We start from the raw sequence: 72,089 nt of genomic DNA on the forward strand, positions 1-72,089 counted from the left end.
CCCCTTGGCGCTACGCACTACCCGGTATTCTGGTTGATTTTAAAAACGATTTTACCTAATTTCTTGTGTTTTCATTAATGTGCTGCTCCTTGGCGCTACGCGCTAGCTGGTAATCTGGTTGAGTTTAAAAACGATTTTACCTGCAATAACGCCGCTCTCCGGCACAACGCTCTTTCTTGGGAAACCTCCGCTCTAGGCACCGATCCGCCACGGCTTGTGCCGTTTGCAGCGGCGGGGCCATTCGAGCGAGACTCTTCCGGCCTCACACACTCACTTCCGCCCTGCAAGCTCATTGGCAGGTCAGCGGGCTAGTGTGCTGAAGTACGTACCCTCCAATAAGGTACTTAATGACGCAATGGACGAAGTGCAGCGGACGAGCGCAGCGGGAGCGCCGACTTCGCGCCGAAGTCGTGCCAAAGTCCTGCCCGTCTGCGCCCGTCCGCGCCAGTACGGGACCAGGGGCTACTCCATCTGCCCCTGACCACATAACATACTCCCGCTCTGACTTACTGGCTTTTCAGACCTCCTCCTGTACCTCTGCTCCAATCTTTAATTGCCAAGACGCTCCATTAAAATGTCTTGATTGTGCCCTTACCCTTGATTCCATCCCTGCGGTCACAGACTCCCTGTCCTCTTCCTTCTGGACCACTACCCATGCCACGCATTTGGCTCCCTCTGTTATGCCTACATCTATTCCTACTATGAACTTTATCAGCATAAATTGCCGATCTCTTGCCAAACACAAACAAGATATCTTTGATCTTCTCGAGTCGGCAAGTCCTGGTGCCATGTTTGTAACGGAAACGTGGCTTAACAATAGTTCTGGTCCTGACATTGCCATGGCTCTCCCTAATAACTATACCTATCTGGGGAAAAATTGTACTCTCAAGGAGGGAGGAGGTATAGCGATAATTTTTAAAAGCGAGTTTTCTTGTAAATGGGAGGACTTAGATTTTCCAAATTGCGAGGCTGGCCTTTTTAAACTGTATCTCATTCCTCATTACACTTTGACTGGAACCCTGATCTATCGCCCCCCGGGTTCGGCCAATACATGGGCTTCTTCCTTTCCTGAGCTCATTGCCCCTTTCATCCTACAATCCACTAACTTTCTAATAGTGGGTGTCTTAAACATTCATTTTAATCTCACATCTTGTCCCATTAGCATGCGCTTACTTCAGGACTTAGCTGCCCTGGACCTCCACCTTCACAATTCCGGACCCACCCATAAAGCCGGCAATTTACTGGATCCCATTATCTCAAACCTCAACTGCATTACTTACCACTCTTCCTCTCCTGTTATTTGGTCTGATCACTTTATTGTTAATTTTTCAATTAAGATACCAGCTCACAACAATTCCTCTAGCTCTTACCCTCATAAAGCTAGTAGGAGTTGGAAACGTTTAGATATAGACAAACTAAATCTATGCCTCGACAACTCCAAACCAACGTTTCCTACTGTTATCTCTACCAAGGAGGTATCTGTGGTTAATTCCTGGCTGACAACAGCCCTAGATTCGTGTCTGCCCACCCAGAGGAATAAGTCACAGATCCATCATCCACCAGCTCCCTGGTTTAACGATTCTTTGCGCCAGGAAAAATCCCGTTGCAAGAAACTGGAGCGCATATGGCGATCTGACTATTGCACACTTAAGAAATCAAACTACAAGGCTGCCCTCCAGGCATACCACTCTGCCTGTGACACCGCCAGAGCTAATCATGCAAACAGCACCTTACTCAAAGCCCAAAATAGACCAAAGGCTCTGTTCAAATTAGTAAAAGATCTTTCTGGCATGTCCTCTGCACCAAAAGACCCTTCTTTGGATACTTCACAATGCAATGCTCTGGCAAAATTCTTTTTGGATAAAATTGATAAAATCTATGCTATCCTTGGCGCCACTCCCAATGTTCCTACTATCCCTGAGCCGTACCTCCTACCCCCTGTCTCGCTGTTGCTGCTGATGGTATTCATACTATTTCCCCACTTCACTTTTGGGAGCCGATATCTCTTCCGCTCCTCCATAAATACTTACATGAAATAAAATCGGGCTCCCCCCTTGATCCTCTGCCCCCTCAAATAATGTGCACTTTGGATCCAGACCTACTTCAGATCATTTTAGACATGTTGAATGCCTCATTGGGGGAGGCTACAGTCCCTAATGAATGGAAACACGCGATGGTGGTTCCATTGCTAAAAAAGGCCAATGTGGATCCTAATAACCCTTCTAACTTTCGTCCTATCTCTCTCCTCTCCTGTTATTCTAAAATTCTTGAAAAACATGTAAATTCTCTCCTTACCTCTTATGTTGAATCTTCTCACCTTCTCCACTGCTCTCAATCTGGGTTCAGGGCTGGCTTCTCCACGGAGACCACGCTTCTTGGTGTGTCTGAGACCATCAGGAAACAGGTGGACAACGGAGAGACTGTGGCACTCATCCTGCTTGATTTGAGTGCCGCATTTGACACTGTCTCTCATTCCATCCTGCTGTCCACCTTGCAATCCGTGGGGATTGATGGTACAGCCCTGGCCTGGATTGCTAGTTTTCTTTCTAACCACACCTTTCAAGTCTTTTCCTCTACCTCTGTTTCTTCTATCCATTCTTCCCCTCACGGGTTTCCCCAAGGGTCGATTCTTCGTCCCCTCTTTTTCAATCTTGATGTGAGACCTCTTGCTTTCTTGGCAGAGCAAGCGGGTCTCACAATATACTCTTATGCTGACGACACTCAAATCGTCTACTCACTTTCTACCAAGAATCACTCTCCTACGTCTTCCTTGCAGTCTGGTCTGGAACAGATCTCCAACTGGATGCATAGACATAAACTAAAACTTAATGGGGACAAAACGGAGCTACTCCTATTCGGTCCCAATACATCTTTGTGGGGCCCGCAACATTGGCCTCCGCAGATGGGCCCGTTACCTACCCCCTCAGATTCAGCCCGTAATCTCTGGGTTCTGCTTGACAACCAGTTGTCACTGAAGCAACATGTTGTAAAGGTCTCTGCCACCTGTACCACCATCATCAGGTGGCTTAGAAAAATCACATGGATGCTTCCAGTGGATACCCTGAGAACCGTGGTCCAAGCCCTTGTCATCTCACGGATGGACTACGGGAACGTTCTACTTCTGGACGCATGTAAGGAGGTAATAAAGAAACTGCAGGTGGTTCAGAATATGGCTGTTCGCCTGATCTGTAACTTACCTGTCAGGTCTTCGGCTACTATCCATCTGCGCAAACTGCATTGGCTGCAAATTGAGAGCCAAATCAAATTTAAAGCCCTCTGCATTATGCACCGGATTAAAATGGATAAAGCCCCGAAATATCTGTCCTCTTTGGTTCAGCAATATGTTCCCTCCCGCACTTTAAGATCTTCTACCCAAAACAAGTTCCAAACTCCGCGGGTCAACCGAGCCAAAATGGGCGGACGTTCGTTCGCCTTACAGGCTCCTTCCTTATGGAACTCTATGCCCCAATCTCTGCGCTCGGGAGTCTGCTATATGACATTCCGCAAAGGTATTAAGACCTGGCTTTTTAACATGTAACTTCCATGCCCATAGTCTTCTCTACTGGTTCATCCTCTGTTTGCTCTAGCGCCGGGAAACCTCTGGGTAGCTGTGCGCTCAATAAATGCAATTATAATAATAATAATAATAATAATCTGCAAAAATACACCAGCTGTATCTGCATACTGGAAAATCATAAGCTTACGTACCAGAAATCACAAAATCTTATGTGGACATTACCCTCCTTTACACAGGAAGAATCTGATCTATTTAGTTGTAGTATTACAATCTGGTGACGAGAGCAGTAAAAAGGTGCACCATTTTATATGACAGCAAACAAGTGCTAGATGCTACAGGAATACCAGGAAAGGCCAACAAAGTTCTATATGAATAAACACCTTCATTTTACCTCATAATCACAATCAATATTAGTCTATAGTTCTGTTTTGTTTCAAGTTTAAAAGAGGAATCCTTGCTTGTCTTTTTCCTCCCAGTGGAAGTTTTAACTCCTTCCTCACCCTCACACCCCCTCACCTTCACACACCCTCACCCTCACACACACCCACACCCTCACCATCACACACTTCCTCACACACCATCTCATCCTCACACACCCTCTCACCCTCTCACACTCTCTCACCCTTGCACACCCTCTCACCCTCACACACCCTCACCCTCACACCCTCACACACCCTCACACCCTCACCCTCACACACACCCTCACACTCCCTCACACCCCCTCACCCTCATCCCCTCACATGCCCTCACCCTCACACCCCCTCAGTGTCACACCCCCTCACCCTCACACACCCCCTCACCCTCACACACCCCCTCACCCACCCTCTCACCCTCACGCACCCTCTCACATCATCTCACCCTCGGACACCCTCTCACCCTCACCCTCACACACCCTCACAAACTCACCCTCACACAACCCCTCATCCTCACACCCCCTAATCCTCACCCCCTCACCCCCCAATCCCCCAGGCCCTCATACCCCCTCACCCTCACACACCCCTTCACCTTCACACCCCCTCACTCTCACACCCCCTCACCCTTACACACCCTCACCCTCACACACCCTCACCCTCACATACCCTCACATACCCTCACTCACCCTCTCACCCTCACACACCCTCTCACCCACACTCACCCTCACACCCCTCACCCTCACACCCCCTCACCCTCACACACCCTCTCACCCTCCCTCACCCTCACACCCCCTCACCCTCACACCCCCTCACCCTCACACAAAATCACCCCCTTAGACCCCCACACCCCCTCACCCTTATACCCTCACCTTCACACACCACCTCACTCTCACAACCCCTCACTCTCACACCCCCTCACTCTCACACCCTCACCCTCAAATCCCCTCACCCTCACACACCCTCACTCACCCTCACACACACCCTCACCCTCACACCCCCTCACCCTCACAACCCCCTCACCCTCACACCCTCACACCCCCTCACCCTCACACCCCCTCACACACCCTCTCACCCTCACACACCATCAGCCTCACACACCCTCACCCTCACATCCCCCACCCTCACACACACCCACACCCTCACACCCCCTCACCCTCACATACCCTCACCTTCCCCCCTGTCACCTCACCCCCATCACCTTCACCCGTCACCCTCATCCTCACACTCTTACCCTCACACCCTCACCTTCACACCCCTTCACCCTCACAACCCCTCACCCTCACACCCCTCACCCTCACCACCCCACACCATCACCCTCACACCCCCTTACACTCACACCCCCTCGCCCTCACCCCCCTCACCCTCACCCCACACCCCTCAGCCTCACACACCCCCTCACCCTCACACCCCCTCACCCTCACACCCTCACTCACCCTCACACCCTCACCCTCACACCCACACCCTCACCCTCACACCCCTTCACCCTCACACCCCCTCACCCTCACACACCCTCACACACCCTTACCCTCACACCCCTCACCCTCACACACCCTCAAACCCTAATCCTCACACCCCTTCACCCTCACAACCCTCTCACCCTCACACCCTCACCACCCTCATTCACACACACCCTCACACCCCCTCACCCACCAACACCCTCACACACCCTTATACCCCCTCACCCTCACACACCCTCACACCCTCACACACACTCACCACCCTCATTCACACACACCCTCACCCACCAACACCCTCACACCCCCTCACATCCCCTCACCCTCAAACCCCCTCACCCTCACACACCCTCACCCTCACTCACCCTCACACACCCCCTCACCCTCACACCCCCTCACACACCCTCTCACCCTCACACACCCTCACCCTCACACCCCCCACCCTCACACATACCATCACCCTCACACCCCTTCACCCTCACATACCCTCACCGTGACCCCTGTCACCTTCACCCCATCACCTTCACTCCCATCACCCTCACACCTGCACACCCTCACCCTCACACCCCCTCACCCTCACAACCCCTAACCCTCACACCCCTCACCCTCACAACCCTACACCCTCACCCTCACGCTCACACCACCTCACCCTCACACACCCTCACCCCCCACACCCCCTCAGCCTCACACACCCCCTCACCCTCACACACCCTCACCCTCACACCCCCTCATAACACCCTCACCCTCACACCACCTCACCCTCACTCACCCTCACACCCTCACCCCTACACCCTCACTCTCACCCTCACACCCCTTCACCCTCACACCCCCTCACCCTCACACACCCTTACCCTCACACCCCCTCACCCACACACACCCTCACACACCCTCCCACACCCTCACTCTCCCTCAACCCTCACCCTCACACCCCCTCACCCTGACAATCCTCTCACCCTCACACACCCTCGCCCCCTCATTCACACACACCCTCACACCCCCTCACCCACCAACACACTCACATACCCTTACACCCCCTCACCCTCACACACCCTCACACCCTCTCACCCTCACACACCCTCACTAACACTCACACCCTCACCCTCACACACCCTCACCTTCACACCTTCACACACCCTCACCCTCACATCACCCTCACACACCCTCACCCTCACACCCCTCACTCACCCTCACACACCCTCACTCACCCTCACCCTCACACCCCTCATCCTCACAACCATCTCACCCTCACACCCCCTCACTCTCACAACCCTCTCATCCTCACACCCCCTCACCCTCACCACCCTCACCCTCACACACCCTCACACACCCTCACACAACCTCACACACCCTCACACACCCTAACACACCTACACTCACCCTCACTCACCCTCACGCACCCTCACACACCCACACTCACCCTCACTCACCCTCACTCACCCTCACACACCCTCACCAGCTTAGCACAACAAAACATAGCATAGCATAACAAAACACAGCATAGCATAACTAAAGAAAGCATAGGATAGCAAAACATAGCATAGCATAACAAAACAAAGCATAGGATAGCAAACTAAAACATAGCATAACAAAAAAACATAGCAAAGCAAAACACAACAAAGCATAGCTTAGCATAACAAAACACAACAAAACATAGCATAGCATAAGAAAACATAGCATAACAAAACAAAGCATAGCATAATATAACAAAGCATAGCAAAACAAAACATAGCATAGTATAACAAAACATAGCATAACATAACAAAACACAACAAAATAGCAGAACAAAACATAGTGTAAGATAACAAAACAGCATAACAGGACAAAACAAAGCATAGCAAAACAAAACATATCAAAACACAACAAAACATAGCATAGCATAACAAAACACAACAAAACATAGCATACATAACAAAACATAGCATAGCAAAGCATAACAAAACATAGCATAGCATAACAAAACACAGCAAAACAGCATAGCATAACAAAACACATTAAAACACAACATAGCATAGCATAACAAAACAAAGCTTAGCATAGCATAGCATAACAAAACATAGCATAACAAAGCATAGCATAGCATAGCAAAACAAAGCATAGCATAATAAAATACAACAAAACATAACATAGCATAACAAAACATAGCATAGTGTAACAAAGCATAGCATAGCAAAACACAACAAAACATAGCATAGTATAACAAAACAAAGCATAGGATAGCAAAACTAAACATAGCATAGCAAAACAAAGCATAGGATAGCAAAACAAAACATAGCATAACAAAACATATCATAGCATAACAAAACATAGCATAACCTAACAAAACAGCATAACAAAACACATCAACACATAGCATAACAAAACATAGCAAAATACAACAAAACATAGCATAGCTTAACAAAACACAACAAAACATAGCATAGCAAAACAAAACATAGCATAATAAAACACAACAAAACATAGCATATCATAACAAAACATAGCATATCATAACAAAACATAGCATAGCATAACAAAGCATAGCATAGCATAGCAAAACATAGCATAGCATAACAAAACATAGCATTGCATAACAAAACTACAAGGACTACCTTCTACACCTCTGAGGCGGAAGCCGGAGGCTACATTCACTCGTGATTTTAAAAATTGTATTTCGTGTTTTTACTGTTCTGACAAGTTACCTAACCCTCCCCTGAGGCTGACTGCACCTTAGCCTGCCAGGACACCCCACGAGCAGCGGAGCTAGCGCTGCATCGCGGGATAAACTATTAAAGGGCCGCCATCGCTGCTTCGCGAGGCCACGCCCACCTCTCTGGCCACGCCCACTCCCCCGCCTATAATTAAGCGCCGACTGAAAGCGCTGGTGACTACCTTCTACACCTCTGAGGCGGAAGCCGGAGGCTACATTCACTCGTGATTTTAAAAATTGTATTTCATGTTTTTACTGTTCTGACAAGTTACCTAACCCTCCCCTGAGGCTGACTGCACCTTAGCCTGCCAGGACACCCCACGAGCAGCGGAGCTAGCGCTGCATCGCGGGATAAAGTATTAAAGGGCCGCCATCGCTGCTTCGCGAGGCCACGCCCACCTCTCTGGCCACGCCCACTCCCCCGCCTATAATTAAGCGCCGACTGAAAGCGCTGGTGACTACCTTCTACACCTCTGAGGCGGAAGCCGGAGGCTACATTCACTCATGATTTTAAAAATTGTATTTCGTGTTTTTACTGTTCTGACAAGTTACCTAACCCTCCCCTGAGGCTGACTGCACCTTAGCCTGCCAGGACACCCCACGAGCAGCGGAGCTAGCGCTGCATCGCGGGATAAACTATTAAAGGGCCGCCATCGCTGCTTCGCGAGGCCACGCCCACCTCTCTGGCCACGCCCACCCTTTCCCTAAAATGTGCCAGCCACGCAAGCGCAGCGGACGAGCGCAGCGGGAGCGCCGTTTGCGCGCCGAAGGCGCGCCTAAGGCAAGCCCGTATGCGCCCGTCCGCGACCATCAGCGGCCCAGGCCCCGTCCCCCTGGCCAAACCATCTCAGACCAACATGGGATTGTAACATATACGAGGCAGGCACTACTTCAGCTGCGCAGGACGCTGCCGCCGGAATGCTATCACAAGCTGCAGGTGGAACAATGGCCCCTGAAATGTGGGGGTTGCGGCCATACTATCCGCAGAGACCAAGCGACGAGTAAGGAAGGTGAGGAATTATCTGCCTTATTACTGAATTGCAGATCTATGAAACGACATAGCCTGAACATCTATGACTTACTGATTGACGACAAACCCGACCTAGTCTTCTTGACTGAGACATGGCTGGATGAACAATCCATCCCCGATATCATAGAGGCCCTCCCGCCCGGCTTCGACATTCTTCACATCAATAGAGAGGACCAAAGAGGGGGGGGGATAGCCATTATTCACAAAAGCGACCTACCAGTCTCTCTTGAACCAACTCCCATTAATAAATGTGAAGCAGGACTCTTTTCTATCACGGTCAGCCCCAACTGTACCATTAAGGGCTACCTTATATATCGTCCTCCGGGTGTGGCAACTGCGTTCATTGAAAGCCTCCTGGATGTTCTAACGCAATCTGCTTTACGCCATAATAAGTTCATGATTGTAGGAGACCTCAACGTGCATTTGGAGGATATCCACTGCAGAGAGGCCATTTCCTTAATCAATGAACTTAGAGCTCTTATGTTTGACTTAGCTGACAATAGAGCCACCCATCAAGCAGGACATCTACTGGACCCAATTTTTACTAACTGGGACGACATAAGTGTCTCTGCTCCGATTAAGATCCTATGGTCTGATCACTATCTGATACCATTTCAACTCAGAAAACTGCCCAACAGGGGGCCATTACAGATACCTCCCGCTATTAGACGCAGAGACTGGAGGAAATTCAGTCACGATGCCTTCAGCCGAGCCCTTGAACAGGACCCCCCTAAGCTTAGCGACAATTTGGTGGAGGCGTACACTATGTATGAAGAATGGGTTCAAGGTGCGCTGGACAATGTAGCCCCGTGGACTCACAAACCCATGGCACGGAGCACGAAATCTGCTCCGTGGTTTACCGCTGAGCTACGCGCCGCAAAAACCAAATGTAAAACCTTGGAGCGTAGATGGAGAGTGGATTACGCCCCCTCACTACGTGAAGTCTATAAGAGCGAACTTAGAGTCTACCACAATCAGATCAGGAAATCTAAAAGAGAGTACTATAACAACAGGATAGGATGTGCAGAGAATACATCGAAAGAGCTCTTTATGATCCTGAAGGAACTCTCTGCCCAGCCCGCGAGTTCAGGGGAAGTCCCACCCACGACCGAGTCATGCAACGAGATCGCAGACTTCTTTATAGGGAAGGTAGAAAAGATCTATGCTTCGTTTCAGACTAATTCAGATGCGACTAATCTGCCCGACCCTAACTACGGTAATAAGGTCAGTAAAGAACTTAGGAAATTTGTGGTTCCCCAAACCGAGGAGTTTATCAATATCCTATCGGACATTCACTCGGGCTCTCCCCTAGATGCGGTACCAGCGAGAATTCTTCGATATCATCTTCCCCAGGTGGCGAAGCATATAGGCAATATGGCCTCGCTCTCATTCCATGAATGTCTTGTTCCGGAGAGCTGGAAACTAGCCCAAGTCGTCCCAATAAAAAAGAAAGCCCACATAAGCATAGCGCAACTAGACAATCTAAGACCAATCTCCCTTCTCCCCTACTGCGCGAAGGTAGTTGAAAAACTGGCTAACCGACAGTTGGTAAACTTTATGGAGGAAAACTTGCTCCTGCACACGTCTCAATCGGGTTTTAGAGCTAAACACTCGACTGAGACCGCCCTCCTCTTATCAACAGAATTGCTGCGGAGCAAGGCGGATGAAGGTCACACGGCCGCACTGGTCCTACTGGACTTAAGTGCGGCGTTTGATACCGTATCACATCACGCACTACTGGACCGACTGAGGGAAAAGGGAATAACCGGATCTGCTCATGAGTGGCTGGTATCCTTTCTTAAGAACAGGAGATTTCAAGTGCATTGCCCACCATGCAAATCCAGTGTAAGATCTCTCAGGCAAGGGGTTCCACAGGGCTCGATTCTGAGCCCTACATTATTCAATCTGTACATGGAACCCCTTGCCAAACTGGTGGAGTCATATGGTGTGGCAATAGTCTCCTATGCAGACGACACACAACTGGTGATCAATCTGTCCCGTGATCCAGTTGTGGATGCTGAGAACTTCTCGGCTTGCCTTGTTGCACTTAACGGCTGGATGAAACAGAACTGTCTCCGCCTTAATGGCAACAAGACGGAAGTTCTTATTGTAGGTCCATGTCCTTCCATCTGGACCTCTGCCTGGTGGCCCACGGAACTGGGCTCTGTCCCCGTCCCAGTAGACACAGTTAAGAACCTTGGCTTTCTTCTGGACTCTAATCTAGCCTACACCAATCACGTGGGTAAGGTCGCGGGAAAATGCTATGGACTCTTGAAGGTCCTAAGGAAAATCCTGGACCTATTGCCCCCCAGCTCCAGAAAAACTATGGTACACGCCCTGGTCACCTCCCAGTTAGATTACGGGAACTCTCTCCTATGTGGACTTAGTAAAAAGGGCCTGTCACAGCTACAACGCGTACAAAACGCAGCTGCGAGGCTGGTCCTTAACCTCCCTAGGAGAGCTTCTGGGAAACATGCATTACGCTCCCTTCATTGGCTTCCAATAAGGGAGAGAATTAAATTTAAAACTATGTGCATCACCCACCGTATAGCTCACAAAAAAGCACCTCCATATCTGCAGGACTTGCTTCCTGTCTATCGCCCTTCACGTCCTTTGAGGTCGATGGGTAGCATGCTATTAGTGGTGCCCCGGATCCATAGAGCAAGGATGGGAGGACGTTCATTCAGACACCATGCAAGCAACGAATGGAATAATCTGCCTATTAAACTGAGGATGGAGCCGTCTGAAACCAGCTTCAGACAGAGGCTGAAAACCCATCTTTTTCCCATGATAAACTCAGTATAGTCCTCCCTTGTTCCTATGCTTCCCCTCTGTGAGCTAAGCTGAAGAGTTGTAGGTAGGTTCGTCAGCGCGGGGACGCACTGTTCTCTGTGCAACCAAGCGCTCAACAAATGTCATAAACTAAACTAAACTAAACTAAAACACAGCATAGCATAGCATAGCATAACAAATCAAAGCATAGGATAGCAAAACATAGCATAGCATAACAAAACAAACATAGAATAGCAAAACAAAACATAGCATAGCATACAGCATCACTCAGCACCACCACAGCATCACTCAGGGGCACCACAATAACACTATGCACTACCACAGCATCACTGAATGCCACAGCATCACTTGTTCGCCATCACAACATCACTCAGCGCCATCACAGCATCAATCTGTGCAACCATTCAACAAAAACTGGTTCAAATATGTTCTCTCAATATTTCAAGCTTTATTACAAATGTAACAAAAAGATGTTAATATTTCACTTCTGTTCTTGGATTTTCGTCACAATAAAATAGACTGAACATAATCTTCACAAAAATTATTTACAAAAGTTTAAGCTATTGCAATTATAAAGTACAATAACTTTTATTTAAGTATTAATTATAAAAAAAATTAAAATCCATTGTTATTTGTAATATCAATACATGCAAGTCATGTAAATACAACACATATTGCATTACAAATACTATAGGTGTCACATTTTCCAAACTTATAACTATTGGCATTGTAAATGACAAAGCTATTAATTTCACTATTTTCAAAAACATAACATAGATAAAAAAAATTGTCATTTACAATACCAATAGCTCAAACTTTCCTAATGTGAGACCTATTGCATTGCAAATGCTTGTTTGGTTAGTGAATCTGATTGGGATTTGAAATTCTTGACTTCACTGCAATTGCGTCTCAATCTGAGATATTGGCCATAGGGCAGGTTTTCCCTTCATGGTCTGGAATGAAAGCTTTTAAAGCAGTGAGATTGTTGCCGTTGGTTTGAAGTGTGTCTTGGTGGTAAGAATACCGATATGTGCCTCTATGCCTAAGGTCTAGGAAGGTGATACTCTCCTGACTTGTTGAGTGGGTGAACTTCAGGGTAGGGTCCAAGGTGTTGACTCAGTTAAGAAATTCCAATAGTCTGATCTCTGTACTTTCCCATATAAGGATGATGTCATCTATATATCTCTTGTAGAATGTTATTTCCTTAAAGAATGGTGAAATGGGATTTAAAATGTGTGATTTTTCAAAATTATACAAATAGAGTCCGACTACACTCGGCGCAAACGTACTGCCCATTGATGTGCCATAGTGCCCTCGTATTACTTCACATTGTAGGACAAAAGGTTTAGGTGTCATGTAATTCCAGTCAGTACTGTCCAATGTGGAGCAAAGGACCTCGTCTTGGAGTAGGTTTGTATACAAGCTTTCGATATCCATACTCACCAGGATTGAGGTGGCAGGATTGAATTTAAGGTTATTTAGGTGACATAGTAGATCTTTTGTGTCCTTTAGATAAGTCGGGGTTGCCTGTAGAAAAGGTTGCAGAAAGAAATTGCAAAAGCTGGAGAGAGGTTCTAGTAGTGAACCTATTCCAGACACGATGGGACGGTCTGGAGTGGGTGTTGTGTTTTTATGAATCTTTGGGATTGTATAAATGTACGGGATCTTTGTATCGCCTGAAGTGAGGAATGACGCTTCTTGTTTGCTAATGTCTCCACTTGATTCAGCCTCATGTACCAGTATGTGTATTTTAGTTTTGAGGGAGCTGCTAGGGTCTTGGTCAAGTTTGTGATAGTTTTTGGTGTCATCAAGGAGGCGGAGGCATTCTGTGTGGTATGCATCTTTGTTTTGAAGGACTATGCCTCCTCCTTTGTCTGCTGGTTTTATAATGATCGTGTCATTGCTTTTTAGACTTTTGATAACAGCAGATTGATTTGCACTGGTGTTTTTGAATATGGGATCCTCTGTGGTGTTCTCAATTTCTTTGTAAATGGCTTGTTCAAATGCTTGTAGTTCCACAGGTATTGTGTGTGGTGGGGGTTAAAGGTAGATTTAAGTTTCAGATTTGTGTCTCCTTTATCGTCATTTGGGGTGTTTGAAGGAGGCTGATTTTCCAAAAAGGCCTTTAATTTGAGCTTTTGAAAGAACTCTGAGAGTTTACAGTGAAGTTTGAATTTGTCAAGTTTGGCAGAGGGTGAGAGACCTATGCCTTTGTTAAGTACTGATTCCTCTGTATCGGTGAGCGTGTGGTCAGACAGATTCGTGACTAGAGGCCTGGTTCAGCTCGGTCCTGCATGTTGGTCTTTTGCTTTGCTGCGGGTATTGGCACTCGGGTTCAAGTCTTCCTCCCATTGTGCTTGGTTTCTTCGTGGTCTTCTTCTTCGTCCAAGGCGGCCTGCCCCTAAAAAAAGGAAAACTTTGGTTTGGGTTTCCAAATTGCATTGGTGGTTGTGCGAATGGGGGGTTCCAGTCGTACATCATTTGTGATCATTTGTTGTAACATTGGGGGGTATCGGCCGTGATAGTTCATTTGGCCAGCTTGATGTGTGTTTTGCCATGGTTGTTGCCAGTTGGTGTTTTGGCCTCTGCCTCTTTGTCTGTTTCTGTAGCTTCCATTGCTAGATCCGCTGCTGACAGAGGAACCATCGTCAGAAGAAGCCGACTGTGGGGTCCTATTGGGGGCTTTGTAATCTGCATCTGAGTAGGGACAAGCACCTGTTCCATTTCCTTACTCTCTAGTTGTTTATTTGGCTAACAAAATGGCCACCGGCCACATGGTGAAACAACAACAACCAGCAAGGAGGCATGACCACAACAAAAATACATGCAGGCTTTTGGCTAAAGCACATTAACAGGCTACACAAAATGTCCGCCAGCCACATGGTTAAACAACAACAACCAGCAAGGAGGGATGGCCACAATGAAGAACACATGTAGAACTATGGTAAAATCACACTGGCTGGCCACACAAAATGGCTGTCAGCCACAGGTCAAACAAGAACAACCAGAAAGGAGGCATAGTCACAACAAAGAACACATGCAGGCCTATGGCAAAAGAACACTGGCTGACAGTGGCTGCACAAAAGGGCTGCTAGCTACATGGTCAACAAGGAAGAAAGCATGAAAACAAAGAACACATGTAGGCCAATTGACACTAACTATACAAAATGGCCACAGGCCACATGGCATGTTGAACAAAAGCAAATGATGGCCTATGGCAAACACACTCATACATTGACCAGACAAAGGAGGCATTGTAACACAGGAGAAAATAGCATTAATTCAGCAACTCCAAAACCAGAAATTAACTGTGCTATAAAAATATATTACCCCACCTATATACTATTTGCAGAAAAACATGAAATACCACCCCAAAAACCCACATTTTGTACGTTAATACAATGCCATCCTTAGCCTAAAGGATGTTTTAATTCAATAGACACCACAGAAACAGTTGTTTCATGCACCCATGACTAGTGGGCCTACAGGCTGGAATGCCCATTGGCAGGCTAGGCCATGTAGTGAATTAAAGGAATATTGCAACATTTTTATAAACATGGGGAACATGTACTGAACTGTGCAACATTTTTCCTTTCCAAAAGAAGACATTACATGGAAAAGGGAACTAGGCCCCTACTGAAACTGGAGGCCACCCATCGCAATAATTTTTAAAAATCTTATAAAAGTAAAATAAATCCTGGTGCCTGCCCTCTATCAAACAAACAACACCCTTAAACAACAGTTTGAACTTACTTGTGATATTACAAAAACCAAGGGGCATATTATCAAGACCGGCGATAAAATTATCGCCGCTTTAGCTGCAGAAAACTGCTGCTAAAATGGCGATAATGGGCTTGATAATATGCTCTATGGAATTCCAATTGAAGCCCATGTTAGATGTCCTTCACATCTAACATGGACTTCAATTGGAATTCCATAGAGCATATTATCAAACCCATTATCGCCGTTTTAGAATCAGTTTTCTGCCGCTAAAGCGACCATCATTTTATAGCCTGTCTTGATAATATGCCCCCAAGTCCTCAAATCCAATGGTATATATGCAGCAGACAAAGAGAGGGATCCTTCCAGATCCAAATCCAAATGAAAGTGACCAGGAGGTGAACAAAGCACTGGGAGGACCCTGCTGGACAGGAACAGGTAGTTGGCGTTTCTGGGACACCTCCTCTTTGTTGAAGCAAAAGTACAAAAAAGCAACGCAATGGCCCACTTGAAAAGTTTATTAACTCCAAATTGTTTTTTGGGGAGATTTAGCTGTTTCCACAGGAGAGACCCTTCTCCAGGTTGCAGCCGCAGTCACTTGTGCTCCCCTACGTCACAAAAGAAGTGCCGGAAGTCGCCGGCGTGGCCTAAGCCATGATAATGGGCGCAAAATCTCACAAGCGCCTAGCAAATCTCATGAGCGCTTGCGAGTGCTCTGCAAGTCTCATTATGTTCCTTGTTTGCGCTAAATGATGTGAGCGTGTCAACTGCAAAAAAAATCCGCTCTGTTGCGGAGCAGAGTTTATTGGTGATTCCGTGTTCTCCACAGAACACAGAGTTGCCGGATTTCGCAAACTCCGTGAATGGAGCTGAATTTTATGTCTAGGCCTAGTGAAAATCAATCAAATGATGCCAAAGTTATTAGCATAACAAAAACACTTTTCCTATGGAAACTAGGTCCTGACTATAACTACCTACAGGTGACAGCCAGTGGGCAACATATATGTGCCAACCCCCAGTCAACCCCCATGCAGGCAGCCAACCTCTCACCATGCCGGGCCTGGGGCTTGGCCTTTGTGCCCCAGGGACCCACCCCAAGGCTCATATCATTTTTTAAAAGGGGGGGCTGCGTGAGGTCCCCATTCCACAGGGCTGGATCTATTTTAAAGGAGAGGGGGCCGCCAGCATTGTTCCTGCCCAAAGGGAGCAGCTATTTATGTGCAGAAATCGGGGTCAAAAACAGCATGCGGAGGTAGGCCACTCACCTTTGTCCCCCCCCCCAAAAATATGTGTCATCCTCCTAGGCCCTGGCCCACCTCAGGGGTTTAAAAAAAACACAGAAGCTCATGCTTTTATTTTAGAAAAAAAAATGCCACTGATTTTCGAACCCTCCACAAATTCGTGGCAACATTTATTTATTTGTTTATTTTTGGATGTTTCTCTTTACTGACATTTTAAACATTAGTTACAGCCATAATACTCCTGCGACCATCACAGTATCAAGCCGGCAATATTTACTAACATAGTGCATTATCTTCTGAAAGGATGAAACAATAAAAACTGTCTCGAGATTCCCGGACATCCTTTAAACCATCATTATCCTTATATATCATCAGGCAGCTGATGATCACAACACTTAATCACATTTATGTAGAACTTTCTTACATCATATCCTTATGTGGAATGTCTCAGTTTATATAGGCCTTTACCGATTACTCACGGCCTTTTATCCCATCAATTTCTTTTTTTTTTTTTATAGTTTATTAAAAAAAAGCAGAGGAAGCGATCAGTTGACAGTCATGAAGTACAAAAATGAGACCGAAAGCATACATTACAGCGGTACATTACAAGTATGAGTGCGGAGAGGTCCATTCCGGGTCAGTGCCATTTCAGTTGTAGGGGAAGTACAAAGTTCTCCTCTATAAATATTCCAATGCCCCCATTTCTTATCCCATACACCAGGACATTCCCTGACCTTGTACACCATTTTTTCAGATAACATACATATATCCATTGCGGCAACTCGTTTGATTAAGAGCGGTTTAGTTGGCGAGCCCCATTGTATTGCAATTTCACGTTTTAGCAAGAGAAAGCCCAGAGCCGCCCATTGCTGTTCTAGTGTAGTGAGATCCGTGAGGTCCCATACATTAAGGAGTCCGCTCTTGGAGGATACAGGGACAGGTTTTCCCACTGCATCAGACATCTTGCGGACAGCTCGCACCCACAGGTCTTGTATCACTGGGCATTCCCATATAGTGTGGTAGAAGGTGCCAATCTGCCGGCAATTACGGTGACAGAGATCTGTCGCCCGCCTACTTATTTTGGCTAGGAGGGGAGCGGACATATATGTTCTGTGTAGTATCTTTAGCTGTATAAGCCTAAATCTGTGATTGATAGCTGACTCGCGCGGGGACATCAGTGCCACTTGCCACTCAGTATCTTCCATGGTACCAATGTCACCCTGCCATTTGTCTCTCAGTAGCTGGAAGGTGTTGGGCATGTTATTGCAGAGCTTGCAGTAGGTTAGGGAGATCACTTTGGCTGGAAGGGGTTCTGATAAGAGTCTATCCTCGAGAGGCGAGGATTGTGGGATAGAAGCGAGGTCAGGGACATTAGCGAGTATGGCATGTTTGATTTGGAGGTAGCGGAAGGCTTCAGAATGGGCTAATGTATATTGTTTCTGGAGCTCAGTGAATGTCAATAGTTTGCCCTTGTGAAGCATGTCTCCCAGGGTAGAGATGCCGATCATGTCCCACTTGTCAAATCCCTGATAGTTGCAAAGGGAGCCTAGCAGATGTGAGGTCCAGAGCGGAGTGGATAGCGTAAGAGTGTTGGACCAGCCGAGCCGTCTATTCGCTCGATGCCAAATTGTAAGTGTCTGTGACAGCAGGCCTATATAGTGGGTATGGGAAGGCTTACCATAAAAGGCCCCTAGGTAGCCCTCTCGGCCCGTCTGATATCGTTCAAGGTGGAAAGCAGGATTCGTCGATGGACCAAATAGCCAAGCATTAGTGGCAGTCAGTTGAGAAGCCCAATAGTAGAGTCGAATATTGGGCAAGGCAATACCGCCATCGTACCACCCCTGCGTGAGCGAGGGAAGAGCGATGCGGGGTGAACCACCGTCCCAGAGAAGGAGGCGGAGGTCTCCTTCAAGTGTGTTAAAATAAGAGTCAGCAATGGGAATTGAGCAATTCGGCCAGGCATATAAAAAAAGCGAGGGAGTGCAAGCATTTTAAAAAGAGCCGCCCTGCCCGGGAGAGACAGAGGAAGTGACCTCCAGTGTGATATGTGGCTATGGAGTCTTTGTAGTGGGCCCTTTAAGTTACGGTCATAGAAGATTTTGGGGTCTGGGGTGACAAAGATGCCATGATACTTGAATCCGTCCCGGGCCACATCGATCGAGTATCCCCTCGGAAGTGGAAGAAGTGGGCCGTATAGCCCGTATAGGTCTGATTTGGACCAATTGATGGAAAGCCAGAATATTTGCCAAAATTAGTGATAACGTGCAGTAGGCTATTGATAGAGAACTTAGGGGAAGAGACGTAGATTGTGGCAACATTTTTGGAAAAAAATATTTTTGCCCACACCCTAGGTCCCTCTAGAACCCCGCCACCAGGCATAGGGGGTCAGGGTATTCCTACCCTGCCCCTTTATGTCTTTTCCAACTTTTTTTTTAGGACTGAGTCCCAAGTCTTAAGATGACTGCCACCACTTCCTGGTAGAGGTGGTTGCAGCCAATCAGATTTCATTTTGAGATCTGACGGCTCTGAGGATCCTCCATGATGAGATATATAAATATTTCCTTAACCTTAATTTCTCCAAAACTACTGAACGGATTTACATCAAAGCACAAAAAGCATGCTTTCAAGACCAAGATCTAGCTTTCTGCCAAATTTGATGTAAATCGGCTCAGTGGCTTGGGCTAAAGCTGTGTCTAAGTTCCTATGGACACATGAATGGGGAAAATGCATTTTGCCCTTCAGCTGGTACGGCAGTGCTCCCTAGGAGCTTGTTGTATGGTTGCATTTCATGTGGCCTGAAGATGTATCACATAAAATTGAAGAGCTTTTAGTGATTATTTTTATGGTGGTATTTTTGGGGTTTTAGACATGTTTGTTTATTTTTTCTCAAAGAACAAATTTATCTCTGATTCCATATTTTCATATTTTTCAGCATCAAAATCTAATAATAAAAAAGAGTCGCAGACATGAAGTTGAATAAAACTTTATGAAATATTTTTATTTCAAGTCTGTTTTATTTTGAAGCAAATCCCCTGACAGGGGCACATAGACACAGCGATAAGCGTACAACCTCTTATCGAGGCCGGCCCCGTATAAAATAGCAGTTAGATCATAAATCCTGCATATAAAAACAAGTTAACACAGTGCCTTGCCTACAACCCCAGTGGGGCCGTCCGCGTGGCTTAGGATCAGCTGTTAGACCTACTCGGTGCGCATGGAGCCCAAGCACCGGGTCAATGGGAATAGGTGAACGGGCAACAAGTCCAACACCTATGGACGTCCCAACAGGGGCCAACAAACACGTATGAGATCTAGAGATAAAGAGAAGAAGGAGAGAAGTATAGAAAAAGGAATAGGAAGCAAGAGGCAGGGAGGGCGTCGTGCAAGCAGGACGTGTGTGCTGTTCAATGGGGGAGGGGGGGCATCAGCCAGTTAGGGTTAGCCTCCGGAGCTCTTGCGTCCTGCAGGGTGTCTAAGGGAACAGTCTGTTGGGGTCTGTGGGAATGACAGCGTCGTCAAAAAGGTGTAGAGTCCGGAGTCTAGTGGGCATGTGTCGTGCATGTTCTGTTGAGCAGAGGTAACGCACCAAGGGCTTCCAGATTGTCCCAAAACGAGTGTTGAGCATTTGTATTCGCGCTGTGAGGAGCTCCATAGCTAAAACATGCCAGAGCCGCACAGACCAGGAGGCTATGGGGGGTGCTTCGGTCTTTTTCCAGTACAAGGCTATAAGCTGCTTGGCTGCTCCCAGCATTTGGAGCGTCAAGATCCAGTCACTGCGGGTGAGTGCCTTGAGGTCGAGGGGCCGAATGCCAAGTAGGATTGTGCTTATGGCTTCAGGCAAGGGGAACCCCAACACCCCCCTAATGTGGCTGAGGACCTCCTTCTAAAAAATAGTTAAGAGCGGGCACGCCCACCATATGTGTACAAAATCCCCTGTTGCAGTCCGACATCTCCAGCACAATGAGGAAACATTGGGGAACATCTTATGCAGCCGCAGAGGAGTGTAGTACCACTGAGTTAAAAGCTTGTAGGCATTTTCCCTCTGCGGGATACTCCGATAAACCTTGGGGATATCTCTCCACACTCTGTCCCATTGCAAAGGCTCAATGTCCGCGGCTACCGCTAGTTGCCATTGGCGCTGGTATGGGTGGGTGAGTACAAGTGACGAATGTTGCAAGATGTGATAAATCTGGGTGACCAATCTTTTTAAAACCCCCAAGGAAGCGCGCCAGCTTTTCGAAAGGGGTGAAGGCTCGCGTGGCTGCTTGATGCATTTCCCCATTGGAGACCCAGTGTTGCAGTTGAGCATATAGCAGCCGTGCCGTTGGCTGTAGGTGAAACTCCTCCCGGCATTGGTCAAACGATTTGAGCGCGCCACCCTCAAAGATATCGCAGACCACCCTGCAGTCTCCTTGCGTCCATTTCTCAAACGCCCGAGATTGATGAACCGGCGGGAAATGCGGGTTCGCTGCTATGGGAGTATGTGGGGAAGGAAACGTAGTGAGCCCTTTGGACACGGCAATGGCGTCCCAAATGTCCCGCACCGTTTTCGTGGGCAACGCCATATATGCACTCTTAGAGCGGGCTGTCCGATGGAGCCAATGCAGATCCCAGATGGAGCGTCCTGTTACCGCCCTGTCCATATGCAGCCATCCTTTTTCACTCTCTCGCACCCCCCACTCTATCACAAAACGGAGATGTGCAGCCCAATAATAGTGCACTAGATTGGGACAGGCTAGACCTCCCCTGTCCCATGGAGCCATAAGGATCTTTTGTGAGAAGCGTGATCGCTTACCGCCCCACACAAAAGACGTGAGCTCGCATTGCAGACTCTGTATGCAGTGGAGCGGGATTGGGGTGGGGAGGCATTGAAACGCGTATAGAATTTTGGGGAGGATCGACATTTTAACAGCTTTTCGGCAGTCCTGCCAGTTCACGGACGACCAGGCATCCAGGCAGGAGGTCAAGGCGAGGCCCAAGTATCGAATATGGCGCTCAGTCCACTGATAGGGCACGGCCCCCTTCAAAGAGGGAATCTCCTCTGCCGGGATGGTAATATTGAGAGCCCATGACTTATCATGGTTGATCTTGAGGCCGGAGGCACTCTCATAGAGGCAAAGCACCCTATGGACGGCCGGTAGAGATTCCTGCTGGTGCGTAAGGGTAAGAATCAGATCATCCGTGAACAATGCCACCTTGTTGTCCCGACCACCATGGGCTATTCCGTGGATGTCCGGCTCGCGCCGTATCATCTCCGCAAGGGGTTCCACTGCAAGGGCAAACAATAGGGGTGAGAGGGGGCACCCCTGCCTAGTGCCCCTGTGCACCGCCAGCGGAGGTGGTAAGCCGCCATTGACCTGGATTCTAGCCTGGGGCCCTATGTATGGCGCCATAACCCTTGTGATCATCTTTGGGCCCAACCCAAATTTGTGGAGCACCGCCCTAAGGAAGGTCCAGTCCACCCGGTCAAACGCCTTCTCCGTGTCCAGGGATAGAAGGCACGCCGGGGTTTTCCAGTGGTGCACCTTCCCCACGAGGTGTGCGAGCTTACGTACGTTGTCTGATCCCTGTCGGTCTCGAATAAATCCGGCCTGGTCAGGGTCGACAAGCCCCGGCATATACAGATCTAAATGTTTGGCAAGGAGTTTAGTATATATTTTAAGATCCGTATTCAATAAGGCAATAGGGCGGTAAGAAGCACACATCGTTGGGTCTTTCCCGGGTTTCGGTATCAATGCTATCTCCGCCATGCCCATGTCAGGGGACGGCCCCTTGTTGTCAGTAAAAGAGTTGAACAGCCTTAGGAGATAGCTGGGTCTGAAATGTGCGATAGAAAGATAGGGGTAGGCCATCCGGGCCTGGCGTTTTCCCTAAAGGGAGATCTTTAATTTCCACCGCTACCTCTTCTTCAGTAATGGGGCCTTCCAGTTCTGCCGCGCTCCCCGAGGGCAGTGTCACCCCCTCGTAGTCGTCCAGGACAGCGGCGATCGCATCCGCTGAGGCAGGTTCCCTCCCGTACAAGGTGGCGTAGTAGTCCACAAATGCGGCCTGCTTAGCCTTCTCTGAAACAGCTCTCGACCCATCCGGCAGCTGGACACTAGCTATGTGGGCCTTAGCTGCATGTGCCCCCAACCTCCCCGCCAGCAATCGTCCTACCTTATCGCCTCCCTCAAAGTACTTTTGTTTCAATGCCAACAAAGAGCATTCCGCCTTATTAGTGCGTAAAAGCCAAAGCTGTCCCCTAAGATTGGCTAATCTCCTCCTAGTTTCCAGTGACGAGCGTACCCGATCTTGCACCTCTGCCTTCTTGATGTCCCCTGCCAGATCAGCTTCCAATTTGCAGGCTGCACGCCTCCGAGCAATTGCCAGAGAGGTGGTGTGTCCCCGGATCGTGGCTTTGAAGGCATCCCATATCACTGGGAAGGACATCTCCGGAGTATCATTAGAAGCAAAATAAGAGTCTATGGCCTCCCGGATGCTGTCCACGTCATCAGCATTCCGAAGGATGCTCGGCAGCAAAAACCAACGAGCCTCATGGGTGGGGCTTGCAGCTGGGTCCTGGAGGAGCAGCTCAACATGAGCATGATCCGACAGTGATATGTCCGAGATGGAGGCTCCCAACGTATCTCGTAGCAGCTCCAGCGATATAAAGAGGAAATCTATGCGGGAGTAGGACCTGTGGGCATGCGAATAGAATGAGTAATCTCTCAGGTCCGGGCAGTGGTAACGCCACACATCTATTAGCCCTAAGTCCACAATCTGCGCAGCGTAGAGGACATAGCCCCAGTATCATTGAAAACGGTATCGCTACGATCCATGTCCGGGTCCCAGACTACATTGAAGTCCCCTCCCAATATCATGTTCGAGTCACCACATGAGATCTGATCCCGCAGAAGTGTCTGGAGATATCGGTCATGCAACTGATTGGGTGCGTACACGTTACATAGGGTAAGTCGTCGCCACCCCTTGTGTACTGTAACTTTGAGAAAGTGCCCATTCCCATTCTTATAGGGGCTTGTGTCTCCCCGCCTGAAGCCAGCTCTGCACAGTATGGCTACCCCCGCAGTCTTAGTGTCGGCAGCTGCCCAGAACTGGATAGGGTATTTGGGTGCGCCATGCGGTGTGTGTCTCCCTGCAGTAAGTGAGTTTCTTGGAGGAATATAACGTCAGGCTGTTGTTGGAGGAGATAACGCCAAACCTGCTTGCGCTTATTAGGGGAATTCAAGCCCTTGACGCTGAGTGTCAAGACCTTCAGGGTCCTAGGGATAGTCGCAGCCATAGCGTGTAGCAATCAGGATCCGCCCATGCTCCCCACTCCCACCAATGCAAGGAGAAATGCACAGGGGTAACGCCTACTCGCCCATCCCACCCAGGGGACAGTAGCCGCCCCATCCCCACCCCGCCACACACTGAATCAGGAGGAAGGGATAGAGGAAAGGTCTGAAGGAAGATAAGCAGGAAAGAAAGATAGAAAGAGAGAAAAGGGGAAAGAGAGTCAATAAGAGGCCAAACAGGCTTCATGGCTACCAAGAACAACAAAGGCCAACAGGACCGCATTGGACTGCACCAGTCACCGGGCATCCTCTACCCAAGGGTTTGGATGCACTCAGGAATGTCACTCCCTATGGAGCAGTATGGGGGGGAACCCTCAGGAAAGACAGGAGACGGCAGCCCCAGTGCCCCCGCTGCCCGAATAGGAGTAGGGGTATTATGCAGTTACACAAGCAGGATAACGTGGCATCGTTCAGTATATGGCCCCCCGGAGTGGTTCATGCAGGGTGACCAATTTAGTCCACTTTGCTTCTATGGACTCCCCGCACGAGTGATAAGAATGGGGAGCCTTCGTCTGCCACGCACAACATTATGACTACATGCGCGGGGAGGGACGGTGAGCCGTAGAGGGCACAGAGCAGACGCCCAGCAAATGTGTCAGAGGCGCGTCCTGCAGCAGTGGTGCATTTCGTATGTCGAGATGGTTCAAGTACGAACAGCCCATCCAGCGGTCGGGGAAAGTGTCTCACTTGAGCGGGACGTAAGCACCACTGATCGCCGTCAGAAGCGGGAGGCAAAGGTGACGGCAGCAGCGACGAGTCATGAAGTCAGCACCCCTCAGTGGACGCTAAGTCACTGGGTTGACGGATGCGACCCCGTCCCTTCGCAGTCACCCTCAAGAGAACGGATATGCGCTATGATGTCTTGCTTAGCCTGCGAGGAGGATCTCTCGTCCACCGGAGGGGAGCGGCTTCGGTGCGGAACGGTGGTCCAGTCTGGGCGGGCCGGAATCCTTTCTTGGTGTCTCGGTCAGGAAGGGCTTCCCGCCGGCGACTCCGACATCTTAAGCAGCTGTGCCGCCTCCCGGTAGGACCGGGTGACCCTGCGCTTGCCCACCCATTGGAAGATGAGGGCGAAGGGGTGACCACATTAGTAGGAAATATTGAGGGCTCGCAGCCTCTCCGTCACCAACCGAAAAGCCCTCCGTCTGCGCAGGGTGTTGGGGGCCAGGTCCTGGAAGATTTGAATCTTGTGGCCGTCATAGGTGAGGTCTGGTCTGTCTTTCGCCGCTTTTAGAATGGCCTCCTTCTCAGTGAAGTAGTGCACTCTTGTCAGGATGTCCGGGAGCAGGCCCATTCTTCCCGCGGGGCCAGAGACCCGGTGAGCACGGTCCAAAGTTGGGGGAGAGGCCTCTTCATCCCCCCAGACCTCGTGGAGGTGCTGCGCCACATAGGTCATGATGTCCTTCCCCTCTGCTTCAAGTGGAATGCCCCGAATGCGCAAGTTATTCCGGCGACTTCTGTTTTCAAGGTCTTCCTGCTTGACCTGTAGCTCGATATTCTGCTCCTCCAGCGCCGCTACCCTCTGCCAAAGCTGCTCCTGGTCCCCCGTGCGCTCGTCAACAATTTTCTCGAGCCCATCAACCCTATCACCCAGTTCAGTGACCTCCTTGCGCAGCTCTTTAACACCGGAGTGCACCTCCGAACGTAGGTAACCTATCTCTGACTTGAGCTCAGTCATGAAGGAGGACATAAAGGCCTGGGTCACCGGCGGTGAATCCTCAATGATCTGGGAGGAACTCTCAGTCGGTACCGTCTCTCCCGCTTTGCCCCACATGGCCACCACAGAGGTGGTCTTGAAAGTCACCGTCGAGTCTGCTCTACCCCCCTTGGAGCGCGTCATTGCCAGGGCCGCAGTTCAAGGTCCAGCAGCGTGTCCAGCGCAATAGAGTCCTACTGTTGCACAGCAGGTCCAAAGAGGCACCAATCAGAGCCCCGTGCCCCTTAACACTGCAAATTCTGCCAGTCTGTGCCTGTTATAAGGAAGCCCCCCACCTCCGCCGTCCAGAGCCCTGAACTGCCCCACTCCTCTTCCCCAGGTGGGCCACAACAGCCTGGCCCGCCCCACCTCTCACCTCCAGCCCTGTCCTAGGTCCCACTCCCAGGGCCGCAACAGGGGCACAACAAGTCCTCACTCACCCTCCAGCCGTCTCGGGCCCGACCTCCAACCCAGCTGCAAATGGGCCCAGAGCGCAGAGACCCAGCCCTCAGTCCCCAGGGCTCGGCGCTATATCATTCATTCATTCTAAACTTTATTTCGGTTTGTTTATGAACCATAAAAGTACCAAAAAAAAAACACATTTTAAACAATGAAATAATACACATGTTACATCCCAGTTCATATACATAGTCCACAAGTTTCCATTTGGTGGCGGAGTCCCGTTAAGATATTTAAGACAATAAGTTATATATTAACAGATTAAAAAGTTAAAATACAGTAGAAACCCAAAGTTTTCCTGGGAGAGTTATCTAACAACAAACCAGGAAGCTTTGTTACTTCCGAAACATTCTCTGTCTTGTTAACCACATAGAAAACAGGAACTTAGCAATGGCTGTAAGTATTAGTGCATTAGTATCGGATTTTAAAATTCTAAAAAACTCTAGATAATTCCTAACTCCCAGGTTCACACATAGCTGTATAATCCATTTCTTTCTACTGTTGCAGTAGGCAGGACAGAACAAAATTACATGCATTAAGGTCTCGTTAGGGCGAGCTGGACCCTCTTTCCATTTGTCTGTGTATGAGTGCAGAGGCAGTGTGCTGTATCTAAACTGTAGATACAGCTTCTTTGCTAGAACCGGTTCAATCATATCTAATTCCTTCTCAAAGCTGTAAACGTTCTTAAGATCTAAGAAACTATCGGTGAGACTGGAGTGCCTGGCTGATTGGAGAGCTTCCTGTAGATCATGGTGTTTTATGGTCTCAGCCAGGGTTTGTCTCGAGGTAGCTTGGCATGCGGCCTCCCGATTGGACCACAGGTTCTCCATGCCAATCCTGGTCGCCTGCCCCCTTATGAATGATAGCCACTGTATCCTGCCTACACCCTGACAGGCCATCACGGTCTTCAGTTCTTCTCTATAGCTATCAAGCTGTTAACTTGACGATACAGTGGGGACCAGGATTCGAGGATCCCGTCAATTCTAGTCTCTTTGGGGAAAGGGGTAGCGGGACAGTCTGAGTACCGGTCCGGTACGAGGGCAGCAGAGGTGGAGCTCACAATCCTCGAGCTGGAGGGCTCGCAAGGAGGGGCCGCGGCAGCGCCAGCAGGCCTTCGAGATGGTTCACGAAGTGGATGAGCCGCGGCAGCGCCAGCAGGCCTTCAAGGTGGTTCACGAAGAGGATGAGCCGCGGCAGCGCCAGCAGGCCTTCAAGATGGTTCACGAAGAGGATGAGCCGCGGCAGCGCCAGCAGGCCTTCACGATAGTTTACGAAGAGGATGAGCCGCAGCAGCGCCAGCAGGCCTTCAAGATGGTTTACGACGAGGATGAGCCGCGGCAGCGCCAGCAGGCCTTCAAAGGTGGTTCACGAAGAGGAGCCGCGGCGCCAGCAGGCCTCCAAGGATGAGTTCGTCTCGGTGTCTCTCGACTCCAGGATACAACTGCCTTCCTGCTCTGGAGCTGCCCCAGTTATAGGTCTGGTTATAGGTCTGGCGCCCTTTGATGTCCGGACCCTCGCACTTGGAGGTCGGGAGGTCCGGGATGAGGGAGTCCAGACACCCAGCATGGGGGTGGAGCCAGTGCCCGGGGAGGCCGAGGGTGATTGAAACCGGGCGGAGGGGAGCCATCGACACTCCTTCGCCCATTGACTTGCCAAGTGGTCTCTCTACCCCCTGGGTGGATGGTGGTGCCTCGATGTCGGGGCCTGGCTGGGCCTGAGGCCGAGGTCGACCCGAGGCCACGAGGCCTGGTCGTGGAGTGTCCAAAATGGCGGCTGGGCCGAAGACAGTGGTTCGGGAAGGAACCCGGGCCAGCCGAGACTGTTGTGTTCAGGAGCCAAGGTTCCGTCGGGACAGGGTCGTGGGTTGACCCGACGGGTTGCAGGAGTGGTTCTTGTCCGGGAAACAGGGGTCCGCGACCCGCCATGTGGGGAGGGGTCGGGCCTGCCATGAGGCCTGTCCAACATGCGTCCCCCCCAGCTGAAGGCAGGGAGAGTCACCCATCCTCTTGGGTAATCTCCTCGCCGAGGCGGAAGAAGCGGGACAGGCCGTCTGCGTTGGCGTGGTCTTGGCCTGGGCAATGCTCCACAGTGAAGTCCATCCCTTGCAGGGAGATGGACCAACGTAACAGCTTCGGATTCTCTCCCCGCATCTGCATCAGCCATTGCAGGGGTCGGTGGTCTGTTTGTACCCGGAAGTGGGTACCGAAGAGGTAGGGCCGGAGCTTCTTGAGGGCCCACACCACGGCGAAGGCCTCTCGCTCTATGGTGCTCCAGCTCTGTTCTCGGGCCAGCAGGCGTCGGCTGATGAAGGCCACTGGCTGATCGACTCCCTCGGTGTTGAGTTGGGAGAGGACGGCCCCAACGCCATGATCAGAGGCATCCGTCTGTACTATGAATTCCTGGCTGTAGTCGGGGGCTTGGAGCACGGGGCGGTACACATGGCGGACTTGAGTTTCTCAAAGGCCGCCTGACATTCGGGAGTCCAGTGGACTTTCTGGGGGTTCTTTTTGGACGTGAGTTCTGTGAGGGGCCCCACAATGCTGCCATAGTCTTTTACAAAGCGCCGGTAGTACCCGGTGAGCCCCAGGAAGGCTCGGAGCTCTGTTTGGGTGACCGGGGGCTCCCACGCTTGAATGGCGGCGATCTTGAGTTGGAGGGGGGCCACCAGGCCACTTCCCACCTGCTGCCCCAGGTAGGTCACGGCCCCTTGGCCAATATGGCATTTGCTTGCCTTGATGGTTAGCCCGGCCTGCCGGAGGGCTTGAGGGCCTCCCGGAGGTGGTGGAGGTGTTCTGCCCAGTGGCAGCTGTACACGGCAATATCGTCCAGATAGGCGGCGCTGAATTCCTCCAGACCCGCCAAGACCTTGATCACGAGTCTCTGGAAGGTGGCGGGTGCGTTCTTCATTCCGAAGGGCATCACCTTGAAGTGGTAGTGGCCATCCGGGGTGGAGAAGGCGGATCGCTCCTGGGCACCGGGAGTGAGGCCGATCTGCCAATAGCCCGCTGTCAAATCAAAGATGCTCAGGTAGCGGGCGGCCCCCATGCGGTCGATTAGCTAATCTGCCCGGGGAATGGGGTGAGCGTCGGTCCTGATGACGGCGTTCAGACCCTGATAGTCTACACAAAATCTGAGCTCGGGGGCGACGCCCGGGGCGGCGGCCTTGGGGACCAGTACAACCGGGCTGGCCCAGGGGCTGTCAGAAGACTCGATCACTCCTAGAGCCAGCATCTTGGAGACTTCCGACTGGATGCAGGCGCGTACTCGATCAGGTACCCTGTACGCCCTGTGTCGGATGGGGGGGCTATCCCCGGTGTCAACATCGTGGAGCCACCAGGGGGTGACCCCCGGGATGAGGGAGAATAGGTCTGCAAATTGTATTAGCAGGTCTTGGCAGTCTTTGCGTTGCGCTGGGGACAGGGCATCGGAGAGGTGGACTCCTTCCACGGAGCCGTCTTTCTCGAGTGTCTTCAGGAGATCGGGGAGGGGCTCGGAGTCCTCTTCAGCCCCACTATCGGTATCCATCAGGAGGCTGAGTTCGGAGCGTACAAAGTGGGGCTTAAGTCTGTTGGCGTGGAGGACACGTAGAGGGTTCCGGGGTGACTCCAGGTCCACCAGGTAGGTGACGGGGCCCTTGCGCTCCACCACTTTGAAGGGTCCCGTCCATTTGTCCTGGAGGGCGCAAGGTTCAACCGGGGACATCACCCAGACCTGTTGTCCCGGCTCGAACTCGATGGACGAGGCATTCTGATCATACCAGCGCTTCATGTCCTCTTGGCTGGCTTCGAGGTTGGCCTCGGCAAGTTCCCTGAACCGCCGGGTCTGGTTCCGGAGGGCCAAGAGGTACTTGTACACATCCGGGGGAGACTTCTGTGGAGCTACCTCCCACCCTTCTTTGATCAGGCTGAGGGGGCCCCGGACGGGGTGCCCATACAAGAGTTCGAACGGACTGAAGCCCAGGGATTTCTGGGGGACCTCCCTGTAAGCGAACAGGAGGCACGGGAGCAGCACGTCCCATTGGCGACGTAGGGGCTCTTCCAGGCCCATGATCATTCCCTTGAGGGTGCGGTTGAATCGTTCTACTAGTCCGTTCCCTTGCGGGTGATAAGGGGTCGTGAATTTGTAGGTGACCCCGCACTGTTGCCACAGGGACTTCATGTACTTGGAGAGGAAGTTCGTGCCCCTGTCACTGACGACTTCTCGGGGGAAGCCCTCCCGCGAGAAGATCCCCATCAAGGCTCGGCCCACCACGGGCGCTGTCACGGTCCGGAGTGGTATGGCTTCGGGGTAGCGGGTGGCATGGTCCACCAGGACAAGTATAAACCGGTGACCCTGCGCTGTTCGTGGCTCCAGGGGCCCACAATGTCTATTCCCACCCGCTCAAAGGGAGTGGTGACGATGGGAAAGGGTTGCAGGGGGACTTTAAGTTTTCGGCCGCTCTTCCCGCTGGCCTGGCAGGTGGGGCAGGCCCGGCAGTGGTTCGTTACATCGTTCCGCATCTTCGGCCAGTAGAAGTGGGTCACCAGGCGGCTATACGTCTTGTCCTGCCCCAGGTGCCCAGCGAGAGGCACATCGTGTGCCAGGTTCAAGAGGAAGTCTCTGAATCAGAGGGGGACCACCAGCACCCGGCTGGCTCCCAGCTCGGCGATCTTTTGCTCACTGTAGAGCAGTCCGTTGTCCCAGTAAATCCAGTGGGCCCCCGAGGCATCCCCTGCGCTCTGGGCTATGGCTTGTTGTCGGAGGGACACGCTCTTTGTTCCTGGCGGAACTGCTCCTGAGTGGGGCCACCCTCTTGGCGCCACTGGGCCAGCTCCGGGATGTCTTGGAGCTGGTCCTGTTCTTCGTTGCTGAGCCCCAGAGGACCAGGCTCAGGGGTGGTTTGGGCCACTCCTGTTCCTCTGGGCTGGAGATGGCGCGGGCGGCCATGGATCGGGTCGTTACACAGGCCCATTCCGGGAGTCCAAGCATCCCCAGGTGCTCTCTTCGCTCAACGGCTAACCAGGGCGAGCTCTCGAGGTCGTTCCCCAGAAGGCAGTCCACCGGGGCATCGTCGCGGACAGTCACTTTTAGCATGCCGGACACTCCCCCCCCCACTCGAAGGGGACGCGGGCCATCTGGCACAGGCTTTCGGAGTTGTCTGCCGACCGTACTGGACAAAGTACATTGGGTAGGATTTGGTCGGGGGTCACCAGATGGCAGCGGACTGCGGTCACACTGTTTTGCCGTCGAATTTCGATTCCTTTTAAATTCCGCTCATGCTCGTATGCTAGTTTCTTTTCTTCCAGCTCCCTCTGGCTCTTTTTCTCTTCTCGTTCTTCCCTGAGCCGTAAGTGTTCGAGGGTTATCTTCTGTTCTGCCAGCTTGAGTTCTCCGTCTAAGCGGAGTCGAGCCAGCTCCAACTCGTGGAGCCGGCTTTTCTCCCGTTCTTGGGCCTCTTCGGACGAGAGGCCCGCTCTTCTTCCATTTCACGGGGTGGTACTTGTTTCTGCGGTCTCGAGGCTTTGATTTTGGGGTGGGGATGTTTCCGTCTCCACCCAAGATTCCAAGGCGTGCTTGAGGTCATCCTTCGTGCTCAGTCCCGTGGTAGCAATGCCCAAATCTATGCAGAATTGCTTTAGTTCTTTGTGGCTGTATTCTTCCAGCCGTTCCATCTAAAATTTTTCGGTTGTTCCACTCTCTTTTGTCGTCATGGCTGCTGTGTGTCGTGGGGTGAGTTACTCTCTGTACGATTATGCGTAGGATCGGATCGCGCCGCTGGCCACCAATGTTAGACGGAGACCCGGAGGGTTGGCCGAGCAAGGGGGAGAGGCCTCCTGGCGAGGGCCCTCTCCGATAGTCGTACGGACGAGTAACTTCCCCCCCACAGATGGACACCACACCAAGATAGGTTACGTATACTTTTATAGGTATTCTTATGCAGGTTAACTTGACGATACAGTGGGGACCAGGATTCGAGGATCCCGTCAATTCTAGTCTCTTTGGGGAAAGGGGTAACGGGACAGTCTGAGTACGGGTCCGGTACGAGGGCAGCAGAGGTGGAGCTCACAATCCTCGAGCTGGAGGATTCGCAAGGAGGGGCCACGGCAGCGCCAGCAGGCCTTCGAGATGGTACATGAAGTGGATGAGCCGCGGCAGCGCCAGCAGGCCTTCAAGATGGTTCACGAAGAGGATGAGCCACGGCAGCGCCAGCAGGTCTTCAAGATGGTTTACGACGAGGATGAGCCGCGGCAGCGCCAGCAGGCCTTCAAGATGGTTTACGACGAGGATGAGCCACGGCAGCGCCAGCAGGCCTTCAAGATGGTTTACGACGAGGATGAGCCACGGCAGCGCCAGCAGGCCTTCAAGATGGTTTACGACGAGGATGAGCCGCGGCAGCGCCAGCAGGCCTTCAAGATGGTTTACGACGAGGATGAGCCGCGGCAGCGCCAGCAGGCCTTCAAGATGGTTTACGACGAGGATGAGCTGCGGCAGCTGCCAGCTGGCCTTCAAAGGTGGTTCACGAAGAGGAGCCGCGGCAGCGCCAGCAGGCCTCCAAGGATGAGTTTGTCTCGGTGTCTCTCGACTCCAGGATACAACTGCCTTCCTGCTCTGGAGCTGCCCCAGTTATAGGTCTGGCGCCCTTTGATGTCCGGACCCTCGCACTTGGAGGTCCGGGATGAGGGAGTCCAGACACCCAGCAGGGGGGTGGAGCCAGCGCCCGGGGAGGCCGAGGGTGATCGAAACCGGGCGGAGGGAAGCCATCAACACTCCTTCGCCCATTGACTTGCCAAGTGGTCTCTCTACCCCCTGGGTGGATGGTGGTGCTTCGATGTCGGGGCCTGGCTGGGCCCGAGGCCGAGGTCGACCCGAGGCCACGAGGCCTGGTCGTGGAGTGTCCAAAATGGCGGCTGGGCCCAAGACAGTGGTTCGGGAAGGAACCCGGGCCAGCCGAGACTGTTGTGTTCAGGAGCCAAGGTTCCGTCGGGACAGGGTCGTGGGTTGACCCGACGGGTTGCAGGAGTGGTTCTTGTCCGGGAAACAGGGGTCCGCGACCCGCCATGCGGGGAGGGGTCGGGCCTGCCACGAGGCCTGTCCAACACTCACACACCGCCAAAGGTCAGGAGCGCCTCTTCCCAGGGGGGGCGCGCAGGAGTTCGCCTCCCCTCACCGCTCACCTCCGCACCAATCTCCAGAGCCTCGAGCCGTCTCAGCTGATCTCCAGCTCCACGCAGTGTCCCTCAGGGGCCCCCCACTGAAGCCGGGGCCCAAGGCTACTCCCCACAAGAGGGCAGACTCCTCACCGCCAGCGCCGCCGTTCCAATTCAGGGCGCAAAATGACGGCAGCGCTCCACGCGTTTTCTCCCTAGACCACAACCAGGTCCGTTGCCGCCTTCAGCAATCTCTCGCCATCTCTCTCGGGGATCTCCTTTGAGGCCCAATGGAGCGCTGCATGGCCGGGCAGGGCAGTCTCCCCGTCCTAGGCGCCTCTGCTCACCGTCAACTTAGCGCTGCCGCCCCTGGGCCCAAGGCTGCGCTTTACAGCAGAGTGGACTCCTCACCTCCGTTCTAGCGAAAGGCACAAAATGGCGGCCGTCACCATCTACCGGGACGCCCATGTACAAGGGCAGCACTCCACTCCTTGCCGCCCCAGCCTCCGATCAGGCCCATCACCGCCTTCAGGGATCTCGCACCATCTCCCCCGGGATCCGCCTTCCAGGCTCAATGGGACATTGTGGGGCAGGGCAGCCTTCCCGGCCCAGGCGCCTCAGCTCCGGCGGCCACCTCCGTTCGCCGGGACGCAGGTGCACAGGGCAGCACTCTTCACCCCAGCCGCCAGGTAGGTCGCCAGCAGTCCGGTCAGAAGCCCCCCCCCCCTCGGGGCAGCCAAGCCGTCTTCAGGGGGATTCACAGCACCGGGCGGTGTTTGGCAGTAGGGGCTGCCCCAAAAAATTGACGAAAATTTGGGGGGCGTGGAATGCCTACAGAGGTAATATTTGTTAACCACCATCAGATAATGAGGATGCTAGCTCAGATTCGGAGTAGGCCCATGAACACACAGCGAGCTGTGAAATGTCTGACCTCAACTGTTAGAATAATGTATATTTGTAACTGTATAATAATTGGTGGGAGGATGCTGTGCAAAGTTTATTATGTATGCTTAAATGTATGCTTAAAATGGTTATGCTGTACTATGCAAGTAAAACGAATACAAATATTTTAAAAAATAAATAAATAAATAGCAATTCACTGAAATAATCAAATGGTTAAAGTAATGTTATAGTTAGGTTAAATGTTCTTAGGGCAAGAATTATAGTTACTTGAGATTACTATGACTGGTGAGTTTTTTGACTTTAAAATGTTACATTGTTGCTGAACATTTCACCTAAATATAACCTAATAATTACCTTTGTTTTTTTCAATGAATATATATCGATATTCTACACTTGAGTAGTTTTCATTCACAAAAATTGAAACCAGGCATACCCTATGCGGAACATCTCCCTATGAAAAGGAATTGTAGCGAGGCAAACTCCCTCATACAGCACAAACTGATCTACCACAAAGATTTGGAGAGAGGGGTTATAGCCAGCAGGCTCTGAACTAAGCATTAAGGAAAGAGGATGGACTACCAAGAGAGTCTATTCTTTGCCAAGAGAATAAGGTAGAAAAACAAGTTGGAGGTAAGAAGAAGAAAACTCGAATGGTAACTGGATACAATGCCTATCATGCAAGAGTGAGAGACTGTATGAATAAGCATTGGCATGTGGTTAAAGAGGATTCACTATTGAATGGTTTAGTCTCACAAAAGCCTCCTATCTCTTTTAGAAGAGCCAAATAAAGGAGGCAACAGCTGGTAAAAATGAACCCAGCGGTGGTTGAAACTGAGAGTTGGCTGAAGGCGAATCCAGGCTTCAATAAGTGTCTAAAGGGCAAGGCATGCCAGCATGGAGAAATACAAGGGAAATCCAACTACCCCTGATGATGAAACCATGGAAAAGCCCACACTTCTTTATTTGTAGGAGTGACCATGTGGTGCTAAGATCTACGTGGGTAGCACAATTCACATGGCACACGTTAGGATCCTCCAGCATCTCAGGGCAGTATAAAATAGGGATAAGACATATCTGGTAGCCCGACATATAAATGAGTTTCTTGGAGGTAATGTGAACGAGCTGTCTTATTACGTAATTGATCCAGTCCCCAGGAATAGACGAGGTGGGAACCGTGAGATCAAGCTCAGGGAACTTGAATCTCGATATATATATTAATGTTTGACAGTAAGACACCTCGAGGACTGATTTCAGAAGAAGATATGTATGTCCATCTTTGAGTAGGAGAAATATGATACTGACTGATCCAGATTAGAATGCCAGAAAGTAATGCTATGTGTGTTCAATCAATGTTTTTTAGAGACTGATTTTTAGGAAATGTATTTGTATTTAGTGTCACGTAAACAAAATAATTTTATAAGCTCATGCCCCTACATTTGCATATTGAAAAGGTACACCAATTTGGCAATAAATTTATTTGATAAACATGTGGGATTGTAATTAGGAATTACCCAATGATTGATGTTTTTTACATTGCACTTTTGAAACAGCACTTTATGTAAGAGTGACATTACTAATGCAGGTTTGAAGGTGATGTATAATGGAGTAAAATAGAGTGTTTGTTTACAGGTACTTATGTTAACAGAGACTGTAATTAAGGCACTTGCACTTTACAAAAGGAGCAATGTTTTGCACAGATGCACTTGCACTTTCAAACACTGAATCCACACAATAGTACATCACTAGGAGAATGGGTAGTGAGACACAAACTACTGTTGGTTTATGTAATTCTACAACTGCATTTGCATTTAATAAACAAGGCAGAGGACCCTACTGAAATGCTTTACAACACTTTAATAAACAACCTTACTTGAAACTGGAATTGCAGTTTCGGTATCTGGCTGTGTGAATTAGCATGCTGGAGCTGGTCGTGGATATATATATATTAGTTACTGCCAGTAGGGAGATGTAATTAGGACCTAGTTTCCATAGGAAAAGCGTTTTGGAGATATTAAAGAAAATCCAAATTTGTATATCTATGACCAACTATCTACAACTGCATTTGCATTTAATGCAAAATTGCACCTAGCAGAGTCCTATCAATTACTGTGGGTTTAGGTAATTTGAACTGCTGCATTTGCACTTTAATGTAAAATTGTTCCTACCAGAGTCCCTTCAATAGTGCCTTATTGATAGAAATTTTTGTATACAAGGAGGTAGGTCCTGGGAGTATGGACAGCTGGACCCTATTTAAATTCTTACAAAAAAGTAGTGCTGACCATACAAAAGTTCTACTAACTCCACATTTAGAGTAACAAATCAGCTTTAATTCAAGATTTGTTTGGTATTATTTATTTATACCATTTACTTCATTTGTTATTAAGTTAGAAATTTTTTTAGACAAAAAGACATACCTTATACATACAATTATTCACAGTGAGGAAGAGGGGAAAGAAAAAAAGAACAAACTTCAAATGACGGTGCTTAGTCACAATTAAATTTACAAAAACATAAATTAACCACTATATACAGTTGCATATATACAGTTGCACAATTATTTGTGTATAAACACAAATACTCATTAACAATTGATATTCAATCAAAGATTAAAGAAAAAATCAAGAAGAAATCAGATGGAGATAAGATAAATCAATATCATTCACAGTGTGAATAAGGCTGAAACGCTTAATCACTTTTTCAGTCATTAAGGGAACAAATTAATCCCAGATCTTTAAACAGTGCTTGTCTCCATTTGGCCGACGCGTTTCGAACTCGCTAATTTAATTGGCGTGTTCTCATCAGGGCTTTTTGAATTTTCCTTACTGGTGTAGTCGCAGTTGGTTGGGGGTCACCTATTTTATCAAGTTACCGCCGTGGTATCTTCAATCTTGTCTATGTATTCCCTTCATGGATTCAGTTTGCGTTCACAGTATATAATTATCCCAAATGCCAGGGGCTCTCGTTTACATGCCTTTTATTGCGGTGGCCCAGCGGAAAGATTTTCACTGCTGCATGCGGCTTCGTGGACAGGCTCAATACAATTTGGAGCGGTCCTGGTACCGTTCTGCTCAATACAGGGCTGTGATTCCAACTCCTGGCGACACGAACATCAAAGCGTGACTAAGCACCGTCATTTGAAGTTTGTTCTTCTTTTTTTCTTTCCCCTCTTCCTCACTGTGAATAATTGTATGTATAAGGTATGTCTTTTTGTCTAAAAATTTTTCTAACTTAATTACAAATGAAGTAAATGGTATAAATAAATAATACCAAACAAATCTTGAATTAAAGCTGATTTGTTACTCTAAATGTGGAGTTAGTAGAACTTTTGTATGGTCAGCACTACTTTTTTGTAAGAATTTATTGATAGAAATGGCAATAAGGTATACGGTATTATAAATTCACAAAATTGGTAGACTTGCACTTGCACTTTAATGCGAGATTGCACCTATCGGATATGTGAATACACCACTCAGGAGAGTACCTTAAAACTAAGTCTGAATAAAGTATTTAATATTCTGCCTTCCGTTACGCACCTTGGGCCTGATTTACAAAAGTAATCTGCGACAAAACCCTACTTTTACGACTTTCGGTGTTTACAAAGTGAATACCGAAAGTCGTAAAGTTAGGATTTTGTCGCACATTACTTTTGTGAATCGGGCCCCAAATGTTTTATAGTAAGCATTACCTAGTGATATACATGGTAAATAGTGCAATCAAATTGACGTTTTTTTCAATAATTAGATACATGCAGGTAATTGTTCCATGTATGCATGCAATAATGACGCCAAGATGTTTATCTCAGATACAGTAATTTAACCCGTTGCCTGCGCCGCAAATTCCGCGCTAGTGCGGAACGTTCCATTGAGCGAATGAGATTGGAACGTTCAGAGGATGTGCGCAGCACTAGCGAGGTAGTGCACGCGACGGCCCCTGAACGTTCCCCGCACTTAAGGGGTTAAAGAGACACAACAACATAGGATCATTGCCAACTAATACAATGTGAGTACAAAAAGAAGAGGTACCTCCAAGGGGCATGCAGTTCATGCACAATATTAGAATAGTGGCACACAAGTGGGTTTGACAACAAGGTGGCACAGTATTTATTAATTTCTACAAGTATGTACATAGCAGGCAAGTTGAGAAAAAATATAAAAGAGAAATAAAAATGTTTAAAATGGTTACACAAAAAATATAAAAATCAGAAAGTAACGATGATGTATGTAAAACAGGGCAGAAGGAAATGAATTATAAAGTATGCAAATGTGGAAGAATGTTTGATGTTGATCTTAAAATGTTATTCAATTGCGATTTGGAAATGTTGCAATTGTGCAAAATAGTTTGCACAATTGTGTAAAGTTAGGCAACATTTGAAAATAGCACCTTTAAATTACGAAAAGTAAACCGGTAACATTGAAACTTTATAGTATGTTGTTTATGTCCATAGTACCATGTGAACATAACACCAGATCAAAGAAAGTGTAGTAATGGAGCTCTTTGTGTGAACAAGGCAGGGGACCCTGCTGAAATGCTTTACAACACTTTAATAAACAACCTTACTTGAAACTGGAATTGCAGTGTCGGAATCTGGCTGTGTGAATTAGCATGCTGGAGCTGGTCGTAGATATAAAGAGAGATATTCCACAGCGGATCAAATAACCAGCACCTCTATTTTCCAACGTCCCTCAGAGTGTTCAGTTTTTGTTGTGCTGAGAACCTCCAGGACCTGCTGCGGTTCGGTCCCACTGGAATTCCAGATAGAAACTTTAAAGAAGAATGGAGGCAGCACCAAACACGAAGTAAAACAGGACCAAGTTGTATCAAAAAATATATTTTTCCTTTTATTTTTTCATATTTTCACAGTGCACAGGAAAGCCAACGCGTTTCGCTCCCCAACCGTGGGAGCTTCGTCAGACATTCATGCACCCTTTCACAGACCTACTCAGAAATGTATGTAACCACTCACAGACCCACTTAAGTAGCCATGCACCCACTCACAGAGCCAATCAGAGACTCCAGCACCCACTCACAGATACACTCATACACTCAGGCAACCGCTCACAGACCCATGAGACATTCCCACAACCACTCACAGACACACTGAGAGACCGATGCACCCACTCAGGGACCAACTCAGAGACTCATGCACCCACTCACAGACCCTCTCAGACACTCATGCACCCACTCACAGACCCACTCAGATATTTTTACACCCACTCACAGAATTACCTAGACAGTCATGCACCCACTGACTGGCGGGCCAACTCAGAACTTATGCATCAACTCACAGACCCACTCAGAGACTCCTACACCCACTCACAGATCTACTCACACACTCATGTACCCACTCCCAGGTCTGCTCGGACATTCAAGCACCCACTCACAGACCTACTCACTCACCCACTCAAAGACCCACTCAGAGACTTGTGGACCCACTCACAGACCCACTCAGAGATTTGTGAACCCAGTGACAAACCCACAAGGACATGTGCACCTATTCACAAACCCACTCAGACACTTACATACCCACTCACAGACCCACTCAGACAATCATGCACCCAAACTGAGACCCACTCAGAGACTCATGCACCGACTCACAGACCCACTCAGAGACTTGTCCCCCTACTCACAGACCCACTCAGACACTCAAGCACTCACTCATACACGCACTCTCACATTCATGCACCCACTCAGAGATACAGTCAAACATTCACACACTGTAGTGAAAGAGCCACTATTGTAGTCTGGCACACTATGATGACCTCCAACTACCACCATTTTAATTGATTTTACTGTGTTATTTTACCGTAGCCTTAATGTAGGATGGTCCTGCATTTGCCTGCTTCTCTTCTGTTCTGTAATCTTGCTGTCTTTCAGTGGGAGCATGTGAGAAGTTGGCCTGGTATATGGTGTTCACTATTCTAGTGAGCACCTTGCACCAGTCCAAACGACCCTTATGGTGATTGGTTGTAAGTCAACCTTATAGACCATCTCTCTTAGGGGTAGCATGGACAAAAGCAGTCTTAGGCTAAACTCAAGAGGGTATGTGAAGTCAGCTGTTTTACCATATGCAAACCCTTTAAATGCCAAATGAAAGGACACCACACAAGTTATATATTACGAAACATATGTATTTATTTCTAGAATAATCCCCTTAACTCTTTATGAGCACAGGAGCACAAGTGTTCAACAAAGAACACAGTATAACATACAATAAGCTGCACAATTATGGACAGGCCGGGTGGCCACTCAAACCATATATTAAGAAAGTGGTATAAGTACCACGTCACGAACAATGAACAGGCCTAGGGCCATAGGAATCACTGGGCCTACACTGGACTAACGAAGGTTAGGTCGGGAGAGGCCCACAGGATACAGGTGCAGAGTCTATAGGCAACCGTGTTTACCATACAAGTCAATGGTGCGTAAAAATCAGAAAGTTATAGGTTTCAGAGAATTCCAACTGGACTAGAACTTAGCCACTTGAAACTAGGACACTAGAGGTGTAAACCACTACAGCAGCACTGGAGTTATATCGTTACCTCACCCACAGGAAGCAGGTGCATAGGTGCCAAAGTGTGTCAGGATTCGTCATGCAGTTCTATGGAGCCTGGAGATGAAGATGCTGCAGGCGGCCAGGAGAGAAGAGTCCGGTTGGATCCAAGGGTGGATCAAAGATTTAGAGTACCTGAAAGCAGAGGGGACAATGTTCAAGTCACTAGCCAGTGACCAGCGAGGAACCAGGAAGGAACCAGGCGATGTCGGGTTGCAATCAGGTGATGTCGAGGTGTTTGTCTCCGCTGCCACATAGACCAGGAAGGATCGAGGATGACCAGCTGGTGAACACAAGCTGTCCCACAAAGGCTCCTGCTGTCGGCGGTGTCGGTACTTGATTCGGAGTCACCAAGGCTTGGCAAAGGCACCCCACGCAGGATGCGAAGATGTCTTCTTAATCAGACCGGGAGGGCCAGATCGATGGCTCTTTTTCAGGGGAGCTGGGGCCAGTCTAGAGCAACCAGACCAGCAGTGTAGTTTGGTGTTTCGTCGTCACAGATGCCACTAGCCAACGGGCAAGCGACCGGACAACGCGTCAAGCAGGAAAAGTGCAATAGGGCCCCACGCAGCACTCAGAGAGTGTGGAGAGATGATCTTTGGAGCACAGGCTGCTCGGGGCTGTGGCTTCTCAATCCCCAAAGCTCAGCGTCAAGGGTACCTCGGGGGCTGCACTGGAAGCACTTTGTCGACTTTTCAAGATGGCCGGTCCCACGTCTCTTGTCGCCTCCACGGGTCTCAGCTTTGCTAGGACTGTGGATCTGGCTGTTGGAAGTCTGGGAGTCCAGGTCTTGTTGGTCTCTGTCGTTCGAGCTACGACGGGAGCAACGGCAAAGAAAGTCTTGTCGCGCTGATGGTGCCTTCTTGCACAGGGTGGTCACTTCTTGACCACAAGGGAGATTCTTCAGTCTTCTACGTTGAGTAGGATGTCGAAGGGTCCAGAGTTTTGTTTAAAAGTTTCAGTCAGGATGATCTAAATTGCATTGTCACAGCTCCTACCTTTATTCCAAATCAAGGGGCTGGATCACCTGCTAGGTCCCTCCTATGGGTGGAACCCGGGAAGGGGGTGGTTACATCCCTTTCCCTTTGTCCAGTTTTGCGCCAGAGCTTGCGCTGGAGTGCCCCAGCACCGGTTTGAACTGGGCTATGCAAGGGACGCCTTGTGCGCCCCAGGCAGTGTCTAGTTTCATTCAACCCTCCCTGCTACAGTCCACTATCTCCTGTCTGGGGTGGTGTAACACCTCCCTGTGACAGGATACCATTTGTCCAGGCCTCCCCTGCTGGAGTTTTGGTCAGCAGCAGGAGGCCAGACTCGTGTCTGTGGCAGCAGCATCCATTTTGTGATGCTGGGGCTCTGGTTAGATTTAGCCGCGTTTAAGCAAAGTGACATGTCTTCTCCCTCTAGAAGGGTGGAATGCTACCCTCGTCGCCAGAACTGGTGAGTGGGTAGTATTCCAAAGCGTATGACACCTGAATGAATGAAATGAAAAACAATTTTTAACGTGCAACTAAGCCCAGATGGGCGTCAAGGCACCTTACACGACATATTTTGATAAAGCCAAACCAAAGTTAGCAAGTAACCGCAAGGATTATAATTCACTTAATAGTATATGGTATGGCAATATCCCGGAACAGCTAAGGGAGTTGGTCCCGACAGCTGCAGACAGGCTCAGCTCATGCTAGAGCACCATCTCACATACAACCAAGCACTCTGCCTCCAGGATTGGTAAGGCCTTCCATAGGAGTGACTTATAGGTGCATATGTGTCCAGATATAGGTGTAGATATAGGTATACTATATCTAAGCAAGGGGTGATTACACCACCTTGCCCCAGCTGAATGATAAGCCAGTTGTGTCAGTTTGGATAGCCAGCCAGGGGTGGCAAAAGAAATGCTGCAGCCCCTGGTAGGCCTTGGGTGCACCTATGCCCTGGGTACCTATAGTACACTGTATAGGGGCTGATAAGGTGACCCAATATCCAATTGGAGATGTACCTTTTTACAGAAAGAGCAGATAGCCTGGGGCCCTGGTTAGCAGGATCCCAGGCTAACTAAGTTGAAAACCAGCTAAACACTAGGCAAAAAATCTGGGGTAACCATAGCCATGTATCCACCTTCCTACAGAGCTGTTACTGAGTGGAACAGTCTTGACAAGAGCAGAGCGTGTGGGATATGCATTTGAAGGTATACCGTTGTGTAGGAATGTGTCAGTGGTGAGAATTATGAGTTCTTACTATTGGCTTTGACCATTCTGTTTTCTGACTTTATATTGCTTAATGGCAGGGCTTGCCTATTGGCTTTGGCATAATCTTATGCCATCTTGCATTAGTGGCCTATGCTTAAGCGACTCCATCTTCTGAGGCTTTCTAGGTGAGAAGTGATGTTTTGCTTTCACTTGTTTTCTGCACTCTATGTGCTAGTAGAACCCGGTTCTCATCAGAGCAATGTGCAGGCTCGTTCTCGAAGGCATAGCAGAGGCCTGATCAACCAATGCTGTGCCCCCGGCACGGAGTGGTACGGAATCTGTTGAGAAAAGGAGGCGAGGCTTACTAGAAGCTTCGACTAACATTTTCACTTGTATTAAAAGGGGGAGCCTCCACTGGTCTGGTGGAAGTTGGAAGTGGAAGTTTGGGACTTTGGATTCAGACTGAGGGCAGACGTGTCTAACTTGGATTGAACCCTGAATGCTGAGCTCTGATCCCCGGCTGTGTGAAGACTTCCCCGGCCACAAGTGGACAGTGTATGCATCAGTTGATGTATTGAGTTTTGTGATTATTGCCATTGTGATGTGAGCCAGTGGCTGTGATCGTTTGAGGTGTTTCTTTGTGGTGTGGGAGGTGCACATCCAGAGTGATCCTCTACTCTGTATATATATCTTTCTGATCTCTTGCAGGACGTCCAGTGTATCTTACCTTATATCAGTTATTGCTTGTTTATTAATCAGTATTATAGTTTGCTCAGTTATTGATTCATGCCTGTCTACATATATTTGAATCTAATGCATTTGGTATCTGAGACAGCCTTTGTTTAGAGAGTATTATGTGATAAACCCCAAGCCTTATTCTAAAAGTGATAATCTTTGCATTTTGTTAAATAAAACTCCTTTTCCAAAGGTGTTGTTTGTTTTGTGTTGCAGTCTTGTTGTGCCAGGGGTGGTAAGACACGCTTAAAACTGTATATTATTCAAAGGTGTAATGATATATTTGCCTTCCAGGTGGGAGTGCAGTGTTTGGGTGTGGCTTATTGGTGAGAAGCCACATTCAACACACACACCCACTCAGAGACCAACTCAGAGACTCATGCAGCCACTCACAGACCCAGTCAGAGACTCATGCACCCACTAACAGACCCACTCAGAGGCTCATGCATTCACAACCCAGACCCACTAAGAAACTCACAGACCCACTCACAGACCCACTAAGACACTCACACACCCACTTACAGATCCACTCAGACTCATGCACCCACTCACAGTCTCATTCAGACACTAACGCACCCCTCAGATGAACAGAGACACTTACATAGTTGTGGATTTTTAATGTGCTGGTATGCAGGACCAGACTGGCCATAGCGGGCACCAGGTGTTTCCCCAGTGGACCAGAAGGGTAGGGCTGGTTTTTGACCGGTGGGAGCCATTATTGTTACTGGGGACCGGTTTTGCAGCTAACAAAAGCGTAGCAGCAGTGGTCTTGCCAGCATCACCCCCACTCCCTCCTCCCCGGGGTGGATGTAATTGCCAGGGCTGGTTTGCTATCCCAGTATGGCCCTGCTGGTATGTATTGAATGTTTTAGGGAACAAGGTGACCCCAGCAGTAAGACCCAGGGTAAAGTATGATACTTATGTAAACAATGGTCTAAGTAGATGTCCAAGGGGTCCTCTGGCAGCCTGGACTGAATTATTTTGCAATAGATTAAATCAGCTAAACAATTTTGTGAGGAGTCCTCGGTGGACTAGGATATTTAGTATGGATGGACACAAGGTTTTTTAGTTTTTATGACAATAAATGTATCATCTTCATAAATTAACTATCATATACTTTCTACGTAGTGTTAAGAGCTCACAAAGGGCTTTAGAAGTGCATGAAGTGAAGGTGTGTGGGTGACATTTTAAAGTACATCACATTGAACAACAATCATAATTTTCAAAACTCCACAAATAAATGAAAGCGGTAATGGAGTTTTTGTTGGGAAGGTCGACGGTGTTTCGATCTCAAGTTACTGAGATCATCATCAGGACGTGAGCCTGTGAGCACTGATAATCCAGTCTAAGGTGGCAGTGTATGGAGCTTATGTAAGTAAGGCACGAAGGCTGGCAGTACAATTCCCTAAGCGTGGTGAGGAAGAAGATGGTTCCACGTTGCAAATGTAACACTTTTGACGCAAGTGAGTCCTAGGGCATGATTTAGATTGTCCTGCATGGGTCAAGAGACAGGGACGGAAGAGTGGGGTGGTCCAGCGTAGAGTGAAAGGTCCGGACATTGTAGAGACTTGTGATTCAGTCGAGATATTCTGGGGGTAGGACCGGAGTGATCCGGTTCCGTCTTCGGAGTGAATCCGTTTCCCTGCCTGCAGTATTCACTGCCTGCGGATTCACTTCGAAGACTGAACCGTATCACTCCGATCCTCCCCCCAGAATATCTCGATGTCACCCATACACCTTCTCTTCATGCACTTCTAAAGCCCTTTGTGAGCAATTAACACTACATAGAAAGTATAGGATAGTTAATTTATGAAGATAATACATTTTTTGTCATAAAAACAAAAAACCTTGTGACCATGCAGACTAAATTACCTAGTCCTCCGAGGATTCCTCACAAAATTGTTTAGCTGATTTAATCTTTGCAAAATAATTCAGACCAGGCTGCCAGAGGACACCTTGGGCTTCTACTTAGACCATTGTTTACATAAGTATGGTATGTATTAAATGTCTGCTTTTGTTTTGCATATTCATGAGGTATTCACAAATTTGAAAAAAAATATTTAAAAGGAAAATTAACCGAACCAGTGTTTGGGAAATATGGTAGCTTTGTGAAGATCCTTTGTGTTGAATGTGTGGAGATGATAACTGCTCATAAAACAGGATTCAGCATTTCAAGTTGTTGAGGAACACCCTTTTGCCTTTCTCTGAGAAGTTAACTCCATCGCTTCTATATATACCCTCCATGTCAATGTGCAAGTTGTTGTTGTATATAGAGAACATGTTATGATCTCTGAGGAAAGCAGAAACAGTTTTATTGACATGTTTCCTGGCTTTGTCTATCCATGGAGAGAACTCATTTGACCACTCGATTTCTGCTTTTGGCGTATGTTTGGGAATACCAAGGCAGTCTGAGGGAAAAGTACCATTAATTGATGAAAGGCATAGTTCATTAGGATTTCCAGTAATACCCCAATAAGTGTACCTAGGTCATTGCACCATAGTACAAACTCATATGGTCAGGGTGTTGGCAATCTCAAATGCTTTTAAACAAAGGCAGCAATTCATGCCATTTTAACACTCTGTGGCCAATCCAAGTAGTGTCCACATTAGTCAAACCCAAGTCCCTATCAATGGCTCTCTTTCTAGCACACTCTCTAGCTCAAAACACAAAGCTACAACCCAAAATCCGCACGCTAACTGTTTTGATGGCAAGGAGGAGTAGTACACAGGCGAAGGCTGGATCACAAGGAGACAGTTTTCAAAATGAAAGGCAGTTATAATGGAGATCTGTTCCTCATTTTGAAAAAGGACATATTTGGTTGGACGGTGCAAATATGCAGGTAGCTACAATTAGGTAGTGAGTTTTAAGGAAAAGTAAGTAGGTTTGTGATTGGCACTGGAAGCCGCGGCCCATGCAGGTAAGAGCGGTGGGGCGGTGGGGCCATGTGGGGGGATTTTGACAGACGACCACAGGGGGAAACTAATTATTTATTTAATTTTTCCTCATGGTCATTTGTCGAATCCCCCCCTAACCCCGCCTCACCGCTCTTATCTGCACGGGCTGTGGCTGGGCTCTGGCAAACATAAAACAATATAATGTGATCTTTATTTATTTATTTATTTATTTGCTTGTTTGAATAGCGCTAGAATCGCTACACCGAGATGAGGGTGGCAAAATAACTCCAAAGAGTTAGTCGGTGAGGAAAAGGATAGTCTTAAGCTGCTTTCGAAAATGTAGATGGTCTAAGCACTGCCTCAAGGGCAGCGGCAATTAGTTCCAATAGCGAGGGCCAAGGTGGGATAAGGCCTTTCCTCCCAATCTTGCTCTTCTTACTCGTCGTACTACCAGCAGGGATTTAGTGCTCGAACGGAGCTATCTTGTTTGGATATAAGACATACATTTCTCAGAGATATATAAAGGTCCTGAATTAAGCAGTGCCTTATGGATTTTACAGCAAATTTTAAACTTAACTCTTTGGCGAATGGAGAGCCAGTGCAATTTTATCAGAAGAGGGCAGGAAAGGGTCCTAGAGGGAGCATTAAGGACTATCCGTGCCACCGTATTCTGAACCACCTGTAGTCTTGCCAATGAAGCATCATTAGCAGAGACTAGCAGGCCGTTACACTAGTCCAGGCGACTTAAAACAAGTGCCTGGACAAGTGTTTTCCGAGAGGAATTTGGTAGTAGGGGAAAAATTAAACGGAGTATGCCTATTGTATGAAAACAAACCCCAGCTGTTTGGGCGGCATGTTCTTTCAGAGTAAGTGCCTGATCCAACCGGATCCCTAAGTTCTTTACTGACATCTTAGGGGTAGGAAGGGGACCTAAATCTGTTGGCCACCATTCAGGGGTCCTCAGAAGGGGTGCCTCTCCAAAGAGCATAATTTCAGTTTTCCCCACATTGCATTGGAGGAAGTTGTTTCGCATCCAATCAGATATTGCTCTCATCCCTTTGGAGAAAGCCACCTGCACTGCTGGAGTAAAATTGTTAAATGGGAAAAAGTAGCTGGGTATCATCAGCATATGATATGGGGATGAACCCATGGGCCCTCAGAAGATTGGCCAAAGGAGTAATATAGATGTTAGAAAGTGTAGGGCTTAGGTATGAGCCCAGTGGTACCCCCTTGGACAACTTAGTGAGGGTCGATCGATACGAACCCAAGTTAACAATCTGAAAACGGTCGGATAAAAAGCTCCTCATCCACTGCAAAGCTGTTTTCCTTACCCCAACCTCTTCCAGTCTTGGATATTCTTTTAATTGCAGTCAACCACACCTGATACAGTTGAGTTGGACAGCTATGTGCTGCTTCTAGAATGTGTTGGGAACGTTCGACCTACTAGTTCATGAGAGTGTTCTGAAGGTGGTTGCTATGGAAACTCTGCTAAGAGAGTGTGGTGGGGAAGGTATTAAACAGACTGCAGTCTGTTAAAATGACAGTGGTCTACACTCATTATTTATTATTAAGGCTCAATTTTCTTAGTCACCTCTATGTAAAAAAAACATTAGAGGAGTTGCAAAGTATGAAGAGTAGTAAGCTAAATATGTTTTTGGACTCCAGTAAATATTCATGAATTTGTCACAAAGTTACAAGGGGACCAAGAGATGAGGGTTGCTAGGAATTTGCTAAAACACCCAAAACCACTACCAGATTAGGCTTCTTTAGTGAAGTGCAAGAAAGGGTTAAGAAATAGTGACTATTGAGAAAGTTCTTAAGAAAAGTAAAATATGAAAGGGATGTTTTGATTTGCTACCTTCAACAGTGTCTCTGAGTGCAAAATCCTAAAGGTTGCAGTTAATGATTGCTTTGTATGAGAGTGGTATACCATTCTGATGCTTAGTTTTTACATTTTCTCTGAGACTTCAGTCTAACTGACAACATTGGAAAAAAATGCCTGATCAACCAACTCAATTTACAGGTATGTGATCTGTAATGTAGTTTTAAAAAAAATGTGATTGTAAAGTGATGTGTTTACATGAGGTAGGTAAAAGTGTGTATAATATATACAAAAGTATTGAGAGTGTATGAGGGGATCTGTGAGTTGGTGTTTGAATGTTTTTGTGGGTTTATGAATGTGTTTGTGTGTCTCTGTGGGTTTGTGAGTGAGTATGTGAGTCTCTGGGTCTGAGGATAGGTATGTGAGTAGTCCTTTCATCATGTGCTGTCCGGGAACGGTAGAGTGCACATGTGTTATTTTACTGCATGGTCAAGTTGGTATTAAAAAGTCCCTGCTGTCCTTTAAATGTATGTTTTATTATGTACTAGTTAACCCTTAGGTAGGGTGTAGGTAAGTCATGGGACAGGGTGCTATGTGTTTACAGGTAAGACAAGCACTTTAAATATCGGATGTAGAACACTACCTCTCCATGATGCTGGTATGCTGTTTGATTGAAAAGCATGGTTAGACAATGGAGTGAGAAATTCTGCCCAAAATGATTTATCTTGTTTAAAAAGCCCGTTTGGCAAGCCATTTGGGCCTGGGGCTCTACTAAATCTGACTTTTTTTACAAGGCTGTACAAGGCAGCACACATGGAAAAAGCAAAAACGAGGAGAAATAAAGCATTTCTCTTCATTTCACAAACTTAAAACCAGGTTTGCCATGGTCTTAATTTTAGTTCTGCCTCCTATTTATGCTGCCCTTGTAAATAGGGGGCGGCGTAAAAATCAATGGGAGTTGCGGTGGAACACCCACCGCAACATCCACTGCCCACCCCTTTCATACTAAGCATAGCATAGTGGAGAAGTGTGGCTCACTGGTTAGAGGAGGCAGACCTGGAAGCAAAGGTCAACCCGGGACCAGGGTTTAATTCCCGGCTCGGCGGGGTCTTGAGTCCTAAAAATGTCCACGGACTTGACAATTCTCGCTCCGGTGCCTACTCGTTTCACGGGTTCACACTCTGCGACTCTGGGCAATAGCTTGCTTAATCTCCACAATGGCCCCTTGCGGCGGGATGCCTGGCTTTCACCTGCGGATACCCTGCCGGGGTTATCTCACAGGGGAATACCAGGACAGGTTCCCTAAGCAAACGCTTAGAAACCGCTCGGTGATTTGCGCTATATAAATTCCTGTACATTTACATAGCATGAAAGGGGGCCTTATTTACAAGGCAGCGTTAAGCCATGTTAAGTGGCTTAACGCTGCCTTGTAAATAAGGAAAAGCCCCTATTGCCACGGAAACATCCCAAAAAAGGGACATTCCCATCGCGATAGGGGCTTGTACATATGCCCTTAATTGTGTTGTCCCTTCGCACAATCACTCACCTCTGAGTACTTCACTCCTGTGTTTTTTCCTACGTTTTAGCTTCCCAGACTACCAAATTGGAAAATCCATTCTTGGCATGTGCCACATTTAATTCAATACCAATGTGAAGTGATTCCAAAATATATTTCATGGTTTCCCATAACAGATTCAATGTACATGTGTTCAGATTTTTCCCTTTTGAATTGTACTGTGACTGAATAAGCCGAAGATGATGAATGGATGATCAGTGTAGTGACCCCTCAATTATATATAAAAAAAGCTCTACCCTACCTGTATAATCCCACTACTCTACCCCCATAGGAGAGAAAATCAAGTTTCCTTTCCTTAGTTACTGCCCAGCAAATTAATTTGTTGGAAATACGTGGTGGCGGGCGAGGCCACAGAGTGAAGTGGGAGTAAATGCATGATTTGATGTCAAGTTTGGGATATGGAATACACATTGACGAATGTGCTAAATAAGCATGGGCTAATTTTGCGAATCTGGCGTTCGCGAATTTTGCGAATTTGCGAACTCGCAATCCGCAAAATCCGTGAATTCTCGCGAATTTGCGGATTTTTTTTTGTGTTCGCAAGGATTTCTGCCAGTTCGCAAGGATTTCTGACAGTTCGCGAGGGTTTTGTAACAGTTCGCAATTGCGAACTTACATGTCGGCTCGCAACGGTCACGATTATGTTGTTTCTACGTCTGGTTCATCATCACAGGTTCCCAGGACTCTCTGTTTCACCCCTGCCACCCTCTGTTTCACCCATGCCACCCTCTGGTACATCCATGCCTTATGCCACCCTCTGGTTCATCATCACTGTAGATTATGGGGGGAAAAAGCAAGCACACCTGCCTGCTTCAACTGACATGAATTAATTTGGGGTTGATTTATTAATGTGTCACTGTTTTAAAATTCCAGTCTGGCACCTGCTTCCTTATCTGTAATTTGCTTTCTGTTGCAGTGCAATTTTTTTTTCCAGGACCTTTGTGGCCTTCTTGTAGCTATTCTGTGAGCTTGCTGTGAGGGTCAGAGCAGGGTCATACAATTGTTGCAACTAGCAACTGAACTCTGGAGGGGCCCTTGTCAGGAAGCACTACAGGGAACGGTTACTAATGATGAGTTTGAACTTTTGAACCTGCTTTCACTTTTGCAAAACTCGTTTTTCTGCAGAACAGCATTACAGCAACTGTAATGCCCCACCAAGCTTATATGAGAAAGTTGATTTCTAATCCAAAAGTTATCCAAAGAAAATCAAAAGGCCTCAAATCCAAAAAAGTGCAGGCAAATGTCAACCTGAGGAGTTATTCTGATAAAAATCATCATTTTCAGAAGGTCTATGCTGCTTGCTAGTAGATTTCTTGTGCAGAATTGCAATTTTTGTAATTTCGCGAGTGCGAGATTGTTGCTGCCCGCCGCACCTACATGTTCGCAATTGCGAACTTACACCGCAAAGAAAAAAAATCCGCTGCGTGCGAATTTGCGGATTTTGCGGGAAATTCGCGAATCTCGCGGATTGCGAATTTACCGAAAATCCGCAAAATCCGCGAGCGTAACGGATTTTCCGCCCATGCTTAGTGCAAAATAAAATCTGTATTGCCCCTTCCTTTACATGTAGTGCAGTACATTAGATTAATTTTCTTCAATGTCTGCTTACGGCAGACAGGATAATATATTAATAACCTCATTTCATGCATGAGTTGTGTGATGTAGTATCTTATTTATTATTCATCTGCCTCTTCTAAGACAGGGTAGAAAGAAAAATGCATTTGACGAAGAGCAGGGCCTTTGGAATTTAAAATAGATAATTGTTAACTACGGCTGCAGGCAGTAGCAAGCTGGCTAGCAATGAGCATGGCTTCATTATTTTAGCCCCACATACACTTGCACTCCATATAGTGCATAATGCTGTACTCATTAATGAGAAGTCATTTATTTTTCAACTCAAAGTGTCTGACTCTAGTTACTTGAAAAGCCTTCTGAAGAAAAGAAACTAATCAAATCAAAGTTTTTTTTAAATCTTGTGATGTTATCCTCTGCCTGTTAATACATTTCTGCCACACAGTCAGTGCTTTTTTATGTTTGGCAACATGTGTGGGTAAAACATAAAATTGGCCTTGTGACTCACCTAATCATAATCTCCCCAAATAAATTCTAAAGGCCCTGGGGACCAGCAATATACTGCTACTGTGCCAGCCAGTAATTTAAAAAAAATGTTTGTACAAAGCATTACTTACAATTTGCTTTTTTTGTTTTTCTCAATATAGTTGCTCCTGCTGGTCCGGCCGCGAGATAGCGATCCATTTTCAGTGGCAGAGGCTGGAGCATATCCAGCTGGTAAAACCGGCGGGTGGTGGTCCTGGAACAGGAGGAGGAGGAACAGAACACACAGCAGCTGGGCCCCAGTGAGGCAGTCCCCTTCAGCCTCCGGGCCATCCTATTGCCGCCACCAGCCAACTGCTGCCAGCCCCTTTCACACTGACAACAGGCCATTGCTGAGCCGCATCCTGCAGCAGCTGGACACCATCGAGGGCCAGCTCACCACAAACGAGCAGAGCCTGGACCAGCTCCGGCCACAAATCCATAAATCCTTTTTATTATTTTTTGTTTTGGTGGGAGGGATTTGTTGTTTGTTGGGTCTGGGAGAAGAGGGTGGGAAGGGATTTTGGACTGGGGAGACTTTTTCTTGGACATTTTGAGTTTTGGGGCTTGGGTCAGTTTTGTTTGGAGAGAAGGGTAGGCATGTTGTTTGGGTGGAGAGGGTAGGATTCTTTGTAACTAAATAAAGGGGAAAACTATTGTATTCAATCTAAATTGATGCCTGAAGTACTTTTATTTTGCTCTGCTGCCTTCAAGTAGTTTTACGCATCCTGTTTATGTGCTTGTAACTTAAGAGAGACTGTACCACTTAGTTATAGAATCTAGACATATACTTTGTAAACTATCTTGACCAATTTGTGAAAAGCTGCCATTTTTTACAATCTTTTTTTTAATTGCTTTTACAAAACAATAAGTCAGACATCATACATCAATGTATAAGTTCATACATACATGAGATATAGCATGACCTAGGTAACAACAACACAGAATAATACTCTGTATCAATGTTAAACATCCAAAAATGTCTTCCAATGGCAACATGCAAGGATCCAATACCCGTAAAATAAGGTTTTAAATGGCACATCGATAAAGGTAATTTTCAGTAATCCAGTGTGTACTAAAATGTTTGGCAAAGCGAATGGCAGATTGTGAAAGCCTACAGGATATACTACAATTAAAAACCATCTTAACAGAAAACTACAACAATCACCCCATCACCCCTCCCCCCGCATGCTCGGCCTCTATCAGCCAACAATAGTGTTTGCACATCATCCACTATCAGAAGGGTGTGTCTTACGGCTTCAAAGACCATCCAAATGGATCTATATAGTCCTGTTAAGTTACCTTTCACATCACACATACAACATAAGGAGCCCAAGTGTCCCATACTCGCAGATCAGACCCCCCTGCGACAGTCCCAGTATATCCTAGTAGGACAAAATATCTATCGCAGCGTACTCTTCCAGCATTGCATATCAGCCTAATGAAATTGGTGTTTTCCATAGGCCCCTAAATTCCTCCCTTTTCAATTCAGACCCCTCTGCTCCATCCCACTTCAACATTTTGGTGTGCCATTCCAGTAAGGACGGGGCTCTAGTGGCTCTCCATCGTATGGTTATGGCTCTTTTGACCAAAAGGAGCGCTAGGTTCACAAAATGTGGGGCATGGTTGCCCTTCTTTTCACAGGGTCCCAGACACAGTATACAGTATTCCAAGGTGGCATTCCGGCGCACTGAGGCCACTGCAGTGAATATCTTGCACACTGTCGCCCAGTAATTTCCCAGTCTAGGGCAAGCCCATACCATGTGTATAAATCCTGCGTCAGGAGCGTGGCATTGCGGGCAGTCACCATCTGCCCCCTGAAACATAGCGCTCAACCTGTGTGGGGTTAAATATGCCTTGTGTATTAACATCAGCTGAATACATTTAAACTTGGGATTGCGGGAGACCTTCTTGGGAAACCCCAATATAGTGTCCCATTCTTTGGCCGTGAATGTAAGACCCACGTCCCCCCCCCACTTGTCGCGTAGTGGCTGTAACGAAGTTGCTCTCTCAACTCGAATCCCATGAGTGAGCCATTTAGTCAGACGAGCCCCGTTACCCATTAGGTACTGCATGGTAAGCAGTGTGTTCACAGGTGTTTCAGTGACCTAAGGCGACCATGTGACGCGTATGTATCTGGAAATCTGTGCGTGCAATAGGAGCAACGCATCTGGGGCACCATGGACACGTACAAAAGTTTCATGCAACATCAATACACCCTCCATAAAAAAATCTCCTAGTGTAGTGATGCGCGCCTCAGTCCACGCCTTCAACGCACGACTAGAGGTTACCCCGGAACGTGTGGGAATGCCCAACAGCGGAATGGTGAGGGCATACGGTGCCCTCTCTCCAGTATATCTTACCGCACTCCGCCAATAAGTGATAGCTAATTTCAGTAAGTGGGGCATCAACGTCAACGAGGGGCGTGTGGTAGTAAGAGCCTGTAGATAATCCTCTTATCCCTGTCTCGCGATAACATGTCCAGCTCATGTAAATTGCGACCTGCAAGCCAATATGCCAGCCATTGCAACTGGCTGGCATAGCAATACGCACGAAGATCTGATACCCCCATACCTCCCTGTCTCACGTGAAGTTGTCAGCTTCGCCAGACTAATACGTCTATGTTCTGTGCCCTATATTAGCTCCGTCATCAATGAGTTCAGCACTTTAAAGGCCCTCATGGGGACAAGTATCGGCAGGTTGGTGAAGAAATAAAGGAGCCGCGGCAAAAGCACAATTTTTGTAATGGCTACTCTGCACGCCACCGACAGGGGCAGTGAGACCTAGCATTGAATCTGGTATTTGAGGGCGGCAATCGCGCGCCCCAGTTTTCCATTCAGAAGATCCGATGTAGTGAGATAAATTTGTATTCCGAGATATTTAAAGGTGTCAGGTGCTATAAATAAGAAAAAAAAAAAAAAAAAAAAATTTATGAAAAGGGTTAAATAAATTCGCCCATACAAACAAAGCAAGTGTCTGTTTGTATTCACAAAAATTGTGAGACAAGTGGTGGAGGGTTAGCATCTTCAATTTTCTGCAATAACAAGTGAGGCATCACAACTTCACAAGTGAGGTCCCACTTCCATTTCCACCCAGGTGAGCTCCAACTGTAGGATTGATCTGAATGTTTGATTGATTATCCATCGTAGGCAACAAACTGGAAGTAGAAAAACTGAGTTAGTGGGTTATATATTATCAAAGATCTACAAAGATTTGACACCACCTGAGTACTGCATGGTGACACAATGAGAATGCCTGACTGTGCTAAAACAGAAAGAATAGCAATGCTAATAAGTTTTTGCTAATGTGGAGCTAGCAGTATTATTTGTGAAATCCTCAAGTTATAAAAAATTGACTCAAAGTCTGGAGTGGATAAGCTTAGGTTAGGCGTTTTCCATTAGTCAACGCCGTCCCAGACCATTCATCATCATCATGGATCATGATGACTCGAGCAAAATAGACGTGGAGTGCACTGCTGTTGAAGAACAAGTAAAGAAACAGAATTGCAGTATTTTGCATAGGTTTAAGTTGTCAACTAAAGTGACTGTTCTAGTCTCTGCAGAACCAGAAAAAAAGGAGATCACCCTGCAATTAAATCTGGCTATGTGTAAAGGGCTGATCACCTAAATGGGAAAAAATGAGTGCCCATGACTCAATTAACAAACAATGAAAATCAAGAATTAGCTCAAGAAATTTCCCATATTACAGTTCAACATGCCCTCCTTCACTGTCAGCCTCCACATCAATCATCACTCACAGTCACTCGATAATCTGATCACATATTAGTGCAATAATTACCTGTTCCACTCCAAGCACAGTGGTAGGTACACTTTCTCCCCTTTAATGCAAGCAACAGATTGGAATTAGGCAGTCTTGTAAATAAAATGATTGCCTGGGTCAGCCGTGCTAGATGATGAAAAAAACAGAAGGATCATAGGAGCAGACCATACAGGTTAATTCATTTTTGCTAAGTACGTTTGTGGAGGCCAATCACCTCCGGGGAAAAAATTATCAACCACCCGCCAGGCACCCTACCAAACAAAAAAAGAACTAAGTTCAGTAACATGTGTTTTTAAAGTTCTATGGGGGCACTGGCATACTTAGTCTGGGAGGTGGAGTTCATTCTCAGACTCAGGCGGTTCACCCAGAAGTTGGTCAGCTAACATATTTGATTCAATTTCGGACCATTCCCCCTCCTTCCCCTCCTGTGCTGGTATTTTCGGAATGGTGTAATTGTGTGGTATAAAATATTGGTTCATTTTGATCATAGTCAATCTCTCCACATTTTGAGGTGAGAAACTGGTCTTTCTCAAGATGACAACCGGACAAGCTGCATTGAACACATATTCAGCAGACACACTGGTGACAGGACAAGCCATGTACTTTTTTGCCAGCTTGTGGAGCTTTGGCCATTGGCTCATCTTCCCACACCAATCCATCAATGGATTTTGATCCACATAGACATCTTTTGGATCACCTGGAACATCCTGTGGATGGTCAGTGGTGCTGCTACCTGCTCAACCTGTTTTGCCATCGCCTCCGCACTGGACTTGAGCCCTGCCAATTGAAACCAATATAACGCAGAGGTTGCTCCGGTCCTTTTGTTGCTGTTGTTGGCAGTGTTCTGGTTGATGGTGTTATTGGCTGCTGTGAGACAAGACTGCCCTATCAGGAAGTTGAAGGCAACACCCCGGAATTGCGGAGTGGGACTCGAAGTTCCAGCCGGTCTTCTTCCAAGTCTCCGGCTTGTTCTACAATCCACCTCTTGTATTTTAAAACATCACCTTCAGAAAAAGGAATGAAAGTGGGCTGAATTTTTTTGCAATGTGAATCAAGTAGTGTGGCACAGATGTACTCTTTAGACTCAAAGATGTCATGTTGCAGCCTTAAATTAGAAACCAAGCGAAGAACTAAGGTCTCAACTAAGGCATGCAATTCTGTGTTTTCATTCACACCTAAATTGGCAAACCTTTTTAGAAACCTACTTTACCTGGTCTTGTATTAGATGCAACAACGGGATAGCTTGTCCCATCATACTGTCCTCCTTGTTAACTTCCAGTGTAAAAACCTCAAAAAGGAGCAGCCTCTGTGTCAGGCATTTGACTGGGCCCCATTTGTCCACATCCATGGTCATAGCTTTTCCCAACTGCATCCCCTCCTCTTTGAATGGCATAGTCATAGATCTGTTTGTACTGCTCGAGAAGACGTTGCAACATCTAAAAGGTGGAGTTCCAACGTGTTGGCACCTCCTGTATCAGGACTTTAACTGATGCAGTATTATTACTCTGAATAATCTGCAACTGTTTCCAGGCTTTAAAAGAATGGCTGAAATGAGTGCAGATTCCTCTGCCGGGGGGCAGTATGTTGCTGATTATGTCTTGCTTTTTGAGGAAGTCTTACACCACCAGGCTGATACAATGGCCGAAACACAGAACCCTGAAATAGCCTCCATCTGACATGACCTTGACTATGTTATTGCGATTGTCTGTGGCAACAAAACCAATTCTGAGACATCTGGGTCACAGCCATTTGTACATCTTGCGGTTAAATTCCTCCTAGATGTTTACAGCTGTTTGTGATGTCTCCATCACAAACATGGCGACTGTTGCAAGCCGCCAAATGCTCTTAAGACTTTCTTCAGGGCCAAGACCTGAAGATATCTTTTGCTTTACCCCTGCAAAAGAGATCCAGTGTGCAGTAAAGCACATGTAATCAGTGTCCTGACAACTGGTCCACATGTCTGCCATCAGGTGAATGGTGTGAGCAACACTTTGCTGCAAAGCTTGTCTAACCAACTGCAGCACATCGTGATGCAGAGCTGGAACAGCCACTCTGGCAAAATAGGTCCTACTTGGTACCTTCCATTTTGGACAGATGGCTGTTACAAAGTCTAAGAATCCCACTCCTTCGACAAAAGAACAAGCATTTTCAATGCAATAGGTCTCGCATTACTTAAAGTTTGAGCTAATTACGTTGCATTAATTGGAACGTCAATAGCTCAAACTTTTAGTAATGTGACACTTATTGCATTACAAATGCTTATTTATCTCTGCTGACCTGCTGAGGTTTGTACCCTTATTTACAAATGTCACTGCCTGGTTAATGTATTTCCAATAAGGGCTGTGGCACACATTGATGTTATCAATTATGCATGAATTTGTATCCTTGAGTTTGTGTGCTGCTTGCCAATGTTACACGAAAATCAGACAAAAAATATAACCTGTAATACAGCTGAATAATTCCAATTTACAAAATATTACTCTAGCTTAAAATGTCCCTGTGACATCACCTGCATTGTTTAGACAATTGCCAGGTGGAAGACCTGAAGTAAGAGCTGTGAGCGGGAGACCAGTACATTCCCTTCCATAAAAACAGAACGGTAAACACAGCACTTGGCAGAGGGCGTGGGGGCAGAGCAGCTACAGCAGGCAGATTGCAAGAAAGTGACTGAGCCCAGCAAGGTTTGGAGGGCGGAACTGGGCGGTGTGGGGAAGGCCACTCTTGTTAAAAGTGAAAGTGTGCTGCCACTAAAAACAAGTCTGTGGCGGAACAGGGTGGAGTGGAGCAGCTGTGGGATCAGACATCTGTCTTGTGCAGCCTTCAGAAACTAGCATGGGTAAGAGAAGTCCAAGAGGCTTTTAGCAGGCTTCAATAGCTAGTGAGAGGTGCATTTATTCAATAATAAAGGACATGACACGAATGCGCTATTGATATAATTTCACTCACCATTTGACGAAAGGCGAGCTGAGGAGAGCTTGGGTGCCGTGCGAAGTGCTTGGGCCTTGCATAGGGTTCTTAAAGGCACACTACAGTAGAGTTTTTACAGTACTACTATAAAAAAATATGAAAGGATTGCATGTCCTGTATTGAATGCAATCCCGCTGCTGTGTCTGCTTCTGTCAGTGCCCGGACCATGCACTAGATAGGTTAATATCTATAAATGACATAATGGGAAATATGTGAGGGACCCTGCAAGCACAAGAGGGCATGTCACCGAAGGGGCTAATTGATGCAAAAGGGGAGCAGTGTGGCAGATAAAGACAAGGGGGCAGATGTATCAAGATTCCATTTTGCGATTTTTAAGGAATCGCTATTTAGAAATCGCAAAATGGAATGTATTTAGAAAATCGCTATTTTTTAGTGATTTCTTAGTCTTCCCTATTTGCGAATTCGCAATCCCATGCATTCCTATGGGCCAGGAGGCCCATAGGAATGATTGTGAAAATATTCTCAATTTGCGATTCGCAATTTGCTAATCGCAAATTGAGAATAATTTCAAGGGTGCAGGGGTGTCTCAAAGAATTTTCCTTGATATTACAGCTTCCGTGCCAATCTCTATTTTGTTAGTCTAAGGAGTTAAGTACAAAGAAGGGCGAACCCCTGCACCAGAGGACCCCTGAAAAGGCCTACTCCCACAATTCAGTGTGGTGACTTAGCAAAAATACAGTCTAACTATCCATCCGTAAAACCACACCCACATAAACTTTCATTGTGTGCAGCACACTCAGGAAGGATCAGAAACAGCAGCAACAACAACAACATACAGATATAACCTTTTTCTCTATGTGCATCACGTGTGGCAATCAAGGAGGTGCAGGTGATGACAATGGAATAATGATTAGACAATAAAGGCTGCTGTGTGGTGCACCTATTTCAGTCATGTGGTTGATGCCAGATGTTAGGAAAATGGGAAATCTTTTTATATCAAAATAAAAAAAACCAAATCAAATAAAGAAAGTAAAATTACTTTGGAAGAAAACAAAAGATGTAAAAAGTATAAGAAAATGAGAATAATTATTTTTTTAAATAAAATAAAAAATGAGAATTAAAAAAATGAAAACATTTTTTAAATGTATATATAATTTTTAAACAAATATTAAAATAAAAAATAAAAATAAAAAAACTAAGAAAAGTAACATTTAAAAAACTACAATTCTAAAAATCCCTAAAATATTCAAGATAGGTGAAAATATCCGCAAGCATATTAATTTATTAAACTGCTATCATTGTCAACCATCCATGCAAGCCTACAGCAAAGGGTCAGACTGGCTGGATGCGCAAAAAGGCTGTCAGCAAGTGCTACATGGTCATCAAAACGTATACTGAGCAAGGAGGCATGGCCACAAGCCGAGAAGACGGTCAGGCCTATGGGGAAAGTACACTGGGTGGCTTCACAAAATGGCCACCAGACACATGGTCACAACAACAAGCAGGAGACCTTGAAAACAAAGAACACATGCAGGCCTATGGTGGACACTGACTATATCAAATAGCCCCTGCCCACATGGCATGGAGAACAACAAAGGCAAATGGTGGCCTATGGCAAACACAGACACACTGGCCAGACAAAAGAGGTATGGTAACACAGAGAACACAGCATTAATTCAGCAATGCCAAGAATGAAAATTAACAGGGCTAAAAACACATCCTCCAAAGCCCTTACCCCACCTATACACTGTTGGCAGGAAAACAATAATGTGAAATACCACTAAAAAACACATTTTGTATTCTAATCCAATGTCATCCATGGCCTAAATGATGTTTCAATTAAACAGACACCTCAGAAAGAGTTATTTCAAGCACCCATGAATGATGCAGGGCCTACGGGATGGAAGGCCCATTGGCAGACTAGGCCACAAAGAATGAATTTAATATTGCAAATTTATTTTAAATTGTGGAAAAAAATTAGTAAACTGTGCATCATTTTAGCTTCACAAAAGAAGAAAAATGTAATGCAAAAAAATAACTAGGACCCTACTAAAACTGCAGGCCACCCACCACCATACATTTTAAAAATCAGAATAAAAATACAAATACATCCAGGTGCATGCCCCCAATCAACCAAACAAACAACACTCTTATACACTAGTTGTTCAACTTACTTGTTATACCTCAAAAACAAAGTCCTTAAATCCAATGGTGTTTATGCAGCAGACAAGGAGAGCGATCCTTCCAGCTCCAAATCCCTATGAAAAGTGATCAGTAGAGGGACAAAGCACTGGTAGAAGCCTGCTGGACAGGAATAGGAAGTTTGAGTCTCTGGGGAACTTCCGTCTGTTTTGAATAAAAAGTTTTAAAAATGGCTTCTCGCACAAAAAAAATCAACTCCAACGGCCAGTTTGAGAAGAAAATTCCCTCCAAATGCCTTCCAGCTGCATCCTTTAGCAGAAAAGCTGCTTGACTGCATCGTTTGCAATCACGTTTAGCACTAAGGTTACCAGATTGGTGCTGTCACGGCTGGAAGCCATGCGTGTGAGCGCGAAGTCTTGGGAGAGCTCATTGGCGGTGTGAGAAGTCTTGCACATGTGTGCTCGCAAGAGGCCGTGACTCTTGTCACTCACGGTTGAGAGCCAAAACAAAACTTGAGCGCGGAAATGGAAAAAAACTCTGCTTCCTGCACAAATGGCAGAATTATGGAATTATCCCCTCCTCCGCGGAGTGCCCAAGTTCCGCAAACTACACGAGCGGAGTGGTGTTTTCTGCCCGGGCTTAGAACCAACAAAGTACAGACCCACCAAAGCCTTAATGTCAGTTATTCATCAAAATACAGGTAAACACATATTTAATGCCACACAGTTTCTTTTTGCTCCTCTATCCGAGGGGGGTGGCTTAATATGACAAGAGCTAGCATCCGGGCATGCATCTTGCTCTTCCTTAACTCCTTGCACTAGGTGTATAAAAATTAGACCCCAGGACCATTCAGGTTCCTCTACCATGCACAATATGACAGGTGTTACAGAATAGGACAATACACGTGGGATCGGAGTCTATGAACACTTTTTTATTCCTTTTTGACACCTTTTCTCCATGCAAATTTTCCCAGGTTCTCCTGGCAAAATGCTCATTGTCACAATAACTCCTGATTCTTTGAAGAAATTATGATGTGACTTTGTCTTTCTTCCTCTTAAAATGTGATACACTCCACTGCAATAAATGTGGAAAATAAAATTACCCCCATTCTGTTTCCTAAACCTCCCTCCTAGGTGTCCCCAAATGCTGCTGTGTCCAAGCTCGACTTGGTCAATTGAAAAGACAAAGCAGGCCAGGGCTACTCCGATCGCAAGCATGCTCCAAAACATACCAGTCCTTTCAAAAGGTTTGGATGGGGTCAAAATGAATCTGAGGTGCATTACTCTTGAAGGTTTTGCAAGACATTTTCTAAATTGGCTCCTTGGAATACTGATTTTTTTATGTTTTGATGTTTATGTGTTGTAAAGCGCATGGCCACTCGAAGGCTTCCCCGCACTGGTGAGTACTATGCAGTGCATAAGCCCGCTAGTACATTTAAGGGGAGACCAGCCATGTGTTAAGTTTCTTCCTGAAGGAAAGTTCATTTTCCAGTGCTATGAGACTGGGTTGAAGATCGTTCCACAACTTCGGTTCTACGTGTGCAAACGATCTTCCTCTCCATCTCATACTTTTTATCTTGGTTGTACTGAGGAAATAAAGATGTGAGGATCTCAGGTGTCTAGTTGGAACATAAGTGGTTACCAACTCTCTGAGCTTTACTGGGCCCTTGTTAATTATGGGCCTATGAGCAATACAGAGGGATTTGAACGTAATCCTTGCCTCAATTGGGAGCCAATGCAGCTGTTTGAGGGGTTCTCTTGCAGAGACATAACTAGGAACCTTTAGAAGGAGCTTTGCTGCCGCATTTTGCACAGTCTGAAGTCTCTTTATCATGCATTTGGGTGTGCCCACATAAAGGGAGTTGCCATCCCAATTAAAACCAGGAGAAAGAATGCTCTTATGATAAATAATAGCATGAATCTAAAAAATAAAGTATATTCACTGAAATGATATTTATATACTGCATCACAAGCGTGATGTACTATAAAAGTTGGAAACCCCTAAACTATAAGATACGAATTCTTACTTAGAAGGAGGGATTTTCGTACGTTCTTCAATCTGCTCCAAAGAGCAGCAGTTTATGGGAATTTTCAATGTTTATGTCTCATCTTTGTGCGTCATCCAAATGTCATGCTGGCACCCCAAATCTCCTTTCTGATTTAACTGCAGAGGAAATAAAAAAGTGAATAACATTTTATAATTATGTCAGAAACGTATCTTTTACACAGGAAAGCTAAGTGCATTTCAATTATATATTTGCGGCAAAGGTCATTAAAAATTGGCAATAAAATGTAATGGCAATGTCAAGCAGTTTCATGCATCTAGGTTTCTCCTTTGCGTTCTAACCTACCGGTGACCTTTACAGACATCCTTTCAAAAAGAGAGGAAGGGGGACATACGTAGATATTGATGGCTGCAGAAAGGTTTGGCTTGTTCGGAAGAAATGGTCTGAAAGGGCCTTAACGTCTGCTCTGGAGCATTATTGGAAACCTGCTTTACCAGAAGCTGCACTTAATGATTTTTCCCGCCAGGTGGCAGCAAAGGTCCACGCTCTTTGCTCCAACCAGTCTGGTGTGCTGAGTTCCGAATTTCACAGCGTTAGAAGATTTCTTTCTTCTCATTTTGTGCCCTCTTGACGTTTGTGTTCTATAATGATGAGTGATCAGGATCTTATATAAAAGATAAATATTTAATGAATAGCTTAAGAAAGGCACAGCACGACTGAAGAATAGAAAATCTAGAGGCAAACAGTCAAACATAGAATCTGGAACACCAGATGTAAGATGCTGGCACGCATCACAGAATCCAGAGCACAGTATAATAGAAACAAAAGAAAGAAAAGCATATACAGAATATAACATGTTCCTTTAAAGAGCCTTGGAATTGTCCTAAAGTGCATCTTAGAGCTGCACTTGCTGGTTGGTTCACTTTGGTGGTGGGGGGACTAACCTAGTTGGGCAATATGCACGTGACACACTAAATCACGGGGCTACATCACGGCACACTAAATCATGCCGCATGACATCACACATGGCACCACGGGAATTGACATAATTGAAAGTGGCGTCACAATCCACGACTTTATAGGAAGTGGCATCACAAGAAGTGACATCAGATCTAGAGCCCTCGCATATATGTGTAGCAGGTCCATCATGTGTACGTTTGAGCGCATTGCGAGGACAATAGCACAGTGAGCTATGGAAGATGAATGGGACTTCTACACCTTGCAACCACCCAGTTTTATGTAACACATCCTGTGCATTCATTTACAAACATATAATTTATTGTACATCTATGCACGTGTTGATGTAAAGCGCGCTGACACCCTGCATTGGGATGAGTAGCGCTATACAAGAAAAAATACGCCTCCTCGGGTGTAGTAAGCTCTATATAAATGCAATTTGCTTTGTGTAAATGCTGGGAAAGGTCAACATATCTGACACTCTTACAGTGCATGCATATCTCGTAAACAGAGCCTGAACAAAGTGAAAAGCTGCCGCTCCTAAGTATGTGTGAAGTGCTCACAAGGTGTGAGTTATTATTTTTCCTCCGCCTCATTTGCATCAGGTGTGAGGCTCGTGGCTGCTCCCAGCCAAGAGACTCGAAAGAAAGGAGGCCAGATGACCCCTCCAATGCGGCCTTTGCTATGGGCCCAGCAGGAGTCTTAAATAAGAAACCCCCGTCCCCACCTGCACGTTGTTGCTTGTTGCAGATGGAAAGCAGACAACAAACAGGCGCTTCTCAGTTTGTTTATGCAGCGTTGACGTGGTGCTTCTGACTTCTGTGTGGTGCCGAAGTGGATTTCCACGCAGGTAGCAGCTGTACGCTACAGCATGGGGCATGTTTGATTTGTGCTGCCAAGCTTCCTGTGCCTCTCATCTGTGTCCCCTTTGCACATCTAGGAGCCACTGGTTGTAAGCTTGAAAGCCTCCGGTCAATTCTCACATGGGTGCCAAGTTTTCAGATTGCTTATGAGTGGCATTGCCATGGTTACTTACGAGTGACATTCAGCTGTCACTCTTTGAGTGATACTTTCTTGCAAGTAAAACCAAGCAAAGAACTTAATTGAAAGAGATAAATATCAGAAATTACACACTTTTGAACAGTGTGCTGCAAACCCCCTGAAATGGAAAGTCACTACACAGTAGCCTTCAAGGTGACTGTACAGTGCAACCTCTCTTATACTGTGTGTAATGCAATTTTAAAACAATGACTTGCATATTCACGGTGCCTTCAGTTACAGGCTGGGGCATCATAGTACTGTAATACAGAAGTCACTAGTATCCCCCCAGGCCAAGACTCATCTCTAGTTCCTTCTGGTTACACCCAATACCCTGGCAGTTATTAATTAACCAATTGAGATTTTATAATGTAAAAGAGCGCATTTCCCCAATTCTTTCCTTGTTTCTGTTCTGTTGTGAGACTGGGGCTGCATTGGCTGCTGCAGCTGTCAGAGCTAAAGCACATTTACTGCCTTATGACCTCCATTGCACCTCATATGTATTTGAAGACTGACTTTAGTGCAGGGCATCAGAGCAGCGCCTTATATCACAGGATATGACAGCTTGGGGTTTGCAGCTGAAAGGACTTGGAAGTTGGCACACACCTTTCATTGTAAATTGTTATTTCATAAGTTTCATTCTCTTTGTGTATGGAACAAGTTGACCTAAACCCATGTCATTTATGTTTGTTTTACTGTCTAAGACAAATATGACACTGGCTCACTATGGTCTAATCCAATTGGAACTATGGCCTACTATTGTTAAAGCACCCACCTGCAGGGGTCAGAGTGACCTTCAGTGCAGAGTCAGAGTGTGTGACTCACCTAGGCTGCCAGTTCACAGGTGCCTGGGGAGTGTGTCTGCCAGGCAGAGCGCTTTACTGGTGACAGTCTTGGTGGTGATTGTTGTGATGGTCTGCTGGCATGGCGCCCTAGGAGCTCTCAGAGGGAGGGGTGCAGGGCTGCTGCTGCAAGTCTACCGGCATGAGAGTCTGCTAGCTGCAGACATGAAGTCGTAGAGTTGTCACTCTGTGCTCCCTCTGTGATCTCTGGCACTGGGCTGCAGCAGCCTGACTCCTCTTTTGACCTGACCCAGCCCTAGTGATTCAGGAGAGAGTGCATTCACTGCTGCTGCAACACTGGTAGTTTCATGTGGGTAGACACTTGAGGAACAAGCATTGGCAAAGCCAATAGGTCTTTTAATTTTGGCAATTATTTCTAGCCATGTTGTACACTAGCATGGTTGCTGTTTAGCATGGCTAAAAGTTAGGAGCATAGAGGAGAGTGTTGTAGAGTGGAATGGCAAAGAGTGGAGTACAGTGTCGTAGAGTGGAGTGGCATAGAGTATGGGGCATTGGTGTGGCATAGAGTGGAGTTACGTACAGTGGAGTGGCGCAGCGTAGAGTGGACCAATGTAGAGCACATTGACATAGAGTGTTGCAGAGTATAGTGGCGTAGAGTTCAGAGGCATAGAGTGAAGCGGCATAGAATTCAGTAGCATACAATGAAGCATCCTAGAATGCAGTGGCGTACATTAGAGTGTTGCATAGTAGAGTGGCATACAGTGTAATGGCATAGAAAGCAATGGTGCAGAGTAGAGTGGCATAGAGTACAGTGGCATAGAATGTAGTAGTGCAGAGTAGAGTGGCATACAGTGAAGTGGCATAGAGTGGTGCACAGTAGAGTGGTGCAGAGAAGAGTATATTGCCGTAGAGTGCAGTGGAGGGGGGTGGAATTCGGCAGAGTGCAGTGGCGTTGAGTGGAGTGATGCAGAGTAGCCTGGCGTAGAGTGTAGTGCCATAGAGTACAGTGGCATAGAGTGCAGTAGTGCAGTAGTGAAGAAAAGAGTACAGTGACATAGAGTGGCAGAGAGTCAAGTGGCATGGACTGATGCAGAGTGCAGTGAAATAGAGTGCAGTGATGCAGGTAGAGTGGCGTAGAGTGCATTGGCATAGAGTGCAGTAGTGCAGACTAGAGTGGCAGAGAGTACAGTGCTGCAGAGGAGAGTCTCATAGAGTGCAGTGATGTAGAGTGCAGAGGCGTAGTGTGCTGTGGCATAGAGTGGAGTGGCATATAGTGGACTACAGTTCAGTGGCATAGAGTAGATTGTTTCAGAGTAGAGTGAAGTAATGTAGAGTGGAGTGGTGCAGGGGTTGAGCACAATGGCATAGAGTAGAGTGGCATAGAGTATTACAGCATAGAGTAAAGTGGTGTAGAGTGCAGTGGTGCAGAAGAGATTAGAGTGGCGTACAGTGAATTGGAATAGAGTGAGTGGTGTAGAGGGGAGTGATGCAGAATAGAGAGGCATAGAGTACAGTGGTGTACAGTACAGTGGTGCAGAGTAGAACAGAGTGCCAGAGGGTGGAGTGGCATAGAGTGGTGCAGTGTGGAGTGGTTTAGACTGCAATAATAAAGAAGGAGAGTGATGCTGAGTGCAGTGGTATAGAGTGCAGTGATGCAAAGTTCAGTGGCATAGAGTGCAGTAGTACAGAATAGAGTGGTGGAGAGTTAAGTGGAGGAAAGTGCAGTGTTGCAGAGTAGAGTGCTGTAGAGTGCAGTGGCATGGGGAGCAACTACATAGAGTAAAGTGAGGCAGAGTAGAGTGTAGTGATGTAAAGTGTAGTGACACTGAGTGGCGTAGAGTGTAGTAGCATGGAGTAAATTGTTTCCGAGCAGAGTGAAGTAGCGCAGAGTGGAATGGTGTAGGATAGAGGGCAGTGGCATAGAACGTAATTGTGTAGAGTAAAGTGGTATAGAGTGCAGTGGTGCAGAGTAGATTCGAGTGGCGTACCGTGGTTGGTCATAGAGTGCAGGGGCATAGGGTTGAGTGGTTCACAGTACAGTGCATTGACAAAGAGTGCAGTGTTGTAAAGTGATGTAGGGTGGAGTTGTGCAGAGTAGAGTGGAGTCTCCTATACTGGAGTGGTGTCGAGTGTAGTGGTGTAGAATACAGTGGCATAGAGTGCATCGGCATAGAGTAGAGTGGTCCAGAGTAGATTAGAGAGACATAGAGTAGAGAGGCATAAAGTGCAGTCCCGTAGAGGGGTGCAGAATGGAGTAGAGTGCAGTGACGCAGAGTGCAATGGCATGAAGTGGTGTAAACTGGAGTGGTGCAGGGTAAAGTGCAGTGAAAAAGGTCCTGATTATGAATCTGGTGGTCTGAGGACCATCAGACTCGTGGTCACGTGGCGTTGGTGGTCCAGCCACTGCCACACCGGTGATCCGACCACCCCATTACGAGTTGGATGGTCAGACTGCCCTGGGTCCGCCGCCAGGTAACTGCCTTCCTTGGAGGCGTGTGGTGGCCAGGAGGCAGCAATATGCTGTGGCGACCCTACCAAGCATATTACGACTTTCCTCGCCTCCAGGGTTTACATGGTGGTTTCTCTTCCATGTAAACCCTGGAGGAGAGGAAACAAAGGGCACCCTACAGGGCTGTATCTACGTTACTGCATGCACACAGGGGGCCATAGCATGCGCTCCCTTGTGTGCATGCACAAAAGTTCCTTCACGGCACGGACTTTTCAGTTTATGCGGTGCAGGAATCTTGTCAGGCATTCCTATTGCGTTCCCTTTGCTGTGCCTTTTTCAAAGGCACAACGGCCTTTCAAAGAGGCACCACCCTGGGAACGGCATACCGCTGCATGCCAGACTACAAATAACTTATAATCTGGCGAGTCTCGGAGGTGCGAGGAAACGGCGGTGGAGTACCGCCAGCCCCCCCACCACCAAAATTCGTAATCGGCCCATAGTGTTAAGTGGCGTGGAGTGGTTTAATGTGGAGTGGTGTAGAGTAGACTGCAGTGGCGTGACGTGGAGCAGAGTAGGGTGGAGTGGGGTAAAGTGAAGTATGCACTGTGTGGTAGCATACTGCCATCGCAGACATCACATTTTCTATTGAAATGACCATTACATTTGCACAGAAATACAATTTTACTAATAAAACTATACCGTGTACAAACGATGAGTGGAAATAGCATTATCTAGTGTACTGATTTGTTTTGATCCTATTAAAGTATTATTTTTTGCAACTCTACTCTGACAGAAAGTTACATGATTCATACTCAGCTTCATTGATGTGTTACTGAGGGGTTAATGTTATTGAATTCCAATCAACTCCTTGGGCAAGCACCCGTTGTTCATTAAGACAGCACACATGCTGAATAGTGTGTTTAATGCTGGAGCACTCACTGCAGCTATGCGTAGTATGCCTAGTGATGGCCCTGGGGGCCTACAGATGCGTGACAGTGCATTTTAGTGCGATATGCAGACACTAGCATTTAAATGTGCTAGTCTAACCCCTGATGCATGGTACTTGGCAGGGCTGCTCTCACCTGTGTCCACTGTTCTGTGTTGGGGTCCATTGGTCACATTTCACAGTATGAAGGTGTATGTTTGGCAGCCTTCTAACAAACTGCAGGTGTCTTACGCCCATGTCTTCTTTACTTTTCTGTGACCCAGTTGACAGTGTTTGTTGCTTGGTGTTGTGTGCTTATAGCTTTGTGCCAAGCCAAATGTGCTTTCCCTTGTGCCTCCCTTGCTCTGCTATGTTCTTATCTGCTAGAGATTTGCTGTGCCACTGATCCTAGGTGACACCTGCGTACATCTTACCCCTTAAACTGAAGGAACTGAGATGGAGACTCCTCTCTATTGATCTATACAAAAGAGAGGAGCAGTCCCAGGAGAACAGACTCACTCTAAGAGCACCAGACTTTATCCATTGATACACCCTTCATCACCCTCGAACTCGGTGAAGAGTCCCTATCACATGGGGATCTTGAAACCCTTGCACAGAATAGTTTGCCCATTCAGGAGTGAAACCTCTGCACACCTGGGCTCCAAATAAAACCTCTCCTGAAAATGGATAGTGGCTCCAGGTGATTTCTGTATTGCTGTTGGAGAGGGTGGAGGAACTGTTTGGGCAATGCACGAGTCCAAAGCCATACTCTCCACGGCCCCAACCTCTTTCAGGGCCCGCCCTCTTTGCCCTGTTCAATCAACCAGTGAGAATTATTCCGAGGGTGGCAGCTCTGCGGATGGGCCAATACGGGACTGCCTTATCTATGTCCCCTAGGATTGTCTTCTTTCCTCCAGGACTGGGGTGCTGGGGCTATGATGAACACTGTACCACCCATGGCCCTGCATTCACAGAGGACTCAGGGATAGTGTGGACTTGGAGAGACTAGGAGTATGGTGGTGAAATCTAGACTGCATCTCTGTACCAGCTGGTTAGTGAGGTCAGGTGATCTGCTGATCTCATCCAAGGTCAAAAAGGGGAAGATCCTCCATCTAGGGGGGGTGGGACCCATGCGCGCTTCTTGGTCTATATTGGTCAGGAAATACACATGCCCACAGGCACTGGCAGTACTACCATAGTACCACATATGGGAGCTGTGAGTACAGTCCAACCCTTCCTCTGTTCATGTGAGTGGGTCAGAGAAGAAGGCATCCAAAAACGTCGCTGTACAAGCAGCGAGGCCTGCAGAACAGCCCATCGGTGGATCCTCCTGACCTGGGGAGGACCCTGATGGGTGCAACATTTCAAGTAGCACCCTTGAATGTCTCCATGCACTCCCTTGTTGTCATGGAGGCTTGGAGACTGCAGGTCTTCCCACATGTCTACGCAGCACAGCACGCAACATCTCGGCGAGCTCGCCCGCTTCCATGCTGTGCTACTTCTGCCTTCTTTATGACTGATCATAAAAAGATTCAGGAGTTCATTGATTAGACTTCACCCAACTGATTTCATTGTTTTGAGTTGTTCAAATTCTTACTTCAAAGAAAAAAATGTGATAATGACTTGTGCAAGCTCAGGTTTTATTGTCCTTTACAGGGCAGCTATTGTTGCATTTACACACAGCCCTCTACTAAGGCATGAGTAGATAATGTGATGCTTTAACCTGTCAGGGAACAAAGGGGATTATTACGATGGCGTGGAGACCGCCACCGACAGTCTGTCTCTGTCTGCCATATTATAATGGCTTCTGGATGGGTGGCGGTCGGAAACTCTGACGGACAATGGTCCCTGTGGTCCCAGAATGGCAGTGGTGCCTGTCAGGTATTGCCATAGAGATTACAATATCCCTTTCTGCCGGTTGTTCTACGGTGGTCAACCCGCTGTAAAACGTCAGTCGGAAATGAAGTTGGTAACCTGTAGCGGGCCCCCCTAACCACCTGGGCCAGGGACATAGACATGGGAGACACCTACGGTGCCCTCTACATAGCTATACACAACGTGGTAGGCACCACATGGTGCCTGCCACGTAGTGCAGGGATATGTGTGGGGTGTCTGTTTAGTCTTGTGGCGAGTGCAGCACCTGCGCAATACAAAACATGGGCAATGCGACCACCACGGTAGAGGTCGCATCGTCCGTCATCGCAATGACCCGGTAGTCCCTCCGCTTTACTCACCTTCCACATGTCCATCCCCCATAGGCACCAGATCCCTCACATATAGTTACTACCTACTCAGTGCAGGCGGGATGAGCAAGTGTTTAGGGATAACACTATTCCATTTTCTTTTTTTTTTGTTGAAATTATTTATTAAGAAATTTCAAATAAATCACAAATATAGATGCAATGCAGAGGAAGAAATGGAACACAGTATAAATGAGGAAACCATTCATAAAATGTAACAAAGAAGGCATAAAACAACACATCCTCTAGTATTCATAAGGCAATATTTAGGGTAAAAATAGGAAAGGAAGAAAAAGAGAGGAGAAAGGAAGGAGAGAAAGAAAGAAAAAGAAAAAAAAAGAATAAAGGAGGCCCAGAGTAACAAACTAACTGTGAAAAGAGATGGAAACAAGAAGAATGATAAGCGGGAAAGATAGAAGGAAGAGAGAGTAAGCATGTTAAAAAGAAAGTGAAATTAATAAGGAAGAGTAGTTGTAGAAGAAGAAGAAGTAGAAACAGAGTCATTATCCACTGTGGTTTCCAGGAATGGGGACCATACTTGAAGAAAAATGGAAGCTTGGTCTTGTAGACTATAAATTATGCGTTCATAAGAAG

Source organism: Lissotriton vulgaris, chromosome 11, assembly GCF_964263255.1.
Source record: "Lissotriton vulgaris chromosome 11, aLisVul1.2, whole genome shotgun sequence".
Taxonomy (NCBI): Eukaryota; Metazoa; Chordata; class Amphibia; order Caudata; family Salamandridae; genus Lissotriton; species Lissotriton vulgaris.